At 38.3% G+C, this 72,089-nt stretch overlaps 1 long non-coding RNA gene across 1 annotated transcript; it reads left to right on the forward strand.

Moving 5' to 3' along the window:
* Positions 1-1,681: 1,681 nt before the first annotated feature.
* On the forward strand, positions 1,682-54,050 carry LOC116632859. The gene is made up of 5 exons (XR_004299510.1): positions 1,682-1,890; positions 21,849-21,995; positions 23,298-23,395; positions 52,264-52,351; positions 53,714-54,050. It is a non-coding gene; the product is annotated as an uncharacterized LOC116632859 (long non-coding RNA).
* The last annotated feature ends 18,039 nt before the right edge of the window (positions 54,051-72,089 follow it).

Raw genomic sequence — 72,089 nt, forward strand, 5'->3', positions numbered from 1 at the left:
TCCTCTCACTGTCTCACTTTCCCTCTCTATGCATATATTCATACATAAAATCAGAATCTGAACTTTAGAACCGTAAAGCTCTGCCTTTCATGCCAGTTCTCTTTCCATCTCTTCCTTTAGTCCCTTTGAGTAACGCTCACGGCTAATCACTCTTTCTCAGAACCACTATCTGTCTGGAAGAGTGAGCATGCCTTGAAATATACACATATGTAATTTATATTAGATTTACTATATATGAGAAACCACCAGCCTCTTCTTTCTTCTCTATAGTTGAAGAAACCAAAACTCAGACAGAGGAGTCAAAACACCTTTCCAAGATTAGTTAACTAAGAGCCAAATCTGAACTTCCACTTTCTCCCTGTGGTCATTAAGAGTAACACCCACTATGATGAGCTATTCTCATATCCAACTCTTACAAGGGAAGACAGTGACAACTCTACTCTGGTTTCTGTCCCCAGATTTCAGGAGCTCTTCACTCATTCAGTGCCCACTGATTTTATTTACTAGTCATTTCTAGAAGCTTCCTGAAGGAGGTATGGATGTTTGTCAGAGACTCATTGAATGAATAGATAGGTGATTTCAAAGTAACTGGATTCATACCTCTTTTAATTTTAATTCAAACATCCATCTCAGTGGAATAGTGGGTTTTCTAGTGATTAAAATACTGAGCTTAATGAGAATAATAGATATTCTGACTAGAATTTATAAATATTTTACTGAACCAAATATCTAATACAATTTAAATACAAAATGAATAAATACACTGCAAATTTTAAAATGAAAACAAAAATGTATAATATATGTTAAAGTATGTTATCTTTCTGATATAATTTTTTAGCAGATAAAATAAAGTATTCCCCAAAAAACAAGATAAGTGGTACCTAAAATGAAGGGAATTTAATTAGTCACTAAAATGAAAAATAAAATAATATTCTTTGATCTTTTTCTAAAGTGTGATATTAAAAACAAATTAAGTCAAACATGTCATCATTCAAAGAAAGCATTTTTGTGCAAAATTTTCTAGATGCTGATAAACCTCTTCCTTTATGCTAGTCAGGTGGAAAGGTGAGGCGAATTATTCCTGTAGTACAGAGGTAAGCACAATTTTTTTGTTAAGGGCCAGATAGTATATACTTTTGACTTTGCAAACTTTACTTAATTCTGCTATTATTATGTTTAAAAGGCAATATGTAAAGGTAGTCATAAGCAGCATGTAAGTGAATAGGTGTGGCTCTGTTCCAATAAATCTTTATTTACAACAGAGCTTATTGGCAAGATTTGTTGTGTTGGCCATAGTTTCCCAACCAGTGTTCTAGTTCCAAATATTTCCTTTTGACTCCAACTTTAAATAATCCCCTCTCTTACTTTATAACTTGAATGAGATATTTACTGAAAAGAAACATTTTAAAGCTCATAATGGACTACACATTTTATTTTAAAAATCCAAATTTCTTCGTTTTCTTTAGTTTTCTCTTATGTGGTTGGAAATTCTATTGCAGAATTACCTGTATCAATTTGAATACCAGTTTTGGAAGCCTTCACATTCAAGAAAGAATTATTCTTCCAACATAAGCTTTTAGTAATGAAACTATACAGTGATGGGTCTATCTAAACTTGTAATCTGTGCAAATGTGTGTTCTTTTGCATAACTTGAATGAGTCATGGATCTTTATTTTAAGATGTAGATAACTAAGTTGTCAGATTTTTGCTTAAATACCTAAATATGAGGATTTGTGGCAGGACTAGCTAGCTGGATACAGAAGATCTATGATCCTGCTTCAAGCTGTAGAATCGCTGGAAAGCAGATGCCTGGACAGGGAGCACATATCCTAGGTCCCTGAAGCCTACTGGGGCTGTGTAACCAGTTCTCACTGCTTGTGTCAATTCCAGGTAAGAACATTTATGAAGCGGGTGTGCTTTCTCCACAGTTTCTCTTTTACTCAGCAGACTTGATATCAAAGCTTAGATTGACCTTAGAAGGTGGTTTTACTGTCGAATGGGTTTTATCTGAGTAAGAAATAAATTTCTATTGGATTCAGTCACCAAGACTCAGTCTCTATTTGTTAGTATTACCTAAACTAATAAAATATTAAACAACTACAAAAAGAGTCTGATATACTTGGTGATATATTCCTAGTATTTTATAATTGAAAAATAGCACATTATATTTGAAATATTAAAATTCTGAAAATGAACGTTACAATCACTAAGCCTTTCAATGAATGTTATTCTATAATAAAATGTAATATAATGAAATGTGTCAATGCTTAATGAATGCAAAATGATTTAGATATTATAGTTGATTACATATATAGAATGACTTCATAAAATATCACTACTTCAGAATAGATAATTCCTCTGTATTGACAGAATTAAGAGTGTTTTCAAATCTAGTAGGCTTCTCATCCTTAAATGGAGCTAGCCAGTTACACACTGACCAATTTAATTTCTGTAACTGCCTTTCCTTAGGCTTAGTTTGAGTATTTAACCCATATACACAAATAGAGAAACTTGGCATCTGTATTCTGAGTGCCTAGAATGTCATGTGCATCCTGATTTTCACCATAAAAGTCAGTATTTTAACAAAGAAAATGTCCTGGTTAAAACACAGAAATGTCTGAGGAGATAGGTCAGCAAAAGCACAGAAATATGTATTTCTCTGAATTACATGTTTTCTCCCATGACTATCTGTGATGCCAATTGGTGCTGTGAGGCACATTAGTAATCCTAGAATTTTCTCTTGACTAAGCATAAGTAGCTGATTTTACCACCCTCTCCTTACTTGTAAGCAAGTTTACGAGTAATTGCATCTCATAGTCATATGAGTGGACTGACCAGTGAATAAATTTCTAGGAGTCATTTTGCAAGATAAGATATATAGATACTACATATCTATATATCTATATCTGAAATAAAGGAACAGGTAAAAGTTGCTTTTGATTTAGGTAGTGGGAAGCATTAGAAGATAACCCAGATGGACTGGGGACAACAGAAAGATTAAATACTAAGGTCTGACCTAATGGAGACTTTTTAAAGACCATGAATGGAAATACTCCCTCTTCTCTTAAACTCTTTGTTTTTGTTAATATCACTTATGCCATTGTAAAGCCACCATTCCAATACATAGGGCCATATTCTCCTCCTGTTAGTATTTTTCTTACTTAATTATTTCTACTTCAAGAATTCTGCAAGCACCCTAATGGTTAAAACCAGTAGGGTCTCTTATATAATTATGAAGTCTTGATATCCTGAGCATTAAGGAATATTTTTAGCTCTAGAATGGATACTATTATGACCATGCATACAATGAACAGTCATTGAAGATTTTGTAGAACAGGGTTGTGCTTAAAGAGTATTTTAGGAAAATTACCAGAGGACCAATTTGAGCAGGAAAGAAGCTAGGAAAAGTGGTTAAAATGGCATACAGGTAATAAAAGTAGTGCCAATGAAGATGAAAAGAAAATAATGAATGTAGGAATCATTTCAAAAGAAAATAAGGGAATTTGCAAATCAAAACCACAATGAGATACCACCTTACAACCTGTTAGAATGTCTATTATCAGAAAGACAAAAAATAACAAGTTGTTGGTGACCATGTAGAAAAAAGGGAACTCTTGTGTGCTGTTGGTGGAAATGTAAGTTGATACAGCCACTATGGAAAACAGTATGAAGCTTCCTCAAAAAATTAAAAATAGAAATATCATATGATCCAGCAATTCCACTTCTGGGTATTTACCTAAGGAAAATGAAATTATTATCTTGAAAAGATGTCTGTACCCTTGTGTTCACTGCAGCATTATTTATAGTAGCCAAGACATGAAAACAATCTATGTGTCCAGTGATGGAAAAATAGCTAAAGAGATGTGGGGTGTGTGTGTATGTGTGTATAAATATTATTCAGCCATTAAAAAAAGGAAATCCAGCCATCTGGGACAACATAGGTGGACCTTGAGGGCATTGTGCTAAGTGAAATAAGTCAGGCAGAAAAAGACAAATACTGTTGATCTCACTGATATGGATAATCTTCAACAAACAAACAAAACCCTAGACTCATAAACACAAAGAGCAGATTGGTGATCACTAGAAGTGGAGGGTGGGGAATGGACAAAATGGGTAAGGGTGGACAAAAGGTGAAAACTTCCAGGTATAAGATAAATAAGTCCTAGAGATATAATGTATAGCATGGTGACTATACTGTAGTCAATACCGTATTAACAATATTGTATTGTATATTTGAAAATTGCTGAGAGAGGAAATCAAAAATTCTCATGACAAGAAAAAAATGTGTAACGGGGTGGCAATGGATGTTAACTAAACTTGCAGTGATCATTTCGCAGTATGTACATGTATCAAATCATTATGTTGCACACCTAAAACGAATAGTGTTTTATGTCAATTACATCTCAATTAAAAAAAAAAAAAAGAATAGGATTTGGTTTTAAACATGAAGACTTTGTTGTGAACATGGGGTCTCTGAGCAGAGGTATTCAGCAGGCAACTGAGAAGGCAGGATCAGAGCATGTCAAGGACATCAGGCCTGAACATCCAAATGCAGAAGATGACCTGATAAATGCATCTGACCAAATGTTCTTGATGTTCTCTTCAGTTTGACTAAACTTTAGATGGATTTGTTGCACTCTAAAGATCCCGATCTCCATTTTCTTAGGGCATTTACTTAAGAAACCTGCAATCGTAAATTCTTTCTCTGCCCCTTTGAGATGTAAATCTTCTCCCAGCTTCTTGCCAGTTTTATAACCCAGGAATGTCTTTCTCAAGGACCTGGGAGCCATCCCTTTGAAATGGAATCATCAAGAACGAGTGCTTTTATCTCTCAGTCTCTATGGGAGGGTATGAGCCTAACTTCAATAAGCACCAATTAGTCAACTCAGATGGGCTAATCACATTGATCAACCTTCCCACTAATACTCTCTTTCTCAAGTACTTTTCCACTAGCTCACCCCAGTGCTTAAAATGCTTAAAATGCTCTTGACTTCTATTTCTACAGAGTTGAGTTCAATATTTCTTCTCTATCCCAATGATTTTGAATAAAGTCTTTATCTGCTTATATAGTGCAATTTTCCTTTGATATATCCATTGGATTCATGGAGGTATTTGAAATACCCAAGAAAGGCAGTGAGAAAGAGATAAAGGACAATTATGTAGATTGGGGGAACTCAACTTTTTAATTAGAGGACTGGAGAAAGAATTGTACAAGTTGAAAGAAAACCAGAATATATAATATGCAATTTAAAGGCCAAGAGAATTTCAAGAAGGGAGATGTCAACAGCATCAGTTTTGCATTAAGATATGGAAAAGTGATTCCTGAATAAAATAAATAAAAAGGTAATTGGCCAAAACAAGTGGGAGATAAGTGCTGGTATTTATTCTAACATCTTTACTGCGTGCATACTGTGTGCCATGCAATTTTCAAAGCTTGGGTTTCAAAGGTGAGTCAGACAAACAAGGTGCCTGATCTCATGCAACTTACACTGAGCTGGGGAAGACAAAAAATAAAATAACAATACAAATAAACAAAAGAAGTACCAGAAATTATAGATGCTATCAAGCTGGCTAGAAGGAGCCAGGAATACAAAGCAGATAAACTGTGGCAAAGACCATATTGCAGGAACATGCTGGTTGAGTTCAAAGATGCAGAGCCTGGCTCTAGCACGGTGAACAAGAATTGTATGAGATGAGATCGGCAGAGACCATAAACCTGTAGGCCAGCAGTTTATTTTCAGCATGACGTGGAGCCATTGGAGAGGTTTAAGCACAAGAGTGACATCGTCAGGTTTATGTTTTAAAAGGATAACTCTGACAGCTTTATGGAGGATGAATTCTAGAGATGCATGATATGGGAAGCAGAGAGTCCCTTTGGGACCCTGCAAGGCTAGAGACTGTCATGGCTTGGACTAGTGTTCATGAAGAAAACAGTTTCAATAAAAAAGAGAGGCTGGGAGTCAGATCTGTATTGGAAGGAAGAAGATGGGTGATGTGGAAGCAAGGGCAACAGACGTTGTCTTTGCTTACATGCTTCGAATGTGAGATTTGCATGGCCAGAAATGAGAAGCATTACAAAATCTTCATGTAGGGCAAGACTGAGATTTTCAGAGGAGAGGAATGGATGTAAAGGAGAAAGAGAGTTCATTGCAGAAGGAAAGGGTTTAACATTTGAAACGGAAAAGAGCAAGAGTAAAGGAAGCAGTTCCATGAATACAGATGGTGCTTGGAATATTGTAAACCTTTACACTGTTTCATCAATGAATAAGCAATTTCTTTCTTTCTTTCCTTTCTCCTCTGGAAGAGCATACATGATTGTTAAATAACAATGGAACATAAAGCCTAGCAAATATTAATTTGTACCACTAGAGCCTCATTCATTCTGGAACTTGCAGATCAACATCAGTGGCTACTTACTGCATCAGCTGCCGCTGGACTTTGTCTGGCTCTCAGGAGAACTGAACAGGAAAGTCACAACGTAAGAAGTTGAAAGCAAAAACAAAGTAAAACAAACCTACTTCCTACCACTACTACCAAATATTTCTCCTAAGAAGGACCCTTCTGAATAGGGATGGTTAAGGAAAAAAAAGCCTAAGAAGACTGCACACACCGGAAGGAGACCAGTGAACCTCTGAAGGCACTTCTAGGAAATTCACATTGGAGAGTAATTTTGAGCACGTGACCCAGCTGCTCACTAAGACGTCCTTTCAGTTCCTCAACAACTGTGCTTATGAGTACAGATGACGAAGATGACAGTCGGAGGGGAATTCTTTTCTTATTAAAAAAAAAAAAACACTTCCAAAAGTGCTTTGCAGCTACCGAAGAAACGATTATAGCCCACCGGATGGAAATATTTTTTTTTTTTGCCTTAGCACCCCAAAAAGACAAGGCAAGTTAAGCCTGGGTGGCATATGGTTTTCCCCAGAGGATGTTCCCTGCAAGCAGAAATGGATCTCTCAGGGCTCTGTCTTGCTGCTGTAGTGGTTACTTTCCGGGAAGCCAAATTCACAAGTAAAATATTTTGGTGGCATAATATGAATATATTGTTGCCCATTGCTGAATTTTGTCATCATGATGATTTTTGTTTGTTTGTTTCACGATCGCTAAGTTCTGCCAAATTTCCAGTGGTAAGATTTATCATCGTGTGACTGACAAGAGATAGAGATGTTCATAGGAGGTTGGAGGTTGGACTGGAATACTACCAATAGCTCCTACAGTTCTGAGATTATATGAAGTCCATACTTTCTGCGGGAAGCAGGGGACTGTGAGTCTGTCATCCTGGCTCCTGAGCTAAACCCACAAAGCCTGACCCCTTGGGGGCTAAATGTTTACGAATATTCCAAGCACAGTCTGCTGTGTGTTTCTTAAAGCTCCCAAGACTTCTAGATGATTATTTTTTTTCCATCATAAGCATATGAAGGTGGATTTTTATGGTCTGGGGATTGGCATGAGTTTCATTCATGGTCTGCTCTGCCGTACTCTCTTTAAGAGTTGAAAGTGTATATGTCATCTCTAATTGGAACTCCCGGGCAGAAATGATGCCATCAGGGAACTTAAAATATGTGGCTGTATGAATCACCCCGCAGACCAACCATATTGCTATAAAGCAAATAATTTACATTTAAATAACTTATCTGCATTCACCTAATTTAAAAGTAATCTTTATTCTTTCTCAACTAATCCCCAAACTTATGGACTAGTTTGATCATATTTGTGCAATAAAATTGAAATTTTTAGATATGGTAGGTAATCAATTTTAGTCACCTCATCTGCGTTTCCAATCTCATTACAGATTGCAATTTTCAGTGCAGATTACATGATGACCCATCAGTGGCTTTGTTGTTTCTGAATTACCGATTCCTTGCCTACTGCCAGATAAGAACAAAGCCTATGCATCAGCCTGACAGCTTGCAAACAGAAAATGGGCTTGTAGGATTGGATTTAAATCCCAGGTGTAGGGGATAATTACCACATCACTCATGCAGTAACTGAAAAATGGTATTTCAACAAGAAAAATTACATTCCTTTTATAGTGCCAACAGAAATCATTATTTGAGGCTTCACACTGATTCACTGTATCATTACATGTGCACTGTACTCATTAAATGTAATGTTTGTTGCAACATAAAAAAGTTATTGTTTTAGGTACTTTGGTAGAGCAGGTAGCTTAAATTTAAGGTTTGTGGAACCTTGATGGTATAGAGGTCGTTTGGACTCTAATATATACCGTGCAAGAGAAATGACAATCCCGATGCAGAGCTTTCCAACCGGCTCCTATTACAGAAGGCGTGGATGGATAGCACAAAGAAAACGGAGTATAAATCTTTTGTTTCAAAACCCCAGCCATTTAACCCTACAGTCTGTCCAGAGGAAGAGGACAAATAATGATTCAGATCTCCTCGGCAGAGCGGTGCTGAATAGTGCATATTTTACCATTAGCTTTGGAATCATTGAAGCCCAACATACACAGTCTAAAGGATGGAAGGATGGAGACCATATTCATTTGAAAAATCATTAAAGAAAACAGTGGCAGACACACTGGAAATGCACTCCTCACTGCTGACGTCTGGTCCATCACCCACAAGCTTGCAGTTTTTTCCCAGAGATTGCATGAGCGGCACCACAGTGAAAGCAAGAGCGCAGAGTCTCCGTGGGCGCAGAAGGCTAGTTCTCTTGTACAAAGCTAACTCTCAGCCGACTGCTGAGAGCAATGACCCACACTGTAAGAATCGGAGCCCTAGTTATGTTTATGGCCAACTGGCTTTCTCATTAGGATGATCAGGACAGTGCAAAAGAGGACCGTGCCCTCAGCTTTGCTGTACTCTTGCATGGACTCCGATGGGAGGCACTGACTATTGGTAGACGATGATAGATGATAGATAGATAGATGATAGTTGATAGAATTTTATGTGTCAGCTCATAGCTTCTTTGCCTTGAATTCCTAATTTCATATAATGAACCTAACTCTCTTTCCATGTGTGGAGAACGAGGTCTTTTGTGGAGAGGTTTAAAGCACAAGTGTGAGGAGCTGAAATATGTCTTTCTAATCCTCTCCTCCCCTCACTTCTGTAGTCTTTCCATCTTGACAATCTCTCCAGGATGGCCTGAGACCTTCCCAATGCTGAAGCAGGCTGAGTGGGTGGAAGGTATACAAAGTTCTCTAATTTCTCTCTAGGCTTAGGAAGGTACTTGCAACAACAGACTTATTTTTCTAAGAGCTAGTTCCTGTCCTCTTATATCTTAAGAGAACATTCACCCAACAAACTTCAAAGTGGTGTACACAGATAAGGCCCTTGTGCTCCAAGAGCTTATACTCTAGTTGGAAAGGAGAGACATGAGGGGCACTGGGTGGTGCAGTCAGTAAAGCGTCTGACTTTTGAATTCTGCTCAGGTCGTGATAGTGTTGTGAGACGGAGCCCCGTGACAGGCTTCACGCTCAGTGGGGTGTCAGCTTGAGATTCTCTTCCCTCTGCCCCTTCCCCAACTCACATGCTCTCTAAATTAATTAATTAATTAGCTAATTAATTAATTAAATCTTTAAAGAGAGAGACATGGAAGGAAAAATATATACATACAGTAACAAAAGGTCCTAGGTATTAGGAGCTGAATGACTGACAGGGGCATAGAGCCACAGAAGAGGCAGCAACCCCTGGTTGAAGGAGGCTGCATGCAGAAGCAGGGGAAATAAGGGAAGGAAGCCCTTAAGTACACCAGTGAAATGGCTGAGGGAGCTTCAATAGTAAAATGTTTAGTGGTATGACTGCGAAAGAATGCGCCGCCCTCCGCGATGTAAGGTTTTCAAAGACAGAGACTGGCAATGCTGCTGGTACTTAGCAGGTACTCAATCATTATTAATTTGAACTTTAATCATAATAGAAATAAACATTTATGTGCACTTTTTATGGAAGGCACAGTGCTTAGCACTTAAGATGACTTATCTTGTTTAATTCTCACGCCAGTCCAATGAGGTTATTACCACCCCATTTCAAATAGGTGGAAACCGAGACAAAGAGAGGATAAGTAATCTCCCAAGTGATGGAGCCAGGATTGAACCCAGTCTGCTGTCCCACAGAGCCTATTCTCTTAATCACCACACCAGCCATAATGGCTTCACAGCAGCTAAGAAACCTAAAATTAAAAAAAAAAAAAAAGTCTTTTTTTTTTTTTTTTTGTTCTCTTGTACAAAGCTAACGCTACCTAGCCCCAGTCATTTACCAACGAAAATCCATCACGGCTACTGAGCAAATACGAGTTGTGTTGATAATCATTTTAGAACAATGACTTGGGATCCGATTGATAGTCATAACGGCACACATCTCAGGTGTGGGTCAAATCTCACATTGTCTTTGAAGAGCATACTCTGAGCTCCAGCTATGCCACTATTGAAATTCTGTGTTGTTGGTGGCATTTCGTTCTATTTCTTGAAATGCAAAGCATAACCTATTCCACCCACTCAGAAACTCAGCAAACCTAAAAAGATAAGTCCCTTTGAAAGATGCCTTAGAGGAATTTTTTCCCCCAGGCTTATCAGGGAGAACAATGTGGGTTTGGTTCTGGATTGGGTGGTCATATTAGAAAATGCATTAAAATGCAGGCTGACAAACAGGACCAAATGCAAAATTACCATTTTGTTCTGCTCCTGACAGCACTGTGGAGAATGGGATTTCTCTGTATTCGTGCCATTGGGGCCTTCCGTGGCATGGTTTAATTGCAGGTCAACATGTGGTTGACCTAGAGATTGTAAGCTGGGTTCAGAAATTAAAACTGACCAGACATGAATGTCGTTTCCCACCTGCATAGTCTTTGTAGTTCACAGGCCAAATTTTCCACATGAAAATCCCTGCACCTTCCCAGCACCCAGTCTCTGGTCACACTTGCTCTGCAACTCCTAATGTAGTCAGAACCGGAGCAACCACATTCATCTCAGAATCCCTGTGCAGGGAGGCTGATCAAAAGCCTCCCCTATGTGATTAAATTGGCTGCGCCCAGAGTAAGAAAATCTGCTGTGTATTCTTAAAAGCAATGTGATCAGAGCATGTATGATTTCCAAACTAGCCAGTTATTTTCATTGCAACATGAAAATAAATGGATTTGGTCCCCATCGCGCTCAGCTCTTTCTCCCGGGGCGGGGAGGGCTGCCTGTTTGGCCCCGTGGCATGTCCTTGTGAGGGCAGTGAGAAAGCAGATGCTTACATTACCTGGGACAACTCTCTTTACAAGCCTCTCTTGGTCTAAAGAGCTTTGCTGCTTAATTTTGGTTGTTTTCTGAACATGTTAGATGTCGCCCGTCGGCGCTGCCTCCTGCGGCCTCATTGTTGGCGGCTGGGCTGTGCAACATCTCCGTGCTGGGGAAAGGTGCTGTACAAATTGCACAGAGGATGTCTCATTGTGCGGGAGTCTGAGCCAGGCCAGGAAGATCTCACAGCATTAGCGACTGGCGGGCCTCCAGCCTAGAAGGCAGGAGTGGGAGGTGGGGAGGTGGTACACTCCTCACGCCGGGCGCTAATCAGTGCAATGACTAGTCTGAAATCACACAGGAAGGAAAAGGCATGCACAGAGCAAAAGGAAAGGCATGCACGGAGTTAAGAGGGATTCAGAAATCATTTGTGTGCCTTCCACACTGCACTGCTGTATCTCTTCTTTCTTCGTGAAAGTGGCAAAATAAAATGCCTTTATGTTGTTCATCATGGGCAGGAGGTTTTCCTTCCCTGTTTGTGATCCTGTGGTAAAGACATGCTTCCATTATGTATTTTAACTTCTCCTCATGAAACACTCTTGGGGGAAAAGGGACAATGAAGTCTGTCCCCTCTGGGCAAGACCAAACCTGGAAATGGAGACGGAGAAGTTAACTGCCTGTTCTGTGTTTGCATGTGGCAAATGTTGCCACGTACCTTCTAAGAATTTCTTCAGCTTTGAATTGCTCAGCAGTGTAAATGTGAGTAAGTTATTAGATCTTTGAAAGTCAAATACAAATCCATTGCAGTTTTCGGAATTCTGGGGCAGCCAATACAGCCATATCAGACATATTCATTGCTTAATCCAAGACCTGAAATTTAAATTTTTGTAGTTCCTTAAGTCAGATACTTCATAGGACAGTCTCTGGGGATGATCTATGGCCAGTGATCTTATTTCTGAACTTTTCCTAACTGTTCTTTTTTTTTTTTCAAGATTTTATTTATTTATTTGACAGAGAGAGACACAGTGAGAGCAGGAACACAAGCAGGGGGAGTGGGAGAGGGAGAAGCAGGCCTCCCGCTGAGCAGGTGCCCGATGCGGGGCTCGATCCCAGGACCCTGGGATCATGACTTGAGCTGAAGGCAGATGCTTAATGACTGAGCCACCCAGGCGCCCCTTCCTTACTGTTCTTAAACCCAAAGTCTCAGTAGAATTGCTCTAGGGCTGTTCTTTCACTCAATTATTGTTTATTCATCAGCTAGCAGCAATAAAACTTCATGCTGGATGCTTAGGGGGAAGATGAACAGTACGTGATTCTGCTTTCAATCATTTTATAATCTTGTGGAGGTTATCAGCCTCCCAAACTGGCTATAGTATCAAAAAGATCTGAATTACACACCCCGGAAGACCGAGGTCATTTTAGCGGAAGTGACTACAGAAAGATTCCTATAGAACGTGCCTTTGAGTCAAGTCTTACTGGAAGGGTAGAATTTTGAAAAGCAGGGATAAGGAAAAGAATTATAGGCGGGTGAAAAAGAAAAGAAAACTGGAGCTGGCTGGAATGTAGGCTATATGTTCAGAGGGAGTGGAAGAGGGTTATCCAATGCCAGCTGATATTTCATTTGATAGGGGACAGGCATAGAGGATACTGGCTATTGCTCTGGAGGGTTCTATAAGCAAGTAATATTTTAGGAAGATATACGTGGAACTAGAGGCGGGGGGGCGACTCGGGGCACTTGATATTCCAGGTAAAAATAACAAGAGCTCACATGAGAGTGGGAGCATTGCAGAAGAAAGACACACAAATGGGAGAAACTTGGGATGTTTTCTGAACCCTGTGCCAGATGTTACAAACAGCCAACAGAACTCTGAACCATACCCAATAGAAAGCAGGAAGAGGATGACAAAAAAGAAAAAAAAAAAGCAAGACAAAGAAAGAACAGAAGGAGGATTCAAATCAGCATTGAGTTTATCAAGGGACCAAAAAGAAGGATTTTTTTTTTTTTTCAAATAGGAGCTCAAAGTCAATAATATCAAATGCTATAAGGTCAATGATAAGAATGAGACACAGACATTGGGATTCAAAATCAGGAAGTAGTTGTTCACTGCCAAGAGAAGAGTTTCAGATTACAAACATTAAGGGGTGAGAGATGGTAGGGAAGTAGACTCATAGCTCTGTCTTTAACATATTTTCTAATGTAACTTGGTGGGGATGTTGGAAAAATAGTGACTAATACACAGATGATGGCAATGTAAAATAGGCAAAAGCTTTCTGGAGAGCATTTTGGTCATATGAACTTGAAATGGGAATCTCCTTTGATCCTGTAATTACATTTTCTATGAATCTATTTTAAGGAAATATTGTTGATCGTTTAAAAAATTATCTACAGGATGTTTATTACAAGTCTTTATATAATGGTAAAAAATTGAAGTAAACTAAATGAATTCTGATAAATCCACTATAGGACATAGAACTATATATCCCTATGAAAATGTGTCATATTAAAAAAAAGCTTGTGGTATAGAAAAGAGTTTATAATTTTTGTCTGTTATTAAGTGAATTAAACAGGTAATAAACAGGAAGCAAGGTGTGATTTCATTTTCAAGTGTAATTATATATACCACAAACACATTTTATTTGTAAATGCATATGTGTACAATCCACAGTCCTACACAGGTGTGTACAGTTATGTGTACATACAGATAAACATGTAGTTATACATGTACACAATGATAGATACAGCCAGATATTTTTGTTTATCTGTTCAAACCCATTTTATACACTTGGTCTACTTTGCTCTCTGCCTCCTGCTCTCTGATATATTTGGGTCACCTCCATAAGCTCCCCTGTGCTTTGGGTTAGGAAGGTGGGACAGTAAGGCAGGAGAGTGGAGGGAGCAAAGGGAGTGAGCGTCTGCATATGTTTCCCCAACTCCATCCCAGTTTGGTTATCTTGGTCTCTTTGGATTCACCAAACAAAGTACTCAACTCCCAGCTACATCGGGTTCTTCCCTACAAGATTCTCTCCTTCTGGGTTCCAGTACTCTTGCTTTGCTTCACTTCTTCTGGGCCAGAGCTGATCACAGATAGATAGCAGATATGATGCATTATCCCTTATGGCTCCCCTATGTCTTGTCCACACTTAAAAAATGTCCCTTTTTTGAATTTGCTTTATTCCAATTTGAGTTTGCCTGCTTTGAGTGGGACAATTGTCTGGCTTGTGCTGCTATAACTTTAGGAGCCCTCTTTAAGAAAAATAAACAAATTTATAAATATAAATTTAGGTATGAGAAATAATATTTAGAATGAGAATGAGAAAATCAATTACAACACAGTATGAATTTCAAAAATAATTTATATGGCAAAGTTTCCTGAATCAAAAAATGTTCCTATGAATTAATCTTATGACAGAGTTCTATAATACAATTTTTTCAATATTGGTTTCCCATATATTCTGTTTCTTTATACGAAAACAATTTAGTAAATTTGTCATCAGTAGAGAGAATACAAAAATGAGTTGCTTTCCTCTAGCATGGATGAAAATGTTTTAACTGATAGTTTAGAAAAGTTCATTGAAGTTTTACAACTTACTATTGATAAGTTCATGTCAATTATTAGAATGTTGTTAAATTTGGGAAAAATTATTTCTAGTATAATTCATATAAGTTCTAAGAGGCATTATTGAGTATATTCCTGTCAGAAGAGGACTTTCATTTTGACCACTCATCAATGAGATCAAATCCTCTTTTATTTATAATTTTATTCATCAAATTCCTGGAAGAACTTTCCACAAATTGACTTCTGGTTCTGCACATTTTAAATCTTGTTTCTCCTCCTCTATCTACATTGTTGTAGTATCAGGCATCTAGAAAACATTCATCTCAAGATATGACCTCTGGCCCTGCACCTTTGTCTCCCAGCTCTGGCTGAGTTGGCACAGTAGGTAGGAGGAATATCCTGGAACTGATGCCTACCCTGAGATGGCTGGCAGTAGCCCCATATATATGTAACAGCAGACCACAGAAGTATATCTCACTAACCCTAACTTTTTCCAGGTCAACTTTCCCCTAATTGTATCTTTAAAATCCCTGTGTCTTCTCCAAGGCCACCTGAGCCAAGGGAAAGGGAAGTATGTTGGAGGGGATATTGGAGTTGAAAGAGAAGATGGTCTTAAATAACAGGGGTTAAAATATATTATACAAAAACACGTTACCATAAGCATACATTGGAAGAGACTCATGAAGGTTCAGGGCCGTGAAAGATAAGTTTCATCAGTAAATCTACTTCTGGATATATTCAAGCTGCCTCATCTTACATGCTCTCCTTCCTTCTCTTATCCCCCATATCTAGCTCCTTACATTCCATGCACTATAGGCAGAATTAATCCCTCATCTCTCCTTCTATAATATTCCTTGAAGAATCTTCTCTAAGTACTTTCTCATTATAGTACTGTTAACGGTTTAAAAGTCATTTGCCTATAGATCTTCATTTTGATTTAGTTATAAAGATATAGAACCAGGCAATTGATGAAACATACCTACAAATACAAGTTCAATAAATGTTTTCTTTTAAGTTATTGACTAATTAATAAAAGGTGATAGGATAAATAATAGTAAAAAAGAAAACAAAACTGATAGGCGAATTCTAAGCATGGCTACAGAATGGAAGGAAATTGTAAGAGGATAAAACAAATCCTCAAGAAACAGAGAAAAGATGCAGTGGAGAAGAGGAAAGTTAAGTAAGCTCCTAAAAGATGCCTTCAGTCTTTTTAGTAAAATAAGGAGGTAAGTCATCAGTTGAAATAAGGGGATATAACTGAGATTTGATGTGTAGGAAGCCAACCAGTTGGAAAAAATACTAATAGAAGTATATTATGAAATCAAAAAGGTATAAACCATAGGATAAACAAAGAATAAACAATAGATGAAACAGCTATTGTTGAAACTCACAACCTGAGTTACAGTTTATAGTTGTAACTCACTCAAAATCTGTAATTTTTTTTTTTACATAATTCTGTCCTTTGTACAAATCTAGTTTGCCAATTCAGGCACTACTGTTAGAGATTATCAGAATGTTTCCTTGGAGAATTCAATCTCCTGAACCATTACCAAGAGAAGCAGGGCTCTCCATCAAATTTCTTGACAGCATCACGTGGGCCAAACAAAATGTATGTACAAACTCAATCCTGCCCGCAGGCAACCAGCATGTAACCTTTACTTCAGATCCATTCAACATCTATAAAAGCTATGAAGAAGGATGCTGTTTCCTCCCCATCACCTCTAATGAACTTCATTGCAAATCCACAGGTGAAGCCAGGGGAAGCTGGGGAATTGCACTATTGTGGGTTTATTAAATATGTTAATTTGTTTATGTCAGAGTGATATATTTATTATTCTAAAACTAACATGATTAGCCCTCAATAAGGGTGACATGTGTCAATAGAGGGAATGCCAAATTAAGAATTGATGGGTTAAAAGAAAAACAATTAAGAATGCAGTCAATTGATCTGATTTGCACAGGGCCTCTGACCAATGAAGATGGAAAGCAAGGGGCAGTAATGATAAGGCAAGCTCCCATACCAACACTTCTTACCTGTCTGATTGCAGATCTGATTACAAATCCCCTGACTGATAGACACCACCATTCTGCTAGAGGAATGCATCATGCCTTAGCCTGTGGGGAAGAGAGATTTGATTTCATTGTTACACTTATTAGAGAACTAACTTCATTTAACAGCATTATCAACAGAAACTAAGTGCAAAGTGTGTATAGACAACTCCATCAGGCCTTGTAAAACAGTCATAGACTAATAGCTTCAAACAAATCCTTCAAAACAAATGTGTAATCCAGGATTCAAAGCAGATATGGAGTTTTTTTTTTTTTAATATTTTATTTATTTATTTGTCAGAGAGAGGGAGTGCGCACAAGCAGGGGGAGCGGCAGGCAGAGGGAGAAGCAGGCTCCCCACTGAGCAGGGAGCCCAATGCAGGACTCAATCCCAGGACCCTGGGATCATGACTTGAGCCGAAGGCAGACATTTAACCGACTGAGCCACCCAGGCATCCCTGGAGTTTAATTTTAGTAATAAATCTGGTGCTTCCAGCTTGTTCTCCAGAGTCACAAGTAGATACTTAAGAGGAAGAGAAGGGGAGATTTTACATAGGATGGGCCATGAAATGCTTCTTTTCCATATGGTATTAAATCTCACACCCAAGTAGTATGGACTCCTCTCATCTCTTCATTAAGGAGGGAAAACAACTGAACTGCCCACTGTGAGATGGGGACTCTTGCTGAGCTTCAGACTATGCTAAAACACTCACAATGAAGATATTCCTACATTCTCAAGGGAAACTGGGCCTGTGTCTAAGTGACCCTTTCTCAACATGTTTCTCCTACTGTTTAACCTGAACCTCCTATTGTTTCAGTTTAATCCCAATTATCCTGGTTCACTCCCCAGTGGCCACATTGACTAAAGGTAATGCTACCTCTGGAAATGAACTTGCAGTCCTGGATAGGCAGGTTTATCAAGGCTGCTAGCGAAGGAGAGGAGATAAAATAAAATGCCTCAGGAGGCCACAAATGGGGTTCAAAATCCAATAGAAGTGACGTTACACATTCAGTATTTATGAGAAATGAGCTAAATAAATAAAAACTCTGAATGTTTCAGTGTGGGTGAATAGAGGACTGAGGAAATAGAAGTTAGGCTGTAAACTATATATCTGAACACTTCATAATGATTCCTTGAACATTTCCTAGAATTGATAGTTTTTAAGTTCATGGGAAGGAGGTGTAAGATGTAAGGGTCATATGGATTTATTGATAATTATTAGGTGTGATGAATTTATTACCTTATTGTCTATAGTTGCTAGACCAGTGAACAAGAGAACTTCTAGTTCTGGACGATTACCAGGTCTCTGAGCTCACTACTTGTTGGATAATTGTGGGATGGTGAAGACTTGGTCTCATCCACTACTTGGTGGATAATTGTGGGATGGAGAAGACTGAAAGGGACGAAGTTAAGAGGGAAAAGAATAAATTAAATTTGAGATATTGTGAGCTATCCATGCAGAGATATTGGGTAGATAATTGGATATGAAAATGTGGAGATCAGTAGACAAGTTTGAGTTGGAGAAATGCATTTGGAAAAAGGTAGATGGGGAAGTAGAAGAACAAAGTAAATAGGGAGGTAGGAGAAAATTTTGGATCATGTGGTGTCCTAGGAGTCAAGAAAAATGTTTCAAGAAGGTTATGTTCTAGCAAATGTGTTGAGTGGTGCTAAAGAGTTGAGTAAGATGAAGAATGAAAAGTTCCTTTAGGTTTGGAGATGTGGTATGATCTAGTGAGATGCTATGGGAAAACACCTTCAACCTTTTATTTTCTTATTTGTAACTTCAGTTTCTTAGCTGTTACCTGCAATGACTACAGATGTAGTTTTATCAAAATTTATACCTGGCTGTTTTTTTTTTTTTGCAGAATATCCCCATTTGCCTGAGGAAAATTCATGCCTTAATTATTTGGAGCATCTCCAAGGATGCTGACATTATCTATGAATCAGTACTGGCCATTCCTTGCCAGCAGTGGGAATGGAAATCCATCACACCCACTGCCAATGAAACATGACAGTGGTGCACAACACTGAAGACCTGATTGCTGTGGTGACGTGTTTTTGACTAGAGTCAGATAGACTCCTCTGTTATATTCAGTTGGGAATACATCTTGATAAAACCACTTGGACACCAAAGTGTATATAATGTAGTGAGGCAGTCCTATCAACCCACACACAGTTACTCCTATCCTCAGAAAGCACACCTGTCTTCAGGGTGGCTGGATTTAGCATGGGCTCTGGTATCTTCCATTGCTCCAGCTGGCAAATATTTTTCCTTTATGCATCACTACCTGGATTCCTCCTTCCATTTTGGGAAGCTCCACCTCAGGAGCTTCTCATTGTCCTTCCAGCTATCGACTTCTTTCACTGCCTTGCCGGTGCATGAGACATAGGTGAATATAGCAGAAGCTCAATGGAGGACAGGAATCATGTTCCCCAGGAAACCATTCAACCCTTTGCAAATCAATGGATATAAACAGGGAGGGTGGAGCCTATGCAATTTCACCGGCAGAAGAGCTTGACCCCTAACCTAAGACACCCTGTTATGTACATTCACATCACTTCTATGAAGTTTGAAAAGGTTCTAATAGAATCATTTTAAGATAAATCTGATCCTCTGACCCTCAGAGATGTTAAATAATTTTTCCAAAGGCACACAGCACATGAGTGGACAAGGTGTAACTTGAATCTAGACCAAACTGACTTCAAGACTGTATTCTTTCTTTCTCTCTCTCTCTCTCTTTTTTTTTTGTAATGTCTTAATGAGGTACAGTTGTCATTGTCATGCAATATATCACATTTAATGTGTAAATTTTGATAAGTTTGAACATATTGTATACCCATGAAAGTATCACCACAGTCAAGAAAATGAAGATATATGCCACCAACAAACATTTCTTTATGCCCTTTTATAATATTTCCCCCTTTCCTGTCTCTGACACTCTAACCCCAGACAACCACTCATCTATTTGCTGTCACTGTGGATTAATTTGCATCTTCTAGAATTTTATATAAGTGAATATTTATAGTACATACTCTTTTTCTCTAAATTTCTTCACTCAGCATAATTATTTTGAGGTTTATTTATATTGTTTTGTGCACTAATAGTTCATTCCTATATACTGCCTAATAGTGTTCTATTTTACAGATATGCCGAATTTTATTTATTCGTTCACCAATTGATGGATATTTGGGTTGTTTCCAGTTTGGGGTTATTACAAATAAAGCTGCTCTGGACATTCACATGCAATGTGCAATCTTTGTAGGACATATGCTTTCATTTCTCTTGGGCAATACTGTACGTACATGTTTACTATTTTAAGAAACAGCAAAACTTTTTCAGAGTGGTTCTACTATTTTCCATTTACTCTGAGCATGTGAGAATTCCAGTTCCTCCACATCTTCACCAATATTTGGTATGATTAGTGTTATAACAACCTAGCTGGTCTTGTTGAGGTATCTTATTATGGTCTTAAATTATGTTTCCCTAGTGACTAATGATGCTTAGCATCTTTCTTGTGTTTTTATTTGCTATCAGTGTATCTTCTTTGAAGAAGTGTCAGTTCTTGTGCCCATTTTTTTTAAATTTGGTTGTCTATCATTGAATATTAAGGGTTCTTTGTATATTCTGAAGACAAGTTCTCTTTACCAGATATATGATGTGCAAATATCTTCTACCAGTCTGTGTCATACTTTTTCATTTACTTACCAGTGTCTTTCAAAGACTTTCATTTTTCTAACAGTGTCTTTTACAGATTAGAAATGGTTGATTTTGATAAGTCCAATTTATCAATGTTTTGTTTATTTCATGCATCATGCTTTTGGTGTCTAGCCAATGAAATCAGTTTGACTTAAGGTCACAAAGAATTTCTCCCATGAGTTCTAGAGGTTTTATAATTTCAGCTTTCACATTTAGATGTATGATCCATTTGGAGTCATTGTTGTTTATAGTTTAACGTATGGTTTGATGTTCATTTGTTTTGCTAATGGGTATCCTTTTGTTCCAGCACAATTTGTTAGAAAGATTATCCGTACTCCACTGTATTTGGCTTTGGTACTTTCCACATATGTATGGGTCTATACTGGCCTTTCTATTTGTTCCTTCACTCTATTTATCTACATTTAAGCCAGTTCTAAAGTCTTGATGACTAGCTTTTACTAAGTCTTGAATTCAGGTATTGTTAGCCTTCTGATTTTTTTTTTTTTAATTCTTCCAAGTTTGGGCTACTCAAGGCCTTCTACATTTACCATGGGACTTTTAGAATCAATTTATTAATTTCCTTAAAAATCTGGCAAGATTTTGATTGTAATAGTGTTGAATCTATAGACCAATTTAAGGAGAACTCCTATCTTAACAGTATTGAGAATTCCAACCCATAAAGGTGGTTATCTTTCATTCAGCTTCACTTTAACTTCACTACATAATGTTTTATAGCTTTTAGTTTAAAGATTTTACATATCTTTTGTCAAATTTATCCCTAAGTTTCTCATATTTTTGGATATTATTATAAATGATATTTAAAATTTTAATTTCCTATTGTTGCTAGTATATAGAAATATAATTGTGTATACTTGATCTCATATCCTGCAATCTTGTTAAGCTCTCGTATTAGTTCTAGTATCTTTTTAGATATTCTGTACTTTTTCTACATAAATGGTAATGTTGTTCGTGAATAGAGTTTTACTGCTCCTTTTCAATTGAATGCCTGCTATGTCTTTTTCTTGCTTTATTACACTGGCTAAAGCTTGTACTCCTGGCCCTTCATTTATTCATTTAACAAATATTGTTTTGATTGCCTATTATATACCAGCCATGATTTGAAGTAAGATGAATGCAGTATGAATAAAACAGGAAGGATATGTATTATCATGTAGCTTACAACAATTGTGCAATTGCTTAAGAAAATAGATGTATTTGAACATAAGTGCTACTATGAGCGAGGAATAGCTAATGAAAATAGGAATATTTAGCCTAAAAAAAACAGACAAAAGGGAAAATAATTATGCCTTCAAATATGCAAGGGACTATTTTGCAGAAAAGGATTAATTTTTTTCCATATAATTCCAGAGGACTTAACTAGGATTAATGATGGAAAGTTGAGAAGAGAAATTTAAGAATTTGCTGCCATAAAAAACCATTTGATATTGAAACAAGTTGCCTTCTGAGAATCTTTCTGCGAGAAGTTTATGAAGAGGCTGGATAATCTTTTATTAGGTATGCCATAGAGAAGCATCATTCTCAGGTAAAAGACACAGCTAAAGGATTACCAGAGTGATTTCCAATTTAAATAATCTGAAATTCTATAGATATAAAGATGAATGGGATGTGGCCTTTGTATTATGTTTACAATCCCATTGGAAAGAAAAACAGCTTTATAATATAAACAACTCAATTCAAATTGTGGTTCAAGAAACCAAATGAAGATACTTACAAAGTAGGGTGCAATTAATGGCTATATAAATGGTACAAATTATATATTCAGCAAGAATTGTCCAGACATTTGTTGTCAAACCAAATTTATAAATGGCAATTGTAATCCCATTATTCTTTCACATATTCCAATTTCTTTCCAAACTTCCTATTTGCCTTCTTTTGAGTATCATTTCCTCTTCTTTATTTGGTTCCTACTTCCTAATTCCTCCCTCAATATTGATCTTAAATCCCAAGAGCATCCTTCATGACGATCCCCTCAAAATTCCAGTCCTCTAGTAATTCTCTTTTCTCATTGATTGTTTACACTTCAGTTAGATCATCAGGAGAGAAAATAAGTCTTACATCACTAAGTAGATCTGATCCCTAGACTAGCATTCACAACGTGCACTCAATAAATGGGAGCTAATATTAACAATGATAATAATGCAAAGAAGAACAGGGAGGGAAGCTACGATGATAACTTCAGGTAGTATAGTCAGAAAATGTTTTTTAGAAGAGTTAAGATTTTACCTCCTACTTTTCTCCTGACTCACTGATACATTTGCTCATTTTATAAATACGCATTAATGTCTTGTAAGTCACACCTTGCCAGAGACTGGGACACAAAAAAAAGGATAAGACAGGCATGGCTTCCCCACTCTGGAACTTATACTCTTATTATAGAAGTAAGAAAAAAAGGCAAATAAGCACCAATAAATAAATGAATTAAAAATTACAAAAGGAATGAACTAGAGACTAATTTTATGTAGAATGATTACGAGCAGGCTTTCTAAAGAGCTGATACGCAAACAGTGTTGGGAGCAAGGAAGTGGGGGTACATTTTAAGAAGAGGAAAAGAGCTCCTGCAAAATTTGTTATGTGAGAATGACCTTATTTTGTTCTAGGAATGAGCAAAAAATCACGTGGCTAGAGCAAGGGGGAGCATAGGATGAGATGAGCTTAGCAAGGTAGACAGATCCAGGTCATGCAAGGCATTGAGGGCTAATGCGGAGGGGCTTCAGATTTCATTTTAAGTATAAGGAAAGACATTAAAGGATTTTAAGCAAGAGTGTGACATGATATGCTCGTTTATATTTTTTTTAGAACATTGGTTGCTCTGTGGAAAATGGATTGACAAGAGTATGGAGTCAGAAGGTGGTTGGCAGTAACTCAGAGAAGAGATGATACTTGCCTGAATAAGGGTAAAGTAGCAGAATTGGAGAGAACTCAACAATCTCCCAATCTTCCATTCTGCAATCTGATGTGGCCCCTTTAGCAGCCCTTTGAGCTTTAAGAATACTGGAATTCTGCTCTTGTAAGCCTCAAATCAAACCTGGAAAGAGTACCGCTTTTTTTTTCCCCTTAGGAAACTCATTGTTCTCTATTTGGATGCTGTTTTATTTATGGTGGCTTGGAAGAGGGCTGCTGATGAATGAAGTTTATGAATGTTCTAGGTCTCCGCCAGCCACACTGGTGACACCTCAGGTGACCCTCCACAACACAGCTGTCTGCTTCTCTGTCAGCAGCGGTCCCTGCTCCTCTGCAATGTCAAGAAGCTCTAACCGCCATAGGATCTAGCCTGGCATGTTTGCTTTATTAAGAAAAACAGTTGAGACACTTTGTTATTAAAGGTAAACAATCTGGCCAGGAGAGTGACTCATCATGTATAGATGGACGGCAGGCTAGATCCCTAGATACCACATGGATAAAAAAATGAATTCCATAGCTTCTGGAACATTGTCTCCTCCCCTAACATAATGTTGGGATTTGAGCAGAGGCAATTCTAAAAGGGCAGGAAGGCCACACACTTTGGCGTAGGCCTGCTTCTACAACTGGGAAATACATTGGCCTTCTGACGAAGGGTTCATTCATCCCACTTGCTTCAGGTCCAACCTCAGTCCCATTGGCTGCCTTGGAATCATAATCAGCAGGGCTGGGCCCATGTTTATCCTCATCCACTACCACCTATGCTGCTTGCAAAGTAAATAAGTGGCACATAGTCTATGCCACTTGTGCCTGGGTTTTAGCTTACCAAAGTATTCAGATGCCAGGAGGCGGAGAAACTGCCCCATGCCTCCCATGATAGATGGCTGCCAAGTCAGAAACCTTGTAGTAAACCCAACAAATTGTGTGCAGGTGTTTGTTTGTTTGTTTGTTTATAAAGTAGGCTCCACAACCAATGTGGGACTTGAACTCATGACCCTGAAATCAAGAGTCACACACTCTACTGACTGAGCCAGCCAGGTACCCGTGTGCAGATGTTTGAAAAATCATGCGGCAAAGGTTTGTTCACCTGCATCTACTATCACCTCCTGGTTCCTCACACAGCAAAAGAGAAAATCTACCTGCTAAGCTTTTACCACTATGACTATAGCCACACGGACAGACGGAATAGGATTCCTTGCCCTCTTCTGTTTTTCTCTCACATGATGGGCACATTTCTGCTTAGTTAGCTGCTTCAAAACTGGGCCTCCAGGAGGTCTATAACAGCTCACATCCAAAAGAAGGTGAGCAGAAACTGGACTTTGAAAAAATGCATTCAATTCAAAACCTGTTCTTTAGTGGACGTGACAACATACAAGGAGGAGGCTGCCCGGCTCTTTTAAGAAAGGTGTCTTCGTTCTTAAAATCATGAGAAAGGGGTGGACCCATGACCGTCTCTGGACATCCTGCCTGAACAGGATGCTTGGAGTGGCTGTAGCAGCCTCAGGACTGAGAAGGAAGCAGGCCAGAGCTGATTAGAAAGGTGGACAGATAGGGTTCTGAGCATCTTCGAGTCTATCTAGGAGATACTAGACTCCTTTTCTTTCAGACTCCTTTTATGAGAGATAAGCTCCCTATGGTTGAAGCCAATTGTTACCTCAGCTTTAGGTTGTCTACCTGGTTTAGTGGGCGAGAGAAGATTCCCTTGGTGTTTCAGAAGGGCTTTGGGCTCCTGAAAGTCTACTCAAAGAGTAACCTCAACATTTTAAAATGTAGAGGGACTGAGGCAGCTGAGGGATGCTCCTAGTGACACTAATGTGTCCTGATAGCACATGGCTCCCCATTTCTCAGCTGATTTTCAGGAGGCCTTGACCTTCTCAGGGAAGATCAGGGGCCACTGCTCTGATGGTTCTCTAAGTCTCCTCTGATCTTGGAGTATGTTCTCTTACAGACTCTCTCCATTTCTTGGTGTTTTATGTTTTCTGCTCACACAAACTCCACTTGTTAATGGGAAAAAGATTCAAAAATTTTAAATCTTAGCATTCAGAGAATGTTTAGCATTGCCATGGCATGTACGCTATATATGTGTATGTGTTTCTGATTCATATTTACCCTTTTGAAAATTTGACGTCATACTGTATCTGTAGTTTTATATCCCATTATTTGAACTCATGACTCTATTTATTATGAGCATCTCTACCTATTACTAAATGTATTCTTAAAGCTCAAAAAAATACCCTTTGGTCTGGGCAATGCCTCCAAGGTATTCCAGTGTGCAGTGAAGGTACTTGAGATGAGGCAGATAATTTCCTTCTTAATTTTTTTAAAACTCTATTTCTCAGTACCACTTCTAGATTTAATCTTGACAAAGGGATGAATGACTCTGAAGGCTGAGCTGCTAGGCCATGTTCTCTCTACTTAGGAAGATAACATGCTCTAACCAATGGGGAGACAGTCTGCCTGTACTGACCACATGACTCTGTGGAGCTCTGCACAGCACAGTGCTTGAGAGCATGGCCACAGGGTTTCTGCCCACCCCACCGCCCCACCCGTTCCTGGTTGCCTCTGAGATGAACTTAAGCAGGCCATTTAGCCTCTCTCATTCTTCTTTTCCTCATTTGTAAAATGAAAATAAAAATAGAAGTAATTCCATAAGGTTGTGGTGGGAACACAAGAGCCTAATTCTGAACTGAGAGCAGGCCCTCAAACGTGAGCTACATTTACTATTGTTTAATTAAAGTTTTAAGGGTTTTACCATGAGTTTATACTTACCTCCTGTCATCTAACTCTCCTTTAAAAAAGCAGGAATTAAAGATTCAGCAGGCATATTTTTCATCTCAGCCTCACTCAGGTGACCCTCTTCTAGAATGTCTTCATGCCTCAGACTCTCACCATGTGTAAACCCTCACCATTCCCAGAGTACAACAGACCTTTCCATCTGTGATTTCATAATCCCTGTCCACACGTGATTTCTTCTGCTTGAATGCCCACCCCCTCACTTCTTCACCCACCCGCCAAATGCTTGTTCTTCCTTTAATATCTCCTCCTCTGGGAAGCCCTTGCCCAAATCTCCAAAGAGGTGTTGTTCCATTCTCTTGCACCCCCGCAACACCATTTTTAAACCAATATCCCCAACACAGCACTTACCAGGGTGTGTTCATAACTGATCTGTTTGCATGATTCTTCCACTGCGGTGTATGCTTTTGGGGGGTCCAGGAACACGTCCTTATCATCTCCAAAGAGCACAACAAATGCTAAATGCGTGGAGGAAAAAAAAAAAATTGTAAGCCATACATTTCCCCAGGGGGGGGAAAATACATGAACTTTTAGGAATCTGAAGGGCAGATCAGTTCCCCTGCTTTGAAGCCCTCCGTGTGTTCAGGACGAGAAAAGCCCCCAATGGAGTCAGAAGGAAGGGTTCCATTCAACACACACCTAATTACAGTCCTCACTCGATTCCCTCTTATAAATGACAACCATCAGATGCCAAGTTGTGGCAGAATGACATCTGGCTCTTTGGCAGACACCCCCGGCAACAGCGTTAATGACTTGGGAGATGGCTCTGGATGTGTAATGCTGTTAAGTTTGTTGTCTGGATTACATTATCCTCCTCAACATCTTTTTACATTGTCCTCTAACTCACTTCTGATTCTGAATCTGTGAGACCTGGACACATTTATCCAAATTTGCCCAATGCCCTTCATGGCCTTGACACGCCAGTCCTTTCATACATTTTCATCAGCTCCTGTGCATTTTTCACAGAGAGCTGTGGATGTACTTCACAGCTAGTTTGTGTTCTCAGAGGCAACTCAAAGGGAAAGGTTTTTGTCATCTGGGAAAAAGTCCTTTAGTTCTCGACCAAATTACATTTTCTAAGATGACCACATTTGGGGCTTCTTTTGAAATCATGCTATATAAAGAAAAAATGCCTCAGTGACTACATATGCTTTGAATTTGAAACCAATATGCAACGCTTCATTAGCTCCCAGGATGAACTATAAAAAGGCAGGGGTTGCAACCATAACAGTCTTGCCTCTGACTGAGAAAAATATATACATTTTAATTTTTTCCTAGGCATTAAAAACAAAGCCTTTATCTGAAATTTCATCCAGTTTTCAGAAATGATGCATTTAATTTCAGTACTGAGCTTTCCCTCACCCACATTTTTTTTTTTTTTTCTCTCCACCGTGTAGAAACAGGAGGCCAAACTGGAAAAACAGAATACCACGAGAAACAAAATCCCCTAAGCTTTCTCTTCTGTACCAGTTGGTTATTGGGATTTTGGAAGAGACCAAAATTAATCAAATAGGATATAAATGAAAATGTATAAACTATTAAGAGAAACGTTAGACTCCAAATGGTAAATCATTATAGCAAGTAATGATAATAAAAAATTGTTGTAATGTAAATCAGCCCCTGAAATAAATGGGCTTAATGTTAACTTTATTCTATGGGTATTTTGACTTTTTTTTTTTTTTCTTTTTTGCTTACAAAATAACTGCAATACTCACAACTGGAGAAAAAAAAATCACATTATCTAGTGTTTTGACTTACAGGGGAAACATTTATGTGTAGAACCAATGCATTTATCATGCTTAATTGGAAATTAATGAAACAATATTTATATTGCCTGTGTTTTTACTTTTTTTTTAAATTTAGGCATGCCATCTTAAAATGTATTACACCCACTTAAAATGCTGATGGAAATCACAGATATAGGATTATAAAATGTCAAATGCAAAATTAAAAGGAAAAGGATAATTTTTAAAACTCTATGTAGTAGTTCTCAATGATACCATAGTACCCTGTTTCTTCAAAATTCTGGGATGATTTGTAAGAAATAGGAATGCCCATGATTCAAGTCCTATGAGTTTCAAATGTCATACATTTCACTTGTTTTCACAGAAGAGACAGAACAATAGACATCAGAATACAATGTTCTGGAAATGGCAAAATGGTTTTTATTTATTAACTATAAGGAATAAATAATGGGTTCTTTCCAAAAGTTGTCAGTCTTTGGCCAAAGTTTCCTGTGCATTGGTTAACAAAACTTCAATTCCCATAAATATATTGATGCTTCTAGAAAGGTGTGAACAGATGCTTTATCTCTACATTGTGTGCATAAATGTACGTTCTGAGATGTAAATTGATCAAACTGTAGAAACAAATCATTTAAGATTTGTGCAGTGATTAATAACAGAAGCCAGTAATCAAATCTCCCTGCCACCAGCACATCTGTTACAGAGAGTTTCTAGTTTGCCCTATTATGCAAATGTGCAATAAAACAAATACATTACTTAATTTAGCAGCTGGTTCGAAAACATTATTTTAGGTGATTTCTCTATGTTTTGTGTACTTTTGCCATTGATCGTGGTTAATGTGAACTAATTCAGTTGTTTATGAGATGAGGGCTTCCACATAAAAAAATAGCCCTCGGGAAAGCCAGCCTTTGGGAAAGTCATTTTGACCCTTGTCTCTGAGAACGAAACACCGTGGCAAACGCATGATAAGTCATGGCTCTCAGGACCCCTACTCAAACAGCACAGGAGCCTCAAAGGGTTTAAAATGGAAGTTCCCTTTATTTCCATGTTCTTGAGGATGGAGACAAATTCTGACCAGGGCTGAAACTTGCTGGATTGGGGCTTTAATTTAAAAATAAATAAGTAAAATAAAGTAATAAAGATACTTAAAAAAAAAAAAAACCTGAAGTTGTTTTTTATATTAAAAAAAAATCTGGACACACACAAAAAATAAATTCTAATAGGAGCACTGGACTGAATGTTCTGGTGTTTTCCTAGTGAAAGGTAGGGTCTCATGGGATCAGTTAGAACCAGTGAATTATCTGGTATATTAAAAAGTAGGAAACTCATTTCTCATGAGCTTGAAAATTACATGAAAACCCACAAGCAGGTGGGTCAGGCTCTTACTCAGTGCTCAGGGGTACCTTTTGTGTAGGCGGTGACCAAACTTGCATTTGCTAGACCAGTGAAGGGAGGAGATGAGAAAAGGCAGCAGTGGCATCAAGTACAATCTCCCACAAAGTCTTCAGCAGCTGGAGAGCAGGCAGGAGAGTAACCTTGATTGGTTAGCAATGGAGCTAAGGAAAATGGTGACTAGAGAATAAGAAGTAATATGTTACTGGAGAGTTTTAAATTGTCTGGAGACTGCCACCATACTTAGGACAGCAGATAGATGAAAAGTAAGATATATGCCCAGTTCATACTCAGGGTCTCTCAGTTAATATGCAGGTTCTCAAATTCCTTCCATTAGAGGCCCGTGGGACAGTTTCAAAAGGACCTTTTAGTTAGCTGTTTATGAATCTGCCTTCACTTCAATGGCAAAAGACTATAGCTTAAAGATGAGAAATGATACACACGCTTACATGCTTACTCATACCTATAATAATCCAAATAATCAGTGTTTACTGAACACTTGTGTTAGCACAGCTCTGTGAAACATCCTTACAGACAGTATCTCTTTTGATCTTCGTATTTTACCAGTGAGGGTAGTGTACGTTAAGTGACCTGCCCAAGGTCATGGGACATTGGGACTGGAATAAATGACTGATTCCAAAGCCCATGGTCACAATTATGTTATCTCGTTTCCTAAACCAAGGTTAAATTTCCATAGGAGACCCAAAGAAAGAAATTGTGGAGTGTGTCCTTAGCACCACAGAGGTAAGAGGGACAAATTCCAGTTTTCTAAATAAATACTTTGTTGCATGTTCTGCAAAGTAGGTGGGATCATACTGAACTGAGAATTCAAATATTAACATTAAAAAAGAAAAGATAGAACACTTGACTGAGGGCAGGCCTTTTGGAAATATGGATTACCCAGCAGACAGACTGTATTATTCAAGGTTCTGTAGAGAAACAGAACCAATAGGATGCGTGAATATATGGAAAGAGATTTCTTAGAAAGGAATGGGCTCACATGGTTATGGAGGCTGGCACGTGGGAATCTGCAGTGTGGGCTGGCAGGCTGGAGACGCAGGAGACGCACGTGCAGGTGCAGATGAAGTCCAAAGACAGTCTGCTCAAGAAGTCCCTTTGGAACAGGAAGGCCAGTCTTTTCATTCTATTCAGATCTTCAATGATCAGATGAGGTGCACCCACATTGTGGAGGGCAAAATGTTTTACTCACAGCTCACCGATTAAATGTTAATTTCATCTCCAAAAAGGCCCTGCAGGTTGACACATAAAATTAACCATTACACAGACCGAGTTTATACTGAAGACACCAGCAAAATAAGGTACATCAGAAGAAAAGAATATTTTAAAAATAACTCAGTGTGTGATATTTCAGGGAAAAAAAAAAAAAAACAACCATCATGGATAAAACTATGATTCTGGTTATCTTATCCTTATTTTATAGTTTAGCATTTTTTTGTATTTTGATTAGATGTAGGGTGGAGAAGGACCAAAAAAATCTCCATAATCACCACAATATTTTAATGCTTGGGACCTCGAAAGGCCTGCCTCCTGGCCATCACTAGAAATTTCAAACCATCATTACATGAATTTTTTTCTGTCCAATCCTTTAGAAGTTATAATGAAAGTTAATTGAATTCATTTGGCAAATATTAGGCCTGCCAACGATATTCTTACTTACTATAGAGAATGAGAGGGAAACGTAGCATAATGGGCAAGAGCAAGCCTCTGAAATCAGAAAGGCTCATTTCTTAACTCGTTTTAATACTTTCTATCAGTATGATTTTTGGCAAGTTACATAACTTTCTAAGCCACCATTTCCAAAGCTATGAACTAAAGATAATTGAGCCTATTTCCTAGTGCTAACCTGAGGATTAAAGGAGTGAAAGCATTTGGAACTTGGGGCACAGTGTCTGACATATGATAACTCAATAAACATTATTCTTGTGATAGCCGTAGGAAGAAGAAAAGGAGTCAGAGCAAAAGGCATAGCTGTTGGACCAAATCCATCCATGAAGATTCTTCTACATGTTGCACAATGAGAATTCTTGATGAGGAGACCACTGAGTTAATAATAGGATCCTCGAAGAACCATCATAAACCCTATGCTCTGTATTTTCAGAGGCCATATTCCATGTCATTTCATTAAAATACACTCAAACCCCACATTAAAGAGAAATTCAGAAGCTAAACAGTTTTGAAAGTTTATTTTTTTCTCTAATTTTGCTTTTTTAAATTTTTTTAATTTAAACTCAGTCAACATATAGTACATTAGTTTCAGATACAGTGTTCAATGATTCATCAGTTGCATATAACAGCCAGTGTTCATCATATCACGTGCCCTCCTTAATGCCCATCACCCAGTTACCCCATTCCCCCACCCACCTCCCCTTCAGCAACTATCTGGCTCTAAATTAATTTGCTATTTATTGACTTGGAATTTTAGTAATTTCTTCAAAGTAAGAAAATCTATAATTTTTCTAATGAACTGGAAGCTTTATGGAATTTATATTTATTTATTTATTTTTAAAGATTTTATTTATTTATTTAATTGACAGAGAGAGAGAGAGGGAACACAAGCAGGGGGAGTGGGAGAGGGAGAAGCAGGCTTCCCGCGGAGCAGGGAGCCCAATGCGGGGCTCAATCCCAGGACCCTGGGATCATGACCTGAGTCGAAGGCAGTCGCTTAACCAACTGAGCCACCCAGGTGCCCCGTGGAATTTAAATTTAATGTTTAATGAAGTTGTCAATATTTTGTGTTGTAGAGATTTTAATAAGCATTTTAGAATTTGCATTTTTTGCTTATTTTGGAGTCAGTAAAGTTTATCCACAGGTTGCAAATATTCTTAAAAGTTTTTGAAAAGTTTACAGATATTATTCCCATACTGCATAATGTTTGAAACTGTCTTGCATAAGTTTTAAGTTCTACAGAAAGACAGAGAAAGAAAAAAGATCAAGCAGGGAGAGAAAGAGAGAGAGTCAGAAAACCGTGTTTTCATCCTTAGTCTAAAAGTCTTTATAATTTTTAGTTTTAATTATGAAACATTTCAAACATACAGAAAAGTGTAAAAAATAATGAACTACATCCTATTGTTTATTACATCTCCCACCTTACTTCTAATTTAATTTTCTTTCTTCCAGAAGTACATTCATTAATTTCGGTTTGGGCTCATGGTTGAATGCTAGGCTGAATATAAATTTCTAGTCTCAAAGATAATTTTTACTCAGCACTTTGAATATATCATTCCATTATCATCTTACCTGTGCTATTACAGTTGAAAATTTGTTGTCAGTCAAATTGTCCTTTGAGATCTACTTATTAGCTTCTCAGATTTGCTCTCTTACTTTGGTATTCTATACTTGGTCTACAGTATGCCTAGGTGTAGAATAAATATATTATATACATATAGTCCTATATATAATATATATATGTATAAATAAATATATATACATGAATATATGAATATATATATGTGAATATATGAATATACATATATATATTGAGTTGTACTTCTGAAGATCTGAAGATTCTGGTCATGAATCAATTCAGTTAATTTTTAGACATTCTGTTTTCAAATATTTCTTTTTTGCCTCTTTATTTTTCCTTTTCAGAATTCTATTAGTAGAATGTTGGACAACCTTATTTTATCTGTTTCTTAAGCACCTATGCATGTTTTCTGTATTTTTATTTCTCTTGCTTCTTTCTGGTAATTTCCTCAGATTTACTTTACAGATTACAAATATCTCCTCATGTATGTTCAATCTACTATTTAACCCTATCTTGATAATTTTTAACTTCAGTGACAAAATTCTTTATGTGTTCTATTTTTATTAACTTGAAATTTGCCTATTTAATGGTACCTTATATTATTAGATTTATTCTTTCATGTCTTTAATTACTTTAGGCCTCTTTAATTCTTTTTCTCTTTGTAATAGTTAATCTATAATCTCAAATTCTAGGCCCTTAATATTCTTGGTTTTGTACCTATGGACTTCACTCATGGTGGATTATAACTTGTCTTTATAAATTCATCCCTCCACCCTCCCACCCCTTGAGAATCCCTTGAAGCCTGAGTTATAGGAGAATCCCTATAGAGAAGTTTCCAATTTATTTCTGCCAGTCCCAGGGATTCCACCACAGGGGTTATTATTTGGGGCTCTTAGATTATGTAGATAATGTAAACTTGAACCTTAAACTTACATAGGGCTCACGCTCAGTGTTTCAAGCCTCAGGAAAGACTTCTTCTCACTCAGACGCTGGTGAAGACTGCAAGCTTTGTTCTTGTCTTAAGATGGTAGGTAGATTTTTTTTCCTAGTTCATCCTTCCAATTCTTAGACTTATGCAGACATCTTAGTACCAACACCGATTTATATGGATCCAAAACTTCATATTCTTTCTCTGGCGGAAAACTAAAACCTAATCTATTGTGTTACTTGGACAATAACCCACTCTCGTCAACCCATTAGTGTACCTTCTCTGTTCTTTGTTTTTGGCATCTGAAGGTTTCCTTTTCTTTTAGCGTATTCGAATGACATTCAAATATTTTTTATCTATCAAAATTAACAATACTAAATGTTTATTGCTGGAGAGTATTTATTTGTTTTAGTCAGTGTTATGGGCTAAATTGTGCCCCCCCCCAACTCATGTATTGGAGTCCTAATCCCCAATATGAAGGTATTTGGAAACAGGGCCTTTGAGAGTTAATTAGGTCATCAGGTTGGAACTCCTGTGATGGGCTAAGTGCTCTTACAAGAAGAGATACTAGAAAGCTTGCTCTGTCTCTCCTTGCCATGTGAGAACACAGTGAGAAGGCAGTTGTCTACAAGTCAGAAAGAAAGTTCTCACCAGAACCAGAACATGCTGACACCTTAATCTGGACTTCCAGCCTCTAAAACTGTGAGAAAATTAAACACCTTTATTTACACTGCCCAGCCTATGGTACATTGTTATGGTGGCCTGAGCAGACTAAGATAATCAGTCATCTTTCTGAAATATTGAATCTCTGATCCCTTATTTGTTCAATTAATATTGTTTTAAGGAAAAAAGTCTTGCTGCCCTTACCTTTAAATCAACAACTGGGGCTCTGCTGATTCTTCCTGGATTCAGATAAACCACAATATCAAAGCAAGTAATAGACAAAACAAACAAACAAACAAACAAAAATACCTACTAATTCATGTGGAACAAGTAGTTCAATTCATGTTAATTCCAAGTGGACCACAATGTAAAGAATCAAATTCAAAAGAATAGCCAAGAATAGAATGATTTTACTTTATTAAGGAAGAAAGAAAGCAAAACAAACAAAAAAAGAGCTTCTATATGAATTCAGAAAGCAATCTACAGAAGCCTAATAAAGTGAAATCTTCCATCAATATTGCAAATGAAATATCTTGAGGGACTGTGTATAATTAATTAAAAAATGGGGCTATAATTATGGTGGTAGATATAAATTATTACCAAGAGACCTCCAGCTAATTTGAAGGACCTTTGGCTTTTATGTGGCTATAGTTAGAAATAAGAAATTTACTACAGGAAACCATGTAGTATCTATTGCAATCTTAAAACAAAGAAATCTGGTGAATGACAGCAGTATAACCCTGAAGCATCCTGATGAACTGTAAATAATCCAGGCTCTTCTGTGTGTGCAGGGAAAAAAAAAAAAAAAACACAACTTAGCTGATAATTCATAGAGGATTGTATTCTTTCCATGTGACCAAAGGGCTTTAAAAGGACCTGTTCCTTGTGCTTCAGAGGCTGGTATTAATAAAATTACTTGGTAATATGGCAGTTGTAAATTGCGACCTCTTGTCATTGGCTGGGTCATAGATGTCCCTCTCCTTTCCTTTTTAAACACTGATGGGTTCAACAGAGTAAACATTGACTTCATAAATGAGCCAGAAGTCAGAGCACTTTAGGTTCTAGTCACTTCCATAATGGGAAGTAAGCAGAGCAATTTAACAGGGGATGTGAGAAGGGAAGGAGGGGGACTAGGATCCTAGTCAAACAGATGATGGAATGAATACCCTATTTAAGTGTGCCAGACATACTCATGTAACAGAAGCTGTGGGTCACCAGAAACTACAGGAATGGCATTATTGGGTTGCTCCCATAATTAAGGGAAAAGGCATAAGTCAGGAGCATCTTAGACTAAACGTGTTCCTCTACCATACACTACAATTATCACTCTTACGTTCTTACTCCAATAGACACTTCACACTGATGATGTGGAATACCTTCTCTTGTTAGTATCGCGAGTTAGAGTGAAGTGTAGGACAGATCAGAGATCAGTTAAACCTCCCACCCTTGCAAAGACTGTGGCCATCACTCTGTCATGGCAAAGCTAGAAACAGATTTCCAAAGGGCAGCATCATAACTGGCTGATTCTGAAAAAATCCATCACTTTCGGGGCAATGCATACCAGATGAATTTCTGCCAGTCCTTTCCCAAACTAGGAAGTTAGTAATCAAGGGAGAAAAAGGTTAAACTCACAACATCATTAACACCATCACGATACATACATGCTTATGCCCAGCGGAAGCACTGACATGTTCTTTCTTCTCTCCTTCTAAAATCTTGTTCCTCATAACATCTCCAGATATTTATGTGGAATACATGGTTAGATGTCTACCCAAGATCCCCTCTTAGCACTTTTCCTTGCTCACAGTGTCTTAATTGTGTTTGGGGCAGAGTATGACCATCCCTAGGCAATGAAACATGATTGACTAAAGCCAATCATGACAGTCATTTCTGTTGCTTAGGAATGTAAGAGTAGTCATGTAACAAGTTCTGCCCAATGAGACGTTAAGGAAAGTATGCGGGTATATTTCTGGGGAAATAATTTAATGCTTTCCAGATAAAAGAAAACAGACAGCTGTGTCACACTTCCTGTGTCCTGCAGATACTCTGTGAACACAGTCTGGCAGCTGGGCTGCAGGGGTCATTTGTGCTCAGGAGAGAAAAGTGAGCAAAGTTGAGAAGACATGGACCCCAATACCACCAAGCTGCTGACCAATACCAGCATCAGCTAACCTCTTGTCTTTAGGTTATGTAGAGGAAATGAACCGTATGTTTAAACAACAGTTAGTAAAATTTTGTTACTTGCAGCCAAATCCATGTTTAACTGATATAAAATATATAACACTACAATTTAACAAGCCCATTACCTAGTTACCATCAGCAAGCATGCAGTATTTTACTTTCATAATAACCTCGAGGTGAAGGCAGTCAATCACTCCAAATCCCAGGTTAACGTATGGGGAGCTAACACAGTGCAAGTTGTTGGCTTAGCTTGGGTTGCCCAGTGAGTATGTGGCAGAGCCCAAGTTGAAGCTGCGCTTGATGTCACTCTTTCTTTGTTCATTTATTCATTCATTCATTTATCTAACAGACTTTGACAATCTATTTTAGGAAGAAATAGTTGTGTACCAGGAATATAAATATTAATGATTAGACAGTTTGTGCTCTCAAGGACCTCACAGTCTAGTGAGTTCATAATCTTTGAACTCTCCGTTCAGTGGCATTTTAATTATATCAGTCTACCTTCTTGCTGATAGCCATTGTTATGTAAGCTATATATTCTTTTTTTTTTTTTTTTTACTCCAAATGCAGGTGATTTCAAGGGCATTTGCCTAATCAAAAGATATATCTTTCATCTGTTACTAGGATGTGAATGGAAATTTCCAGCATCATTTCAAAACCAGAATTTTCTGAACAGTTCACCTTTCCTTCTACAAAGACAATTCTGCTAATGTTTCTCTTTAATGCTTCATCTGAATGATGGTTGCATTGAGATAGTGTGAGGTGGTCACATGTCTAGAGCTGGGAAACCAAATGCATAGTGACACATCATGGGGTACAATTCAAAAGAAGGACTGAACATGTAGGTGGAGGGATGTAGGCCAAGAAGATGCTGCAAAATATGGAAAGATGCTGTGCTCAAATGCTAACTTAAGTAGAAGTCAAAATATTCTACTAAATTCAGAAGCCCTGGAGAATGATAAGGATATGCTAATGAAAGTACCTGTGATATGATGAAGAGACTCAAAATAAGTCATGCCAACAGCCAAAGGACTGATAATGGCAAAGAGGTATTTTCAGTCAATCAGTTGTCTAAGCAATTGACTGAAAATAGTTTCTTGAAAACTATTATGTGCTTAGAAATGTGCCAAGTGCTTTATAGGGAAGAGCAAGACATAAAAGAATCATAAAACATCACCTTTTTAGCCAGTTAAGTCAGAGTCCATTTTGGGAAACGAGAAGAGACTAACACATACGGAAAAAAGTAAACAATATTTGAATGGCATGGAAGGCAATGCTAAGAGATAGGGTGCACAAAGGTGTCTCAGGACTGGAAAGGTGTGATGCATGGTAGAAAGAGTCTAGGACTGAAATCAGAGACCTTGACTCCAGTTGCAGAACTATACCCTATATAAACAAATGGTCCCACAAACCTCTGCTTCTCAGGGAAGAGCTAATTTAAGAAGACAAATAAGAAAATATGGAAGACCTTTTGAACTCTTAAATATTAGATACACATTTATGCTATCATTTTCATGAATGTGAGAATGTTTTATAGGAGAAAAAAAGGGAGAATTAAAAAACAAGAAAAGATCTACACAGTTCAGGAAATGAGTGATATTTCCTAAGAGGGAGATAAAAGGAGCAAAGATGGAGGACACAGGCAGAACTCTTGAGCTCTATTTGTAACTCTGCCAATTAGACCTTTACTGAACCTTCCTTTCCTCATTCACAAAATAGGAAAAAAATAGTGCCTTCAGTGGCTTCCACAGGACACGAGGGTGAAATAAAATCACAGATATCAAATTGTTCCACCAAAGGATGTTCTCTTGGCTGCAAGGTTGCTGGACTGGCTGGAGCAGGAGTGTGAGCTAGAGGCTAAATGAGGTATAGGATGATATAAAATCGGGGGACTCCTTACAGGCAAAGAAATTCCAATTCTGTATGCCATCAAGTGATATCAATACGGGAGTGTGAGTCGCCCACCACCACCATCCAATGGAACTTGACCATGAAGAGTAGTATAAAAAGAGTCCCCTAATCACCAAGGTGAGACAGACAGTTCAAGTCTTAAATTATGCAAACTACACATAGGACCCATTAGAAGAGACACAAACACAAACAGTGAACGTTCCGCCTGCCACCCCACTACCCAGTCGCTGCTGTGCAATGTGATCTACCACCCAGATGCGGGCAAGAAGGAAATGCATTGTTGACAGAGAACGAAAAATTTATTACTATACAAGCGACCAAAAGACGGTTTGCTTTTCATTATCACTGTGCACCAGCAACTCTAAACAATGTCAGTGATGAAATACTCCACTGCAAAGGTCTTGGGCTCATTTCTAAACAATCACAGAGGTTACAACTGAGTGCTATTCCTATATATATGTGAACTCCAGATTAGCATATTTTATTACTTATTAGTTAACAAACACTATATTCTCCATGAAAGGTACTTTAGAGAACTCCCAGTTGGGCAGGAGCCCCTGACACATGGGGACTCAGCTAAACAAGTTTGGTTCAGAAGAAGTTCATCATAGTTCGGCATCCTTCAAGTGCAGATCCAAATGCTGTAGCTCGACGTATGCCTGAGTTTAAACAGTAAAAAAAAAAAATGATCGCACATGATTATAACATGAAGAAAGAACAGAAGTTCTTCAGTTCTATCATTCTGGTGACGACTTTAAGTTGGTATGTGTGTTTAAAATTTGCAAGAGTGAAACAGAGCGAGAACTCCACATTACTGGTGAGTGCAAATTTTAGACCATACATGAAATAATTTACCAAACTTGAAGAACTTCTTTCAAGTTGGAATCTATTCTTTTTAAGTTGTTAACTATTTAAAAAAAAATAAAGGATGAATCAAGAAATCAGTGAGTATCACTAGTTATTAGATGATCGTTACTGAAAATATTTTTGTCAGAGAAAAGGGAAAGATCTTAAAACTGGTCCACTCTGAGAGCTAAACATTCTAGGTATGCCAAAGGGAGAGAGATCAAAAGACCCCTAAGTACTTTTTTTTTCAAGGAAGTTTTGTACTTTGTGTGTGCTATCGATACTGCTATTGAACACTCAGCAGATTTTAATTCACGGTCAATTCTACAGTAGGACGTGCCCTAAGAGTTCTCTGATACATTGTGCTACATATTCCCTGCAACCCCTTAAAACAAAATCTATGGTATTGGAAAACTCTTCATTACTGCTATTTACACGATGAGCAGAAAACAGTGCAGTACTGAGAGATGGCTTTTGAGAGATAATGCTGAGCTAATTCATTTTGTTTGGAAGGTATAAATTGTGAGGTTTTGCTCAGAAACATGGGTCTAGCTATGCTTTCTGAGGCCTGATTCTAGCTGTCTTCACATACTTTTGTGGATAAGAACCATCTGGAATATTCCCATCTGGACAGACTCAGGGAAATGCAGGACTCCTGAAGCCCATCCCCAAAGATTCCAATTTACAAGATTTGAGATAGAGCCTGGAATCTGTGATTTCAATGAGCACACCACTGATTCCATTCAGGTTAAAGGTCTCAGAAAAGTAGAACTCTTTTGGTAATGTTTTCCTATTGCTGCCATGCTTTTAATTCAGCAAACCGGCATTTTGTACCAAGAACAAACAGACAAATAAATAAGGAAAGAAGTAAACAAATATTACCCACACACCCACTCTCCTCCAAAGTAAGAGGACAAAATGAGCAGAGCAGACAAGAAGAGTTGCTGTTGATGGAGATAATTCACAGGAAAGCACCTGTAATAGTGAAATGGTCTGAGAATAAAGTACCCTGCCAGATTCAAAGTGAAGAAAAGAAATTTTAATTGTTACTTTCCATCATCTGAATGATGGTGGCCCTCCAAAACTCATCTGTTGAAATCCCACCCCACAAAGTGCTGGTATTGGGAGGTGAGGCCATTGGGGGTGATTAGGTCATGAGGGTGGAGCCCTGATGAATGGGATTGGAGCTCTTATTAAAGAGACCTCACAGAGCTCCCTAGCCCCTCTCGCTATGTGGGGGCACAGGAAGAAAGTGCCTTCTATGCACTAGGAGGCAGGAGCTCACCAGACACCAGATCAGCCTGCACTTTGATTTGGACTTCCCAGTCTCCAAAACCGTGAGAAATAAATTTCTGTGGTTTAGAAGCTACCCAGTATCTGATATTTTGGTATATCAGCCTGGCGGGAATAAGACAGTTTAATAAACATAATGAAATTCTGGCATTGGATCTCACTTCTGAGAGTTTTTAGAAAGGCAAACATTACATAATTTAAGAAGCTATAAATACAAACAAGAAATATATTTTTTTCCTTAAAATCTTCTCACATTTTACTTTTAGTAGTAATGACTTTTATAGTCCATTGATTTTTATATGCAGCTTAATTCAGAAATATCTACTGGACACCCATTAGGTGCCACGCATGGAGATCTAACCGCCATCGCTCTGAAGGGGCTTTTAGTCTAGTTACAGAGACAGGTGCATAAAGGGATTAAGGCACGCTCAGCACCATGCTCTGCAGTCACTGAGCAGCCCAGAGGATCACCCCCTGCCTTGTGCTGGTGGCGGGAGGCCCCTCTGTGGGTTAGTGTGACAAGGCGGGGCCATGTGTGGCATTTGCATGTACATGCTGGTAAGGTATCCTGGCACATGCTTTCCAAGGAGTGACATCTCTCAAATAAAATAACATCACCACCTGGACTGAGTGCCTTGAAGGAAGCATCCACACACCAGACTGAATAGAGAAGAGCATATTCCAGAAGAAGGATGAGTGGGGAGAGGAAGTTCACTTCCTTGATGTAAGTCCCAATAAGCTCCTGTAGTTGCTTCTCAGTATCCCCGGCCTGGGACTAGGGGACTGTAACTGCCAGCCTCATCCACTGGGCAGATTTGTGGACAGCTTCTGTCACAGATCCTTTTCCTTCTTGTCACTTCTCATTTTTGCCACAACAGTCAGATGATGCTGCGACTGCCACCGGCCTCTCCCCAGCTCTAGTCAGGCACAAGGGAAGTAGGGAGACCATCTTGTTCTCATATTAAATATAAGCCCCAAGGGTGATGTACACAGCACTCCGTGTTCTTTCCAGTTGTTTCAGATGAAAAAATAATGTCTGCGTGTGTTGGTTGGTGGTTTTAAGACATTTCATTTCTGAAAACAGAGAGATAATAACAGGCGACAAAAAGGTTCCCAAAAAAGCAAGTGTTTCCCTTTTTCCCTTGTTTCACGAGCAAGGGCCTGTTCTCCCACGGAGGGAGCCCTTTCCTGCTCATCTGTCATGGGTTCTCAGGGGAATTTTCCTCCCGGTGATTTCTCACAGCCCAACAGGCCTCTTCCCGGCTCAGTGTGCTTTTCTGGGGGCTGATGGTTTCCTCCTGTCCAGATTTGTCCCCTTCCCACTGGTTCCTCCCTGATTCCAGAATATCCGATTTGCTGGGAACATCTGGGCTTCCAGAGAGAGCTGACCCCGGGGAAAGGAAGTGCGGGGCAGTCTCAGGGAAACCATCCTCTATGGACTGAGTCTGCTGGGTCACCCCATGGGACCACACTGGCTGTCTCTCAGAAAGAATGCTCACACCGACTCCGCAGCGGCGGGCCCTACCGCATAACCAAAGATGACAGCATTTCAATACTACATTAAAGAACCCGTAACTTCCAGGGCCCTGTTTCTGAAGTGATTCTGAGATTGAGATTTTACTTTCGCAAACTATTTAAGCCTAAGCATTTAAGTTTGAAAGATAACAAGCATCCCCAGAGGGCATAGCGACGAAGTGCCCCTTCCCTATGTGTCCGGCGGCGGCCCACTGCCCCCCTCCTCATCCACTGAGGTGGGGAGGAAAGAGCCAGAAATTGCCCATAATCACGCTATGCCTTTCTACTGTACATCCAATATGTGCTGTCATTATTTCAGTTTTTGAAGCTCTCATGGCAGCATTGCCAGTGAAGATAATGGGGCCTATTATTTTCAATGAGCTCCATCAGGAGGTTTCAATGGGCCTGCTATCACTCGAACAAAGACGCATTGGGAAGCAACACTGCTTTCTTGTCATCAAAATGGCTGTGAGTTTGTGTGAAGCTAAAGAACACCCCTTTTCCTTTTCAGCCTGGTTGGATCTGAAAGGTCCAAGAAAGGCAGTTTAGAAAGAAACAAGCCTGGCTCCTTGCCGAGTGCCCTTTGCCCTGGCCAGACGTATATATGAGCTGCTTTCATTTTATAGAATCGATAAGTTCAGCAAAGTGAAACCTGCATTTCCATTGATTTCCTATTTATAGCCAGAAATATGTTCCCATGGAAAATATCGTCTGTTAGAATCGGAGACAAACGACACAAAACAAAAGCAAAAAAATACCTGCCAGCAATGAAGTAGTTGAGGGGGTGGTTAAGTCTAAGGCAAATTAAGACATTCTACACCATTGGCTCGGCCTTGAAATCTCTTTCCTGCCCCTGTTCCAGACTCTTCTCTTCTGCCCCAGACTTGAGAAGTTTTCCTTTGTCTTTACATCCATAGCAACTTGAGCTCAATCTCAAAGCTCCTTTTGTCTTGGTATTTTCCGAGCCTTAGTAGTTACCTTTTAATAGAAACCATAATCACAACACTACCAGTCTAACCCTTCCAAATCATGGTCAATTTTAGGATCGGTAATATGCATTATTTGAGGTTTATAAATAGGAGAGTCCAAAAAATGAGTTCACTTATAATAACGGTTCTATCAGAGTCTGTTAAATAAAAAATAAAGGTCACTAAAACATTTCAACTTTTGCATGCTTATTAGTGCATGCTTCTAAGTATGTTACGCATTTACTCGCTTTATCCTTGTAACCACCCATGAGAAAGAGTGCTGTTGTTATCCTCATCCACAGAGGAGGCCTAGAGAGAGGAAATCACTTGCTGAAAGTTATGCAGCTAGCAAGTTCCAGAACAGGAACTGAATCCTTGCAACTTCATTCTAGGGTCCATGAAATGAGGGAGGACTCTATATCTGATTGAGCTATTGTAGAGTTGTTTGAAATGCTGGCCAGTTTTTCTCTTCCATGCTTATATTTCTTACCTGTTCCCAAACTGTCCCTCCTTTCCCTTAAATACCTCCATTCAAGCAGTTAGTAGGTTCCAGGTCCATGTCCTTAAGTTTGCCAGAGTAGAAAGCAGAAATAGCCTGCCAATCTGTCTCTAGTGTTCTCAGATGCTTAAATTCTGTTAGATGCATTATTTTAGATGCCTCTGTGTCAAAAGCATAAAAATGGAGGCAATGCATTTGAGAGGAGAAGGATAAAAAACAAAGATTCCTGGAAACGTGCTGAATCTACAAGGTTCATACAGGAATGACAGATGTCTCAGCCAAGTTATTCCCAGCACAGACATTTTTGCTGTGTTCCAAAGCTCTGTGGACACCATATCATACTTTGCAAACATCCAGCCTTCACTCCACTGAGGTCCATCCAAAGCCTGAAGCCAAGGCTTCAACTGGGATGCCTTCCCATTCATTGCAGGGGGACACTGGCCTTCATGGGCATCCCCCATGGCAAGTCCCCCAGTGGCACCCTTCTGGGCCAGCAGACCTGGCTTGGCCTGTCCAGTTTATCACCTCAATTTATCCTGCAATGTTCCAGAACACCTGTAATCCCAAGAGAAGGACAGGTGATGGAGAAAAGGGAGTGGCACCGGATAGAACCAGTTTAAGTTGCTCTGTGCTAGGACAGAGGTTGGATGCAGCCTTGTTACACCAGCTTCATCTTCTGCCATGTTTGAAAGAAGTACAAGTAGACTTTGGCTATAGGCAGGGAAGTGCTACCCAGCTACTGTCACCACTTCAGTTGTCATCCTAATAAGTATAGAGTACTGCAAGGTGAATTGACTCATAATAGTACTGTCAGTGAAGAATGATTGGAAGTATTTGGAATGACCACAGTAGGGTAGTGAAAGATCAACGTCTGCGCAATGCCACTTGACCTCTGGTTCATGTGTCGGGTACTGGAAGGCTCAGATAGGAGGTGTTTTATTGATCCATATGCACAGTTTATATTTATGTTTATTATCTCATTGCAAAAAACAAGGTTTGAGATGACAATGTCTGAAACAGTCTAGCAAGGACAACTTCCACGATGCATAAATATGCCCATAATTTCTTTCCACCTTTAATTTGGCACTAGCTTTATCCCCATTATATTCTAGTCACTCCTGTACCCAGTATTTCTCATCTGTTTCTAAGAGATCCATAGTGGCTACATTTTTAAAGATTATTTTGAGGATGAAACACATTACAGTCCCCAACTCCCTACCACATGCAATAGTCATACTTCTAGATACATTTTTTGAGAAAATATGTAAATGCATAGAGATACCCAAGTACTATATGGCTGAAAGCACTGATCTGTCCATGTGACCTGTGCTATAATTGTGGTTTAAGTATTTGTTAAAATTACTAGACTCTAAATTTTTTAAAATATTTTATTTATTTGGCAGAGAGAGAGAGAGCGCACAAGCAAGGGGAGCGGCAGGCAGAGGGAGAAGCAGGCTCCCTGCTGAGCAAGGAGCCCAATGCGGGACTTGATCCCAGGGCTCTGGGATGATGACCTGAGCAGAAGGTAGACACTTAACTGACTGAGCCACCCAGGCATCCCTAGCCTCTAAATTTTTTAAGCAAAGATCATGTCTTATTAATATTTTATAAGCACAAGTTAAACACAGCATGTGGAATACAGTAGGTCCTTAGTAAATGCTTCCCGGTGAATGATCAAATATTCTTATTCAGCTGAAGGTAAACTAGAGAACAGAGAAAACAACTGAGGTCTTCGACCTTCTCCATGTGGGTAGTAGCTACTTCAGTTTGGTAGTGATGGAAGAAAATCATACTTATCTAAGTTAGCAAACATTTACATTATGTTTACTGTATAGTGCTTTTCATAAGCCTGGTGGAATTTAAATTATCCTACAAATATGATTAATCTTCATAATGCCCCCTTGAGATACTGTTTTTATTTTTATTGTTGTTTTCCCTATTTTACAAAAGGGGAAACTAAGGCACTGTGAGGATGATCTGCCCAAGGCAACATTAGGAGTTTACCAACAAAAATATTTAGTTGGTTTATTTTGAACATGAATTATCATTATGCCATCTTATATTTATCTAGATGATTTGGGTTAATGAGAAATTATAGGTGAATTTGTTGATCTATGAATCAAATGAAGTTTAAAAGTACTTTTTAAAGATAGATTCCCCACTGCCTCAAAATTCCTCTACCATGAAATAGATTGTGTGGGGGGGTGCATTCCAGAACTAGGTGTCTTAGACTCCAGAATTAAGATAAATGTTTTGAATCACGACTTATTCTATTTAAGTCTATATCAACAGCTTACCAAACAGCTTAATAGATGTGGTTATCTATAAATCACTCTTTCTTATTTAGAAATATAAAACACTTCATAATATAATCTTCCAGGGATTTTTCCCAGACATTGCCCAACTAATTTCAGCCTGTCAAAATATCAGATTATGAGGACAAGTGGGAACCTTGCAAATCAAATGCTAAAAGGTAGCATAACAGTTAAAGGAAAAAAAAAAAAAAGGTCTGGGGGTATTAGTTGACTACAGTTTCAAAAGATGCCAAGATGATGATAAGACTTTTGAAAAGATAATGCTGTTTTATGATAAATTAATAAACGTACAGTGTCTGGTTTGTGGTGGGGTGATAGGCCTACATTTGAATATGGGTTTCAATTCAAGCACCTCATTATAAAAGAGGAAAATGACAAACTAAGATTACTCACAAAAAGTATGCTAGGGAAGACAAGGCATCTCTAAATCAAAACAAAGAAGGGGAGATGTTTGGTTTGACAAATGGAAGCTCTAGAAAGCTCACAACAGTTGTCTTAGAATATCTGAAAGAGACTCGGCAGTGAGGTGTAAATATTTTCACTGCAGAGCCCTGCCTTTCTGAACTACACCTTCCCTGAACTACACCTTCATCTCTCTTATTTCCACTGCCTCTGACCTAAAAGGCCTCCTTATTGCAATAATTTTCTAATTAGTGTCCCTGCATCTCATCTCGTGTTTCTCCCACACAAACTCTTCATAGCATATCAGAATTATCCTTCCAAAACACAAATCTTACTGTGACATCTCCTGGCTTAAAAACCTCCCAGTGGCTCTGTGGTACACACAGACTAAGCAGGAACCCAAAGGCCTTACAGGGTCTCTGACTATAGCCCCCGTTCTCCTGCCCCTCCTCTCCTATCCCAACCTCCCAACTATCTCCCTTTCATTAAAATTATGCTCTGGTTTCTGAGGACTGGTGACTCTAAGGAACTTGGCACCTCTAAACCTGTTCTCCTTTACTCACACTGTTCTTTCTCTCAGTCTGAAATTCTGCACCCCCATCCCATCCCCAACTAGTGAACTTCTATCCATCCTTGAGAACCAGCTAAAGTACATCAGCTCTTCTACAAATCCTACCCTACTCCCCACAGTCAGGATTCAGAGCCTGCTCCTCAGCACACCACTAGCACTTTATACATAATTGCCAAGTTATTGTTAGAAATTCATGTGCAAATCTTTCCATTTTGCCAAACTTTCAACTTCTCAACTCGGTGTCTTCCTGACCTACGACAAGCCCTGAGTCAAGATAAAGACTCTTGTTTTTTGTCAAGTGAATGAATGAGGATAACATATCGAAGGCAACACTTTGGAGCAGATACTGGTTCAATATAATAATAACATCAATGATGACAGTGATTATAATAGCCATCATTTCTAAGCACCAATGAGGTGCCAAGCAATGTCTTAGGAGCTATGCACATACCATCTTGATCCACATAATCCTAGGCAGTAGGTTACTTACAAATAAAGAATCTGAGAGTCAGGGAGATAAAGTGACTTGCCCAAGGTCAAACAACAACTAAACGGGGGAACTGGGATTTAAAAACAATTCTCTCTGACTCTAAAATCCATGCCCCAAGCCATACATCGACCTGCCTCCTTTAAAACTCCAAAAAATCAGAAGTATTCAGTTGATTCTAGGGCTTTCTCTGGAGGTTCATTTCAAATCACTGAAAGTGAATGTTTCTCAGAAATATTTTGAAATGATACCTTCACTCTTTGGAAGATTGGACTCTGCACAGATAGGGCACCAAGGCAGGAGTGGCTTAGAAGGGTGCTAGCCAGCTTCCCCTCCTTGAATAATCCCCATCAGCACTCTCCAAGGTACTCTGAATATCTACGTTATCTAAATAAAATTAGGCACTTAGAAATGAACAGTTTCCAGACTAGCTGCATTTACTCTCTCACCAGATTGATACCCCAAGTCCCTCCTGTTGAGAAATTTGGGACCTTCTGTTAACTGCACAGGATGCCTTCATGTCTATCTTTTAGTGAAAAAACTGATTCTATAGAAAGAGCACAGAGATATACAATACTTACTGTTTAGGTCCTCTGCTTAATGTTAATTATGTACATTCTATATCACTCTCCTCTCATCCTCTACAGAGAACATTCTTTCTGAATGTGCCATGGATTTATTTAAGTTATAAGGACTATAGGCTAATGCTTCTCGGCTATTTGAAAGCCCAAGAAACATTCTGAAATAGTGTACTGAAAAATTGCTTACCATTTGCTTATCTCCCTACCATGGGATATATGCAAGGAGAAGTTTAATGCACTTATCTCCCCCCTCCAATTGCATCTTGCCATCTGTGGTGCGTTCAAAAGGACCAGAGAGGCCTGCATCTATAATGACTGTGTTTTAATATTCTGGATGCTATTGTAGATACCAATAGAATTGGGAAGGAACCAAAGCCTAGGGAAATATATGGGTAAATGCAGCTCAGTTACCTTCCTTTAGATGACTTGCCTGAAGTGGAACATCCTAAAGTTTGCAGGTTTGTACGTGACATCTTTGAAAATAGCTCTAGACACGCGGTTGGCTCTGTTCAAAAAATGGAACGTCAAAGGTGACTCAGCCTAGCTGAAGCAAGAAAAGTTTAATTCAGAACATAATTTGCTTTCCTTTATTTGCACACTGCAGTTCTGGGGAATAAAAGCCATTATGGAATCAAAGGACAATTTGCTTTTTTGTTGTTGTTGTTGTTCTGCACTGAATTTTTAAAGGCTTTTTTAAAAGAACATAAACAGATGAATGATACTAGATTCAGTGCAGCTTAAAACTAAGTACCTTGAGCTCTTTCCCATGATAAACAGAAACCAATCTTGGCTCTCTGCCCCCAAGCACAGTTCTGTGTGTACTCAGTGAGACAGATCTCTTTCTTGTCTGGGGGAAGGAAGTCCGGGCAGCATGGGCAGTGATTCTCAGAGAGATGGGGATTTTAAAAGATATTCAATTATGAATGTTTCAATCTTCTCCCTCTTCCCTCCTTCAAAAGTAAAGTCTCACCACTTTTAGGTCTCTCTGTCTCTCCAAACTTCAAAGGGAGATGTTGAGCCTGTAAGAGAAAACTCTGGGCCTTTCTACACATCTTGTGGGGGGTGGGGAGGGAATATCATTAAGCTGGGAAGATCAGAAGAAACAACATTCACACTCAAAGGAAAAAAAAAGAGAAGATCTAATAAAGTGAGGGAGACAGTGAAGATTCCAAGAGCCAAATAATATGTGTTTCTCTAAGAGTTTTTGTAGGATGAGGATACAAGGTGTGGATGCAAAGGTTTGGGGAGCAATGACAGAGTGTGAGGATATTGATATGAATTATGCATTGAATCCCTTGGACCTTCTTCAAGAAATACTAGTAAAAAGGTAGGATTGCTTCTAATTACTTTTTGATTGCTGAGCTCTTTCTCTGAATGTGACAGTGTACAGAGAAAATAGACAATGTCAGGACCCAGCTTATAAGAGGAATTAAAGAAGAAACTAAGTCTAAAGCCGGGAGGGAGTAAGTGAGTTCTGTCTCTACAGTCCTTCTTGAATTGGAGATGCAGCACGTGGCCTTAAGGTCCATGAAGCCTTGGTCATAGAATCCCCAAGGGGAGTGTTGACCTAGAGCATGGTGGAGACCTTTGGAAAAGTCTCTGTGCCAAACATTTAGCTTTATGATATAGGTCAAGACTTTACTACTGGCCACCAAATAATAGGATTCATGACTACCACTAAGAGATCCCTGCTGTAGTTAAGGACAAAAGGCAGGAACAATTAATGATGTGTGAGCAATCTACCAAGGGCTCAGTTCTGGGATAACGCTAAAAACGGTGTAAGGCAAAGCTGCAACCACCTAGGAAGTTCATAATCAGGCTAGGGAATCATGGTTACCCACAGGGCACAACTGGGGATTACGAAGACCTGGAAGAGTCAGGAAAGGCAGATTCAGTGGCAATTCAGTAAAGGCTTCTCACCAACTCCCCATTTCGGTAAAGCGTGTCCCAGCAAAGAGGATGCCATCCCTTGGGGGAGGGGTGGGGGTGAGGTCACCTATCCCCAGGGGCTGGGGTGGCAGTCCCGTCAGACTGGGAGACAGACTTCCTGACCCGCGGTCAGGACCCTGCATTTTCATTCTGTGCTAGGCACTGCAAATTATGTAGTTAATTCGAAAGATGGGTAATGTTCATACAGGAGAAATGGAGAAAGGCAATGGATCACAGGCAGGGAAAATGGGTATGGTAGAAAGGGACACTTCATCCAGCTGTATTTATGGAGATTCATAAGTACTTTCTCAGCTTCAGACAAGACAGACCATAAAAATTAATAACTATTTTCCATATTATCATACTTTCTCAAGTGTCCAGAACCCACTTGTGATTCTTTCATCCTTGCATTATTCTACTGTAAAGGCTAGCAAGTTAAAATAACCAATTTCCCACTCTGCCTTGCTGCCCTGGGTAGGCTTGTGACACAGTTCTGGCCAATGGATATCACCAGAAGTCCGGGGTTTGCTTCCCAAAATCAAAAGGCATAACCTAGTGAACGTTAGTCTTTGCCCTTCCTCTGTCCAGGAATGCTGACATAAGGTGAAAAATCCCATTCTTCAACCCTGAGACAGGAAATAGTAAGTTAGTGAATGCATAGTAGGGATGGAGTAGCTGAGGATAGAAAGAGCTTTAGTTCCTAATGGTACCATTGAACTGTCATGGCAACCCTGAATTTCCCAACCTTTAACTTCCTGTTTCATGAGACAACATCCTATTTTAGCCATGGTAATAGAACTGTCTGTTATTTACTACCAAGTGAATTCATAACCACATCTAATACATGCTTCAATTCAACATAAATGCCATTTACTCCCTTCCTCATGTCAGTAACATCTTCTCATAGGGGCAAACCGAGCTCTTCAGGTTCCTATGTCCTTTTCTGAAATTCAGAATGTCTTCCTGGCTTTGGAGCAAAACATCCATTTTCCACAGGTGGTACATTAATATTCAAAATCTCATATTGATTGCCAAATGCTTCCAAAGGTATGTACCATTGTCTATGAAATTATAAAACCATTTTTAGCCCCAAATTAGTATTAGATCCTTTTAAAGTCAAGCATATATGCTAAATAGTAAAATAATTACCATGTATTTTGTATTTCTACATTAATATGGTAATATAGCATGGTCTAGAACATTTCAATTTATGATGAAATCTATATGATTTTAGAACAGCTGGTTGACAAGCAACAACTCAGACTACTTCTTTGGGTCAGTTCTGAAAGTTCTTCCCCATTTATAGCTGGTCAAACCAGTTTACATTCTAGCATTTTGACCGTATCAATTATACTGGCAATATGCCAAAGTTACTTTTTTTAATCTGGATTCCTTATTTATTTCAGATGTTTTTGAAACATATTTGAAGCATACTATACGGTGAGATGTTACAATATCTGTTCGTGATTTTTTTGACCCAAGAGATCTGTCTCAGTTAGGACGCCTTCAGCTGCCAGAACAAAATGTCTAAACTGCAGTGTCTTGAACCACTATGCAAGTATGTATATTGTTTACTTACCAAGAATGCTGTATGCAGGTAATGGCAGAGTTGTTTTGGCAGCTTAATGCTGTGATAAAAGATACTGGTTCTTTCCACTGCGCTAATCCTTCATTCTCCATGTGTTTATTTTCATCCCCATATTTGTCACTTCATGGTCACAAAATGGCTTCCATAGCTCTAGGCATGTCATCTTCATCCAACAGCACCCAACTAGAAAAAGAGGGAGAAGAGGGCTAAGGAAGATATTCTCCTTACACAACTATCTCTTTCATTAGGGAGCAAACTGACTTCCAGATGCTCTCACCAAATTTCTTCTTTAGGAAATCATCCTAGAACAATCTCCGCAAGGGGTAAGAGAAGAAAACAAGTGCCATTATTGGCCCAGACTAATCATGGCACACCCCTTTGGGTTAGTCACAGTGCTATATGAATCCTATTAGCAAAGGAAACATGTCTGAGGCCAAGCAGCCACTTACAAAGCTATAGAAACAATGGACCCCTTATCCCCTTATTGGAATGTTATTCATTATCCTCCACCATATTCTTATATTCTCACTGGAAGTTAGTTATTAATAATAAAATGTTATACAAGCCTATAATATTTTTTTTAACTAATAGCAATAGCCTTTACCTTAACCATGGAAACTCTAAAGAACTTTAGATAGCTATGGAAATGTAAAACTATATAGTAGTGTATTTTTGTTCATTCATTTATTCAATAAAATTTTACTTAATATGTCCCATATGCCAAGCTCTGTTCTGTGTACTTAATACTTATCAGGGGGAAAAAAACACAAACAGAAGGGATAAAGAGCACTGCCCTTGAGACGCTGGTGGGGGGAACACAATGAATAATAAACATTAACTAGTATTAAGCCCTTTCTATGGGAGGATTTTCTTCCCACATTTTTTACTTCAGGCTTGACCAAATTACCTGTTTTAGCCAATGAAATGTCAGTGGGAATAATGGGTGCTATTCCAAGCAGAAGTTTCTGTTGTCCCTTTTTTCTCTCTACCAGGAGAAAGGCAATTCAGCATGGAATATTCAGAATGAAAACGACCATTCGAAGCACAGCCTCAGTTAATCTATGGAAATAAAATGTTATTGTAAGTAATGGAGGTGTTTTGTTACTATGCTCTGATAGTAATATGATAGGCTAAGCTGACCAGTACTGGAACTCATACAGTGTATAAACACTGAAAAGTGCTAGAGTACAGGGGCTCAGAGGGGCATGTTCAGATAGCAGTATTAAATAGAATAATCAAGTAAACCCAATGAGAAGATGAGATTTGCATTTGCATTCTAGAATAAGGTGAGAGAATTTTGCCAAAGGGATATCTGGGGAAGGAGAATTCCCTATAAATGCACCAACTAGACAAAAGGCCCTCACATGCATACAGTATGTGGGACCATCAAAGAGTTGTCTGTGGCTGGCCCTGGCTTGTAAAAGGGGGACGGTGACAGGAGATGAGTTCAGAGGAGGAATGGTGCCAGATGGAGTAGGGTTTTGGAGTTCAAGAGCAGGATTTTGGCTGTTACTCTGAGCTAACTAGAGAGCCAGTACAGGGTTTCTAATAGAGGAATGATGGGAGTTAACTTAAATCTTTAAAATTTCACTTAGCTACTGTATTAACAATAGACTATTGAGGAACAAAGGTAGACATGGAGACCAGATAAGAGGATAGTGCTAGGAATCCAGGCTAGATAAGATGGTTATGTGAACCATAGAGGTAGCCAAGGAGATCGCAAGATACGATAAGATTCTAGACAAATTATTCAGGTAGAGAAAACAGGATGTGCTGATGGATTGGGTGTGATGTAGAGAAGAGAAAAATCTATGCTCCTCTGAGCAAATGAAGTGTGCTCCCTTAGAAACAGTAACTCCATGCTCTCCAGTGGACAGAAGTATTCAGCACCATCATTCCTGCCGACCACTTGGGGTACTCACCAGTTGTGCCCACCAGGCCTGGGAGGCACACCATGTTGCCAGATCACCAGTCAGCAGTGTCCACAACGCTTCTGAAATATGAGAGATTAGAAATTGGCTATTCCTGTATAGAAAAGAATCTGAGCATGCTTGCTACATAGTTTTACCATCTATTGTATTATTAGTCAGACATTACATGGCATAGATCTAAAACTATTTGTTTTACTATTTTGTAATTGTTTGCAATATACTTTTTTGGCTACACTAAACTAAAAAACACTAAATTCATGTTTAATAATTAAACAAAAAAGACTATAGTCTCCATTCCTCGAGAAAGTTGATGATAAATATGCAACCTACATAAACTCTTGATGATCTTTACCATCTTCCATGGGGGTATTAATGATACCACAGGTCAATGAAAATCAGAGGACAGCTCTCTGCTCCTCCCCCTTCTACAGACAGCCCATCACCTGGTGCAGTGCCAGCCATGCCCACGGGACACGATGCTGAACATGTTCTCGTATGATTCTACCCACAGCAAATTCAAGGGCACAGTCAAAGCTGAAAATGGGAAACTCGTCACCAATGGAAAGCCCATCTCCATCTTCCAGGAGCGAGATCCTCGATCCTGTCAACATCAAATGTGGTGGTACTGGTGCTGATTAAAAAAAGAAGAAGAAGAAAAAGAAAAACAGAGGGCAAAGATGAAGAAACATCAGTGTCTACGTCAAGTTTTTTATTTAAAGAAGATTGTCCCTCAAAATGATTTTATATATGCACCTCCCAGATGGAAGTTCACAGATGACTAAATGAAGAATGTCTTTTCATTTAGATCAATGTTCATTTTTTTTTTTAAGATTTGATTTATTTATTTGTCAGAGAGAGAGAAAGCACAAGGAGGCAGGCAGAGGGAGAAGCAGACTCCCTGCTGAGCAGGGAGCCCTATGTGGGGCTCGATCCAAGAACCCTGGGATCATGACCTGAGGCGAAGGCAGCCGCTTAGCCGACTGAGCCACCCAGGTGCCCCCCATGTTCATTATTTTAAATTACGTTTGCTCAGCTTCCATTTCAAGCTTTCTTATGGTCCAATAGCTGAAGAGCTTCGTGAATGATTGATGCTGGTGCCCTGTGAGTGTCATCAGATTTTTCAAATAGAAAGTCCGTTAATTCAGTAATGCTTAGATTACTTTATTCAGCTAGTTCGAAGTAAAGCTTTTAAAATTTCATCCCTTTGAAGGTGAAATTTCTAACATTATTTCACATTCCAGTTGGCTAAGTGCAACAATAAAGATAAAATTATTTGTTTTGCAGTGAAAATTTGAATGCAAATTTTGGGGACTACAGTATCATAATCATAATGCAAAGAACAACATTCGTCCTAATTAAGATCCTCATGAAGTAGAAGTATATTGGAATTGATTGTGGAACACACCCAACTCAAAACTGAGTCCAAATTTGGGGTGATATTCTAAAAATAAAAATGAAAGTTGTCCAAATTTACAAATAATTTATAAGCACACAGAAAAACTGAGCTACAAAGCTGATATTTAATTTAAAAAAACAGCTACGAATAGCTGCTGTCAGCAAAGTGGTGGAACCCATAGCTGATCCTTTCCAATACAACAGTATTCTAAATGGCAATGAAATTTTTCTGACTGTGCCTTCTAATTGTTGGTTGATTTCTGTTCAAAAGCATTGGAAGTCTTTAACTGAAGTATTCAGTAATGAGAAAACCTAAACAAAACAAAGCAAAACTCCAGCTACTAAAGATTTTAATGTATTGCAGCTAATTATTAAAACTAAAGCCTGAAAACAGAAAGACTTTTATATTTATCTCTATAAAAACAAAGGAATAACAGGACAAAGTAAGTGATGACAGGTCAAATGAGGTACACAATTTCATTTTGAAATTTTACAACTTCACTTTGCAGTATTCCAAGTGTCTCTAGAAAGACTCATTTCATAGAACTTTTATTTATTTTTTTTAAGATTTATTTCTTTATTTGACAGAGAGAAAGAGCCCACACAAGCAGGGGGAGTGGCAGGCAGAGAGAGAGGGAGAAGCAGGCTCCCCACTGAGCAGGGAGCCCTATATAGGGCTAGATGCAGGGCTCTATCTCAGGACCCTGGGATCACGACCTGAACAAAGGCAGATGCTTAACCGACCAAGCCACCCAGGCACCCCTCATAGAATTTTTAATTGTATATATGTATACTCTATGCCAGTAGGATAAGATTGCAAAGTCCTATGGTTTTGCAGTATTTAAATTTGGTGCAACACTCAAAAGAAAAATATGTAGAGAAAATTATTTGACAAATTTTTATCATAAAAATATTTCTCAAAGAAAGGTCCCCTTGATGGAAGCAAAAAGAAAGTACTTGTGGCCTATTTTAAATGAACCATATATGCACTTTAGTGAAAGAAATTAGAATTGAGATTTCTTCCATTCAACAGAATTTTCTCTGAGCTTCCTGGGATCCTTGAAACTTGTGGATATAGTGTTCTTCTCATTTAAAAATATTATAGTGTACAGAGAAGAATCTACTGACTGCATCAGTAATTCAAAATTACTATTTTGTATTTTTAAATGTAAATTTTATATAGAAAATTGTTTTCAAAGGTAGTTTTGAATAAACTCTTTTCTAGATCCACAATAAAATCAAATTTTCCATTGAGAAATACCCATTTCAAAAACTATATAATTTCAATTATTTTTCATTTCTGTTTTCTCACCCAAATGTATCCCAGTTTGGATGATAAATTATATAGCCACTCTAGACAAGGACAACATCAAGGATTTTGCCAGAGCAGCTAGAGGGATGGATTTGCCATTACTTGGGATGGAGAAGGTGGTGTTTTGAGCAGTTTGCCACAATTACCTTTGTGATATGACTTTGTTCTTCTTTCACCAAAAAGTGAAATGTATTTTCATGTCTCTTGAACGTGCATTGCTCTTGCAACTTGCTTCAACCAACAGACTGTGTCAGAAGGGATGATACGACTTTTGAGGTTAGATCTGTATAGGCCTTTCAGCTTTCCCTTCTACCCTCTTAAGAACTCTGTTCTGAAACTGCCACATAAGGAAGCCCATCTGACCAATAAGAGGATGAGAGGCAATAAGCAGGAGAACAAAAACATCCCAGTTGACAGTCAGAACCAACTGCCACACCTATGTATGAGGCCATCCTGGACCTTCTAACCTACCTTCCAGGTGAACGCAGCTGAGTGAGTAAGTCAGGAATAACCATCCACAGAACCATGAAAGATAACAAATTATTGTTTTATACCACCAAATTTTGGGATGATTGGTTACAGAGCAATAGATAACTGTTAGAATACTTAAAGAGATTCATTACAAAAATCTAAAGAATGATGGACAGGAAAGGGATGAGATCAAGGAGTAAGTCCTGGGTGCCTTAATATTTAGCTAATGTCTATACTACACTAATAAATATTAATATTACATGCATATTATATTAAATTTTGCCTATATTATTATAAAAATACATTTGTATTTAAAAATAGCTATGGAAGTGATTCTCTAGTATTTCAAAAATATTAAGCCAGTGTGATGATTTACAGTGACAATGTAACCCTATGTTTTCATCTTTGGCTTCACAAATTCTATTTGTTTGCAAATGGGAACATGAAAGGTTTATTGTTAGAATTACTACACACACTACACACACACACATACACACACACACCCCATATATATATATTGCAAATTTCACTATGACTAAGTCATAGTGTGTGTGTGTGTGTGTGTGTGTGTGTTTACTGATGGCCTACAAGGTCCATGTTTGGCAACATGGACGACAAGGACAAACAAGGCTTCATGCCATAATGAAATTTGTGATCTAGTGGGGGATATAGACAAATGAGCAATTACAATGTGAAGAGAAATATGACTTGCTATGGGACAACATATTGGACAACCTTAACCTCAGACTTGGGAGAAAACTAAGGAGAGAAATATTCTGAATAAAGTCATTTCTCAAATGAGACTTGGAAAATATACGAATGCTAACCGATCAGCCAAAGTTATAAGACATGAAATCCTGAAAGTCAGAGAAGGAGAGACATCATTATATGTCCTAAGACTTACAAAAAGCTGTGTGCATAGAGTGTGGAGGAAGGGGAGAGGTGGGCACAGAAACACTGAGGAAGACATGCAGGGGATCAAAATGCAGGATTCTAAATATTATTAATTATGCTACAAAGACTTTATTCTAAGATTTAGCGTAACTGTCTCAGTATAGTGGGTAGGGGCGAAAGCTAGGATACACACAGTTCTTGACTTATGATAAACTGACTTATGAATTTTTGATTTCACAATGACGCTAAGGTGATATGAATTCAGTAGAAACCATACTTGAATATTTTAGATCTTTTCCTGGACTAGTCATATGTGGTACAGTGTCCCTTGTGATGCTGGATGGGCAGCAAGCTGCAGCTCCCAAACAGCCCTGCCATCACAAGGGTACACAACCCTTACCAAACACTTACAATGATTCTGTGCCCATTCAATCATTTCATTTTTCACTGTCAGTACAGTAGTCAATAAATTGCATGAGATATCCAACACCATCTTATAAAATAAGTTTTGTCCTAGATGATTTTGCCCAACTACAGGTTAAGGTAAGTGTTCTGAGCATATTTAAGGCAGGCTAGGCTAAGCTATGATGTTTAGTGGATTAGGTGTAGTAAACGCATTTTTGACTTAGGATGTTTTCAACATACAATGGGTTTATTGGGACATAACCCAATCAGAAGTTGAGGAAGATCTGTATGGTGGATTGAAGTATGAGTGGGAAGAGAATAACCACAAAGATGGTTAACAATTTCAAAGTCTGACTCTATGTAAGAAAGATGATAAGGAAGTTGGTGGCTAAGAGAATAATGAGTTTTCAAAGAGGTTGTTCTAAAGTTAGGCAACACTTGAGCCTGATTAGTACTGATAGGGAGCAATCTCAATATAATGGTAGAGCTAAAGGTACAGGAGAAGGAATCCTCCCCTTTTCATCGAGGGAGAATGCTGGAAGGTGAAAAGAAAGGAAATCAAGAGCCCAGGTGGAGATATTAGCACTAGACAGTTAATTCATGCACTGAAATGAGAGCGAGAGAAAGGAGGAGAGGATAAGTGCAGGTGCAAAGAAATTGCTTTGGTTGCATGAAGTTGAGAACATTGCTAGTAGGCTTCTATTTTCTCCTTGAAGTAGGAGGCTAAGACATATGCTGAGGGGTAAGAAGCAAACTGGCAGGAACAGAGGTTTAAGGAGAAAGGAGAAGGTTGGAAATAGCTGTTACAAAGAAATGAGAATGAGAACTAATTAGGAAATCAATGGCAGCCCAGTTGAAGTTGGATGTCATGAATTTAGAATAGCATCAATCTGCTAGGTTGTAAGTTTATTCCCCTCCATGCTCAACATTAGGGTTATAAACTCAAGGAAGATAGGTAGCTAAATTCAGTCAGAATTACTTTTTCCAGACAGACATTTTAGGAGGACAATGGAGCCATATGATATGAATGCTTCAATATAAAGCAAGTTAGGATAAATGTTACATGAATGATACAAACAATGATGCCTGTAAGTCTAGGGAGAAGAGGCAAGTCAGTATTGGATGCATCTGTCAAAAAGAACAGTGAGCATTTTCTAAGAAAAATGGGAAATGTCAGGACATTCAAGGTGAGGAAAACTCATAGTTGATGGCTTGGACGTAAAGAGAGCATGGTGCTGTTAGGGAGAGGGAAAAGAGTTAAAGAAATGGTGGGTCCTTGGTGAGAAGTGATGTGAACTATACTAGAAAGGCAGGTGTGCCTAAGTCTGCAAAGTGTGTGCGTGTGTGTGTAAGTTTGGAGCCATTACGAATCTTGAGCAAAGCAGTGATACATTGTGGGCAGGGGTGATGAATGAAGCACTTGCACACACACACACACACACTCACTCAACTCATATGCCTTAGCCAACATCACTATTGAAGTAGACACTAATGCTTTAATTTGGTTAACAATAAGTGGATACCCTAGGAGTACAGACAAAAATATGACAGTCATATACAACTTTTAATATTCTATATCTAGCAAAGGTATTTTTGAAAACTCAGTATATTGTTTAGTTTCTAAAAGTTTTGTTTCTTTCATTTCTTCAATCAATATTGGTTAAGTACCAGGTGGTAGGATTACAACATGAACCAAACAGAAAAAAGAAAAAAGCCCTGTTCTCAGTGAGTTCACCTTTTATTAGGAAAGACAGACAATAAAAAATACATAGATAAAAATACATGGTATGCAATGATGTGGTAAGTTCTTTTGAAAAAGAATAAATCTTGGAGGGAAATGGGTATTGCCAGGGCTTGGAAGATGTTTTATAAGTTTCAATTGAGTGGTCAGCAAAGGCCTCATTATGGAGTTGACATTTGAAAAAGAGCTGAAGGATATAATAAAAAAGCTATGGGGCAATCTGAGGTGATTGTAAGGACTTTGGCTTTTACTCTGAGTGAAAGGGCAGGTCATTAGTGGGTTTTGAACAGAGGAGAAAATATGACCTGATTTAAGTTTTGAAAGGATCATTTTAGCAGCTGTACAGAGAGTAGAGTGGGTGGGTGAGAGTAGAAATGGTGAAATAATAATGAGACCATTAGTCATTCGAAAGAGGAATGGTGCTGCTTTGCATTGTGGGGGGCAATGTTGCTGTGATGATCTGTTGACATATGAACATATTCTGAAGGTAAGGTCAATAGGATTTGATGAGAGATGGAGATAAGGCATGTATCAAAGAGTGAAGTCAAAAGTGACTCCAAAATTTTTGACCTGAGCCAAAGGATAGATTTACCACTTCCTAAGATAGAAAAGACTATAGATTGGAGATGAAGACCAGGAGTTTAGTTTTGGACCTATAAAGTCTAAGATGCTTACTAGACATCCAAATGGAGATCTTTAGTAAGCAGCTAGCTATATAAATCTGGAGTTAAGGCGCAAGTCCACGGTAGAGGTATAAAGCTTGGGAGTATTTGTCTTCTAAATAAGTATAGGTAGAGCATAGGACTGGACTCCAGAGCCCTGCAAAATTTATGGGAGATTGAGGAAAATGATGGTGAGGTAGGAAGAAATTCACGTTAAATACAAAGATGCAGATAGGTTAAAAGTACAAGGATAGTAAAAAAATATGCTAAATGCTAATCAAAATAAAGCTGGATTAGCTATTTTAATATCAGACAAAGTAGAATTCAGAGCAAAGAATATTACCAGGGATTAAGGGAGTTATTTTATAACGATAAAGGGGTTGAGATGTAAAAATCCTAAACATTTATGCATCTAAAAATAAGCTTCAAAATAGAAGCAGAAACTGACACAACAGTGAGGAAAAACTGAGAAAGTCACAATTACAGTTGGGCATTTCAACCTTCCCTTCTCAATAATATATACGAGAATTAGACCAAGTCTGTAAACATATAGAAGACACAAACAATGTTATGAAGAAAGTTGATTTTTAAAACATTCTACCTCCCATTTTTCTCAAGCACATGTAAGCATTTTCTAAGACAAACCATATACTGAAAGTCCAAAAAACAGCTCTCGATGACTTTAAAGTGATCAAATTTTATAAAGTATGTTCTCTGATGACATTCCAATTAATTTGGAAATAAATAACAAAAAGATCTCTGAAAACTCACAAATACATTGTAACTGAAAAACAAACTTATAAATGACTTGTTCAAGTAAGAAATTACAAGAAAAATTAGAATATATTTTGAGTGAATGAAAATGGTAATACAATATATTAAAATTTGTGGTATGTGTTTTATTCAGTGCAAAAAGGAAAATTCCTAGTATTCAACACTTATATTAGTAAAGTAGGAAAGTCTCCAATCAATGTCCTGAGATTTTTCCTGAAGAAAACAGACAAAGATGAACAAATGGAACCCAAAGTAAGATGAAGGAAATAATATAGATAAGGGCAAAAATCAACTAAATAAAAAACTAAAAGGAGAGAGGGGGTGTGAGAGAATATCAATAAAACAAAAACTGGCTCTTTTTAAAAATTAACAAGAATAATAAACCACTAGCCAGACTGAACAGGGAAAAAAGGGGAAAATGCATAATTTGCTAATATCTGAATGAAAAGAAACTATCAGTACAGATATTACAGACATTAGATAGGGGATAATGAAAGAATATTTTGAACAACATTATACTAATAAATATGACAATTTAGATGACAAACAGAAAAATTTAAGACAAACTACCAAAGCTCTCTCACGAAGAAACAGATATCCTGAATATTTGTGTAGCTGTTAGAGAAATTGAATTCCTAATTAGATATCTTCCAAGAAAGAAAAGTTCACACCCAGAAGGCTTCACAGGTGAATCCTACCAAACATGTAAAGAAGTACTGATGTTACTTTTATACAAACTCTGTTCAAAAAAAGAAGAGGGGGCACTTTCCAAACCATTCTGTGAAACTAGCATTACCCTGATACCAAAACAAGACAAAGTCATTATAATAAAACAGATCCACACACCAGTATTCTTCATGAACAGAGATGTACAAATTATTAATAAAATTGTAGCAACTGAATCTAAAAATATATCAAAATGAGAAGACATTTTGACCACATTGGGCCATGTGGTCTCAGTCAAGGTTATTCAACCACAGAGCACATAGGCATCCACAGACTACACATAAATGAATGTACTATGTATGAGCTGTGTTCGAATAAAATTTTATTTATGGGCACTAAATTCAAATTTTACATAATTCTTACATTTTACAAATGTTATTGTTCTTTTGAATTTTTTATCAACCACTTGAAAATATAAAAACCTTTCCTAGTTCATAGGCCACCATACGGAAACAGATGGTGGGCCAGATCTGGCCAATGGGACATAGTTTGTTGACCTCTGGTGTAGAGCAACTAGAACAGTCACACTCTGCTTGTGGAAATTTAAAATAGTACGACCACTGTATTTTTTTTTTTTTTTTTTTGAGAGAGAGAGTGAGTGTGGGGAGGGAAGGGGCAGAAGGAGGCGGAGAGAGAGAATCTTAAGCAGGCTCCATGCTCAGCGCATAGCCCAATGCAGGGCTCTTGATTCCATGACCCTGAGATCATGACTTGAGCCAAAATCAAGAGTCAGACGCTTAACCGACTGAGCCCCCCAGGCACGCCAGTACAACAACTTTAAAAGCAGTTTGGCAGTTCCTTAAAAAGTTAAACATCCACCTACTGTATGATCCAGCCACTTCACTCATAGGTATTTATCCAAGAGATGAGGAAGCATATAACCTCATAAAGACTTGTGCATGAATATTCATAGCTGTGTTATTTGTAATAGCCCCAAGCTGGAAACAACTTAAATCTCCATCAATTAGAGAATGTATAAACAAATTGTGGTATATCCATGCTATGGAATCTCAGCCATAACAAGGAATAAACTATCAATACACACAACAACATAGAGTTCATCTTAAAATAATTATGCTGAGTGAAAGAAACCTGTTTAAAAAGAGTAAATGTAGTATGGTTCCATTTATATTAAAGTCTGTGTAATGCAAGCTTATCTATAGTGACAGAAAGCAAAACAGGGGTTTTCTGGGGATGGTTGGGCATATGAGAGAGGCTTGCATTTCAAAGGGTCACTGGAAAACTTCTAGGAACAGAAATGTTCACTATGTTGATTGTGGTGATGGTTTTAGAAGTATATACACATATCAAACTCATTATATTGTGTACGTGAAGTTGTATCTTATGTTACCTATACCTCAATAACATTGTAAGAGATTAAACCTGTCCTCAGAAACAATTTCATAAATTTTACATTCTATCCCAAATTTAAATTAATGATTGCCCCTCTGGGGCAATTGTTTTTTAGATCTTGTGTCTAATTATAGAACAGTGGGCTTTAATTCCTTGAATATGTCAGGAGGAGTAGCAAGCAGATGGGGAATATATCTGGAGAGTCGAGCATATAGTAGGCAATCACAATGATTTCTGAATTGAGAAAGGACTATGTTGTAACACAAATATGCTTACCATTTAAGCATTTACATTTTTGACTGTGCTTAAAACCAGTCACTTAGGGAAATGGGAGACTAGGGTGGGCCTTCTTCCTTTCCAAATTGAAGATCAGTTTTCCCAAGTCTTAAGATTTCAAGTGAGGCAAAGTACTTTTCTGTGAATTATGCCAACAGGTATGCTGAGAGGGAGGAGTTCAAATTGTACCACTAACAAATCTAAGCGTCAAGTGGGAATTTAGAGATAATCTATCCCAATTCCTTCATTTTGTAGATAGGAAAACTGAGGTACGGAAAGGTAAAGTGACATTGTAACACATTTTAATCAGTTTCTGTTACATGCCAATCAGATATCAGCCGAGGTACTATGGGCAAGCAGTAGCAGACAAGCTTATTTAGTTATATTAACAAGAAAAACGTGTGATCATATCGAAGATATTAATGATCAGTGAAGCACTGTCCTCACTGGTTTTCCTTCCTATATATGTGTTTAAGTTGTTAATATATGCACTTCTGAAATGTGCACCGAGTGAAACTTGGTAAAATAGATTGGTATATATTTCCTGATATAATTCCTTTAAAATAGTTTGATATACACCTGAATTTTTAAAAAATGCTGGGCACATATAAATTAATACATTGGCCCTAAACATCAATAACAATGGTTTCAGGTTTAGCTATGACCTCACCTGAGAGAAAAGATTGCCTTGAGAAGATAATGCAGTGTTTTCTATTATACATATGATACTATTTAAAGTCAGCACTGATTAAAGGTTGAAATAAGTTTAGTGTCACTGCTTTCATTTATATGGGTGAACCCCAAATGGAAACTCTGAAGCCCAAATTGATTTACAAAGCCCTATTATTCTCATGTAGTTTTTCCTTGTAAAACTTCTAACCCGGCACGGTATTATTTCACAAACAAAAGCTTTGCAAGGTTATCTTTTTTGTCTGGTTTGTCTGGTAGTTCCCTTGTCTCCTAGGCCTGCATTACACATTCTGAATAGGACCCTGTGAACGTAATTAAGGGTCACACATACGATATAAAGAGTAGGGGATGAGGAATTAATTTCTCGGTTTTTCTTCCCTGGGCTACAGATCGGTTTGCAAGTTACTATTCAATTCAGCAACACAGAGCTCACAGGGAAAGACCAAACTGCTACATCTGCTCTGCGTTATAAAGCAAGAGAGAGAGGGGAGAGAAAGATTAGATTTTATTTGAACACAAAATGAACATCCACGGTCTGCACACTCTGTTTGGGAATAGCTCCATGTTTTAGGTTAGGTCACTTTTTTAGTGCTCTTTTTCTTTTCCTCCCCAGTTCCACTCAGTTCATCACTAAAGCTCAGACACAGTACCCTTCTGGGCCTCATTTATGCAAATTGTGGACCATTCAAAAGGAAGAACATAAAGGTGATACAGAATGGCCAGGAAACCTCACTCTGAGGGCGATTATTGATGCCATGAAGGAGTCTGGGGAACAGGCTTAAACCACATCTACACTGAGCCACTATCACAAATATTTTGACACCAAAATGTGGTTTCACTGTGAGGTACCTATAACATTCAGAGAGAAGATAAAGATTAAAATGCTTTTAAAGACAAGAAAGCATTAAAATGGTGGACCTGTCTACTAACTGAGAAATTATTGGCATCAATCCTGGGGAGATTTAGTAACATTTAAATAGACATTAATTACTTCATCATATAGAAGAGGAGACATCCGTGAGATTTGTCATACTTGCCAGCTTGTTCTGATCCATGGTCAATTAGTTAGGCCTCCAGGAAATCAAATAAAACTAGCCTCACCTCTTCTGCATGACTGGATTCACTAGTTGGTACAAATGTGCTTACAACATCTTAATAAAAGATCAATGGTACCCCCATAATTTGTAAAGTTCCACATTAACATTTGGATCTATTAGCTATACAACATTGGTTGGAAATGTATAGGCTTTATTTAGGAATGGTCTTGCCATGTCTGCCCTTTTCCCAAAACTGCCAAGCGGCTGAAGTTTGATTTAGTTATCCCCTTCCTACAGCATCCTCACTTCCTCCCATTTTGTCCCAGATAAAATACCACAGGAATCCAAGCAGCTTTTATTTTTCTTTCCCCATACTCTCATCAACTTTTCCACTGTTGTCTTTCTTATCTCCCTGCTCAAGATAACAGGCTGAGGATTTACCTCTATTTCCTTTCTCTTTAAGAAGAAAATGACAGGAACAATATTTGCAAATAGAAAGAAACCATAACAGTTATCGGAACACAGAGGCGAGGGGAGGAGCAAAAAGAAGGAATAAAAAGAAAACATAAGTGAAGCACAGTTTTGAGGACTTACTGAAGGACAGTATAGAGAATTGGGTTAAAGGACACAAAGGAGAAAGAAACCTTTGGGGAGACAACTGGCATATGAGTGGGTCATCCCAGTGTCCTGAAAAAGCTCCCAAAACTCAAAGCAGCAAAATAAGCCACAAAAATTCACTGTCAGTGAATAATAATTCTTCTAAATTAAAAATATGGGGACACTTTTTTAAATCCAATGAAGAGATAAAATGATTAAATGGGAAGAACAATAAGAAGTTGCTGAGAAGATCAAATTGAGGAAATTTCCCAGAATGAAATGTACAAGAGAATGAGTCAGAAAGAATAAAGATTCATGAATGATAGATACGGAAATGTAATACCATTCTATTAGGAATTATAGAAAAAAAGAGAAGAAAAAACAGGGGAGAGAAAAAAGCAATAAAAGCACATATATACAACATAATTTCCCTGAGCTAAAGAAAAGTAACAGCCTTCTGATGGAACAAAACCACCAAGTTTCAAGCAGAAGACATTTTAAAGATGGACATTTATACAGATCCTGGTGAATTTTGAGAATTCAGAGATCCAGAGGAAATGCTAAATCTTTGGAGAGCGAGGGGGTAGGTTCCCTGTGAAGGAAAGGGAATTAAACCGCTGTTAGACTTCTCATTAGCAATCTGGGATGCTAGAAAACAATAGAACAAAGTCTTCAAAGTATTAAGGGAAAAATTAATTGAAACTTATTTAAGGATTTAGGTTTTGATTTTTTTTTTTTTGTAATCAGAACAGGGAGTGAAAGGAAAACTTTTACTTGCTGTTTTCATGTTACACCGAGGGTCAGCCTCCTGCCTGGTTTTGTATGGTCTGCGAGTTAAGAATGGTTTTAACATTTTAAAATAATTTTTTAAAAACCACTTCCATGACACATGAAGACTATATGAAACTCAAATTTCAGGGCAGATGCATAAAGTTGAATTGGAACATGGTCTCGTCTCCTTATTTACATCTCATCTATGGCAACATTTCTTTTTTTTTTTTTAAGATTTTATTTATTTATTTGAGAGAGAGAATGAGATAGAGACAGAGAGCATGAGAAGGGGGAGGGTCAGAGGGAGAAGCAGACTCCCCACTGAGCAGGGAGCCCGATGCGGGACTCGATCCCGGGACTCCAGGATCATGACCTGAGCCGAAGGCAGTGGCTTAACCAACTGAGCCACCCAGGCGTATGGCAACATTTCTACTGCAATAGCAGAGTTGTGACAGACTGTAGGGCCTCTCAAACTGAAAATATGTACCGTCTGGTCCTTTACAGTGCCAGTGCCTATTTGAGAGCCTTTGCTTTTCAACCACATTCAGGTTAATCTTTCCTTTCCCTCCCCTGCCTCTAAAATGTATATAACCCCATGTCCCATTTCCTCAGGGCTGCCTAAATCTTGCTAGGTAATATGAGGAGCAATGAACACATTAGCAGGAATCAAATAAGCAACCTAAAAGGTAATAGAATTCTAGCTCGAATGAATTCCACAACCAATGTGAAGGCAACATAAAGACATTTTTGGACATGCGTGGACTCTTAAATTACTCTTAAATGCTCAAGGCAGCATTCCAAAGCAGCAAAAGAGTCCTACAAGAAAAAGGGTGATGTGGTACAAAAGCAACATGGGCTACAGAGTACGGTCTGGATGAAATAAAGAGAACAGAAGGGAAATTCGAAGGGAATCCACTGGACCTTCGCATGTGAAACATTCCCATGTGAGCAGAGATTGAATGACAGAATTATAGTTTCTTCTCTATCCATTCAGTCATGCTACAGAGATCTAGAGTGAATAACATTTTTATAACAACAAATGTGGCTTTTCTTCTGTTTAAGCTATTAGGCCTAACCTGTAGACAAAGAAAACATAAGAATTATTTATATTCGCAGGTCAGAATATACATTTTGTATAAGTTAATAATGAAATAATAATCATACAGTGAACAAAAATCAGAGAGAAAAAGTAGGGTTATAATGGCCAAATCTTCGTATTTCTGGGAGGTTATAACTGTGTGGAATTGGTCAAGAAATAGAACATCATAGTAGCTACCGAAAATATTAATTACAGTTAACTCTGGAAAATGTGAGAAAAATTTACTCTAATTTCAATTTTAAACACTTTTTTGTTTCATTGTATGCAGGGTATACCCAGAAAGACAAATACCCAATCTCGGCTCCCATTCTCCCAGGGCTGCTTAATGTTTTGATGGATAACAAGGGTAGCAACCAACACATCTACTCACATTAGCATGGATCAAATAAATAAGTTAAAAGGCAATATAATTCCAGCTAAAATGAACCAGTCTCTGTGCATCCCTTGTAGGCTGGAGCTGGGACTAGAATTTCACCTCCTGTGATGGCCCAGTGGGAGAAAGAAACCCCTGGTCTGTATAGCATTCTGTAGCCCTCCAGTGATATCCTGTAGGTAGGAACAGATCTCTTGGATTCAGGCTATTCTGGAGTCAAACAATTACAAAATATGATCAATGGAAAGCATAGTATGCTTGGGCCAGATGATCATTTCTGGGTTAAGCCTACAGATTAAATGTGGGTGTGACAGCTCAGGTGGGCAAGTAGATAAATGGATGACCCTTCATTCTGAAGGTGGAAGTGAACCTGGGTCAGTTCTAGGAGTCTGACGCAGATTTTGACCACTAGATTATGGCCCCTGAACCCAGTTTACTTCAAATATTCTGTGGCCAGCCATAGAGGTCATAAAATAACCCACCTCTTCAAAATGGCCATGGAAGGACTCTGGGTCTCTGGAAGCCAAGCGCTCTCCTGAAGGTTGCACATCAGGCTAAAGTCAAACTAGTTCCTACTGAGCCCAGGGAAATGGCTCACTCAGCATGAGAAAAGTATAACCCAGCAGGCTTCCTGCCTTCAAGTGTTTTTCTCTGACTAAAGCAACTTGAAATGGAAAGAGAATAGCAACCAAAAACAAATAATTCAACCAAATGTCTCTTGCAGATGAATTACCTGGAGAGCCAGGCTGACTTTCATGGATACTCTCCTCTGGACTCAGTTATTTCTTGTCTTTGCCCAAATCTGGGTGATAGGGATCTATCCTGCAGGATTCATGCTTTGTTTATTGTCTATGCTTCTGAACAATTTCATGAGAAAGTCTAAGTCCTTGAGGGGATTCCCCCCTGCTTGTTTTTATGGACTTTGGCTTTGCAGTATTTTAAAAGTCATTTTTATTTCCAATTATCACTGCCACTGACTTACGGAATTCTACTTCCTCCTGCTTTTTTCCACTTCCTCTCCTTCCCTTGAGTAGGTTTTTTGTGCTTGAGGAATAAAGTTCTGACTCTCACTCTCTCTCTCTCTCTCTCTTCACTCCAGTTAGTTTTCCCCTGCTGGTCCCAACTGCTAATTGGACCATTTCTTCTGCACTAAATTACAGAATTATCCTGAGGCAATAAAACTTCAACATGAATGTTTCTTTGCAGTTCAAAAGTATTTTAGGCACTAGGTGAATGCCTAGCGAGAGTTCATCCCAAAATGTACACAGCAGTATTCTTTGGGGTTTAATTTAAGCTATGAAAGCAAAAAAATAAATAAATAAAATAAAGAAGTGTTACTTCACCAACATGTTCCCCCTCCTCTGCTTAGTGTTTATCAGTACTTCAAGGTCATCCTCTGACACTGGCAGCTCATTCTAGGGCTTTCTCTATTAACAAATGGCCCTTATGACTCCCACTCCTTTGCTTTGCAGGATCTCTCTTTAACCTTCTGTGAGTGGAAAAACAACTATGCAGCCTTGCTCCTTCTTTTGGCAGTCTCTAAGATTTGCTCCTGAATCTCTGCTGAATTCTGTTTGAATAATTCATCCAACTCAATTTTTACTGAGTGACTAATGTGCTAATTAAAAGAGGAGTCATTTTAAGGTTGGATTGGGTGCTCATTACTAAACATGACTATAAAATATTCATATTATATTTGGGGATTTGGGGGGGGAAGGATGTGGAAAGGACAGACATGTGTAGGCATGTTAATACCTTTTCAAAAACCATGATCAAAATCACCATCTTTCTGATTCTGGGAGTGTTGATGTTATAAATCCTGGGCTCTGCCATTTCTTGCTGGGTAAAAATGCATTTAGGTAATGGATGACACAATTTAAAACAAAAGGATCCAAAAACTGCATCTCTGCCTAAATCGCTCAAATGTCTAAAGAGCATTTGGATCCAGTAAACAAGGCTATCTTGATTCCAGGAAGGTCTCTTCATTCTTCAAGCCATGCCTTGAATATATCAACACATTTCAGCATTTTATTGTATCGTATTATTCATACGTATCTAGATACACCCAATCGTTGAAATAATGTCATTTCTGTCTGACAGCAAAATGAGATTTTAGTGACAATTGTGACATTCTGCAGGCGAATGGTCTTTTGACCAGAGAACTTTCCCTAAAAGTCATGGTCTAAAAGCTCTAAAAAGTATATTTGAAATCTTTGGTAAGTGACATTCCAATACACTGACTTCTCAGATAGTCTTGATTAGACTTCCTATCTAAAAGTATAGTAAAATGTTGATAAACGGAAATGCTTAAAGAATAGGATGTTCTGACTAATTTAATTCTGTAATGAAACAGACACCTCTTTCTACTTCATTTCTTATTATTGGAAATCATTCTCAAATACATGGTTCCTCTTTCCTTAATACCAAAGGAATCAGAAATGCGTTTTTCTTGGATAATTGAAAATTTTGGAATTACCACTGTGAACACCTATTATATATATGCTGCAAGTTATGGATTATATAAAGTCTCCATGAATTTATTAATCTGACTTTTCACTCTTTTTCCCTTAGAGTATATTTCATATAAATAATTGAGTTGCATTACCTACTTGATCAAGATTTACTGTGTACTATTCTTAGAAATAGACTCCTTCTCTCTTAATAAGCCAATCCTTGGAAGTAGGACAACACTGAAGGAGGCACACAGGATGATTTGAACACTGTAGCTACATGGTATTAAATGGAGACACAATCAAAGTGTTTAAAAATTATAGGAATAAAATTAATAAAATGCTGGTAGAGCCTTCAAGCAGCAGACATAAACCCATTAAATAGTCAAATTTCTCACGGCTCTAGCTGAGAGTTCCAGCTAGAATGTTATTTCAAAGCACCACAGTATGTCATGGGAAGTATGAGAACAACTAGGACTTTGTGCAGGGGGCTTCTTTTTGAATATTAGTAAAACCTGGAAGCTGCTCTCTCCCTGCCAAAAACCCAGAAGACTCTAGAACTCCTCCCACCACAATGGCGATTAGAGAGAGAACCACACCCAGCGTTACACCAAAGTAGACAAATAATGGTCAAATCAAGATGTGCAGATACAAAGGAAGGGATTTTACAAGGAAGGTAAACCTCCTTGGAAATAAAAAGGAAAAAAAAAAAAATTCTGAACATGGTATAAACTTGGGGAAATTCCAAACAAAGAGACTAAGAATTTTAACATGAGTATTATTTAAAAAGTCTTACCCATTACAAGAAAGCAAGAACTCTAAAAAGTGTAATAGCAAAAAAGTAGAACATTAGAAGATACAGAGCAAGAACAACGAGCACTGCAAAACCATGGTGGTAAGAATAGAGGAAAGCTTTGGGTGAGGACAGAATTATTGCCCTTAGTCACAACCATCTGAGTGGATTCCGCCAATTACCTCCTGAGGATGCTCTGGAAGGTCATGTGGTGGAGTGGGAGGACTAAAGCTTGGGTTCTGCTCTAGGTCCAGACCCTTTCTACTTAGATCTCTCAGCAAGTTATTGGCCCCAGTTTCTCATAAAATAAAGTTACCTCGTTTTTGATATTGTTTCAGGATGAAATAAGGGATGTACAATGCAATCACATAAAAAATGCTCAAAGCCTATTACCTATGGGACAGCTGCTGCTAGAAATCTGACTAAAAGTGTAGACAAAGCACCAAGAGAGCATGGAGGTGAACACAGCTCTTTCTCTGCCTGAAAAAGACAGGAAGATTTCACATAGGAGATAACCTCTGAGTTGGGTCTTGAAGAATGAATAGGAGCCTACCAGATTGAAAAAAAATAATTAAAGACACGATTTCAAGGAGTGGGAGAGATGTGGGTGTACATCTAATGGGAAAAAAAGCAAAGCAAGGAAGTTTAAAAAGAACAAGGTGCAGTGCTATCATTTTGGAGACTTGCACATAGGGATGCATAAGATATTTTACAAAGAAACTTCACAGAAATAATTTCACCAGATTTTCACAGCAGTTTTGATTAAATATGTTAGCAGTTTTTGCAAATGGCAGAGCTGTGATCCAAAGAAAAATTTTCCCAAGGACAAAATATTTAATAGATAATAATCTGATGCACCCTTTCATGTAGCAGGCTATGCTTATAGTCAAAGTTGTGCCCTCGTTCATCTGAGTTGCACACTGAGGCCGTATACCACAGACAGCCCTCATGTGTACCAACACTGGACAGCTTAAAGGTCAGCTCAAGGTTGGGACCTCGATACGAAGAGTTCAAAGCTAAGTGACACTGAAATAAAAAACTGAATCAGCGGAAGATTAGGCAAACAGG

The sequence above is a fragment of the Phoca vitulina genome, unplaced genomic scaffold, assembly GCF_004348235.1.
Source record: "Phoca vitulina isolate PV1807 unplaced genomic scaffold, GSC_HSeal_1.0 scaffold7, whole genome shotgun sequence".
Taxonomy (NCBI): Eukaryota; Metazoa; Chordata; class Mammalia; order Carnivora; family Phocidae; genus Phoca; species Phoca vitulina.